Source organism: Hemitrygon akajei, chromosome 17 (genome assembly GCF_048418815.1).
Source record: "Hemitrygon akajei chromosome 17, sHemAka1.3, whole genome shotgun sequence".
Lineage (NCBI taxonomy): Eukaryota > Metazoa > Chordata > Chondrichthyes > Myliobatiformes > Dasyatidae > Hemitrygon > Hemitrygon akajei.
In genome coordinates, this window is record NC_133140.1 from 38,624,404 (window position 1) to 38,696,492 (window position 72,089).

The window sequence follows — 72,089 nt, forward strand, 5'->3', positions numbered from 1 at the left end:
ACATCCTTTTCAACGTTACAACCATGAAAGTAGCTGTAAAGGGGGTCAATTTCCATGCAGCAAACTCTTAAAAACATTGTGTTTTGTGATCAATTGTAGGTGTGGATTAACTGTCACTTCTGTCTCAATCACCTGGGTGATTGGAGTATTAATTGCTGAGTTCACTCTTCAAGCAGGCTCCACTTATACTGGTGCCTGAGAAGAACGTGGTAAATTGCCTCAATGACTATTGTCCAGTAGCACTTATATCCACAGTGATGAAGTGCTTTGAAAGTTTGGTGATGAAACATATCAACTACTGCATGAGAAGCAACTTGCATCCGCTCCAAGTTGCTTACCAGAGCAACAGATCCACAGCAGGTGCCATCTCATTGGCTCTTCACTCAATCCTGGAACATCCAAACAGCCACGATGCATACATCAGGATAATCTTTATTGACTGCAGCTTGGCATTCAATGCCACCATCCCCTCAAAACTAAACAATAAGCTCCAAAACCTTGGCCTTAATCCCTCCTTGTGCAACTGGATCCTCAATTTCCTTACTTGCAGATCCCAGTCAGTTTGGATTGGCAACAACATGTCCTTAATGACCTCCATCAGCTCAGGTGCACCACAAGACTATGAGCTTAGGCCCCTGCTCTAGCTGCTTTGCACTTATGGCCTTGTGGCTAAGCACAGCTCCAAATGACATATTCAAGTTTGCTGATATCATCACTGTTGTAGGCTGAATCAAAGCTGGTGACAAATCAGCATATAAGAGGGAGATAAAAAATCTGGCTGAGTGGTGCAAGATCAACAACCTCTCATTCAATGTCAGCAAGACCAAAGAGCTGATTATTGACTTCAGGAGGAAACCAGAGGTCCATGAACCAGTCCTCATCAGGGGAATCCAAGGTGGAGAGGGCCAGCAACTTTAAAATTCTTGGTGTTTTTATTTTGCAGGACCTGTCCTGAGCCCAGCACACCTCTAGTTCCTTAAGAATTTGCAAAGGTTTGGCATGAAATCTAAGATTTTGACTAACTCTTATAGTCGTGAAGTGGAGAGTATATTAACTGGCTGTATCACTGCCTAGTATGGAAACACTAATGCCCTTGAACGGAAAGCCCTACAAAAAGTAGTGGAAATGGCCCAGTCTATCACGGATAAATCCCTCCCCACCATTGAGCACATCTACATGAAGCGTTGTTGTAGGAAAGCAGCATCCATCATCAGGGACCCTCACTGCTCAGGTCATGCTCTCTTCACGCTGTTGCCATCAGAAAGAAGGTATAGGAGACCCAGGACTCACAGCACCAGGTTAAAGAACAGTTACTACCCTCAAACCATCAAACTGCTGAACCAAAGGGGATAATTTCACTCAACTTCTCTTTCCCCATCACTGAAATGTTCCCACAACCTTTGGTCTCATTTTCAGTGACTATTCATCTCATGTTCTAGATGTTGCTTCTGCTGATTTATTTATTATTTATTTATGTTTGTTTGTTTGTTTATTTATTTATTTTTGTATTTGCAGTTTGATTGTCTTTGCACACTGGTTGAAATCCCATGTTGGCATGGCCTTTCATTGATTCTATAAGAATGTAAGAGATAGGAGCAGGAGTAGGCCAATCGGCCCCTCAAGCCTGCTCCGCCATTCAACAAGATCATGGCTGATCCAATCTTAACTCTAGTTTTCACTGAATCACACAAGGCAACAGTGCCAACCAACAGGGCACCATGCCGCCCATTTTATTTTATTATTCATCCCGCCCAAACCCATGTGATCACCCGGGGAAAAAAAACCGAGTTGCCAATTGAGGAGAAAAAATCTGGAAAATTCCTCTCCGACCCATCCAGGCTATCGAAAACTGGTCCAGGAGATCACATGGCTGATCTAAACCTAGCCTCATGTCCACTTACCTGCTTGCTCACCGTATCCCCTAATGCCATTTTTATCCAGGAAAATGTCTATCTCCGTTTTGAATTTATTGAGTGTAGTAGCTTCCACAGCTCTCTGGGGCAGTAAATTCCACAGCCCCACTACCCTCTGAGTGAATATTATAGTTATTATTCTGTAATGGATTTATTGAGCATGCCTGCAAGAAAATGAATCTCAGATGACATATATGTCCTTTGATAACAAACTTACTTTGAACTTCGAAGTAAACACCTCTTCTCTACCTTATATCACAAGTGACATTGTATTCTGTAAGGTCTGAGTCCTTCTCCTCTGCTGCTTTCTGGGTGGTAGTACGTCCACTTCAATGCTGTGCCTTTCCATCTCGTGTGTTCTGTGCCCTAGTGTTAGACGGAGAAATTCACTGCTCATTTTGCTTCTCGTGCAACTTTTCTGAGCCATCCCATGTCTAACTGTCCTAGAAGTGCAAGGCGTCTTCATTCCACCTCCTCCTCATTAGGGTTGTTGAATGAGTCAGTGTTTCACCCCATGGGTCGTTAGAAGTCCTACCACTGGTACACCACCTCTGGAGACTGGAAATTTTGACATCATTAAGCTGCAGATCTGTAATTCGTACTTCTTCAATGATCAGGGGACATTCTGCCATTTGGTCCATGTTGGTTGGTTCCAGTGTATTTCCTTGTACCTTGCAACATATTTTCTATTAGACATGTCTGCCAACTCTCTTTTGCCAATAATGTTGACTAAGGGGTAATTTACAGCACCCATTAATCTATGTCTTTGGAAGAAAACCAAAGCACTCCAGGAATGTCCACGTTGTTGCAGAATGTTCAGGCTCTGAACAGATGATACCGAGGGCCAGGGCTCTGGAGCAGTGAAGTAGCAGTCATTTCATTTAATTGTGATCAATAGGTGGTGAAGTAAAACAATTCAAAATGAAATGAATATGAACACAAGCATTTCTGAAAATTGAATGAATGACAAACTTAATTTGGGGTTGATGATACATACAGTGCCTAAAAAAAATTCAACCCCCCCCCCCCCCAGAAGTTTTCATGTTTTATTGTTTTACAACATTGAATCACAGTGGATTTAATTTGGCTTTTTTCTTGTGACGGCCAACAGAAAAAGACTCTTTCATGTCGAAGTCAAAACATATCTCTACAAAGTGATCTAAATTAATTACAAATATATTAAGCAATGCATAATTAGTTCAACTATGTGTGTTTATTTAGCAATTAGTCAGTGTCATTACCACAGTATGACTAGTAGGGTCAGAAGGTCCTACTCCACACTGTATTGCTAAATAAAAATAATTTAGCTTCAGTTGCCTTCCCAAATCCTACACTGAAAAAAATGTATTAATAACTAGCTGTACTTGATTTAAAAATTAAGTAAAAGCCTGCAGATGCTAGAAATCTAAATCCATGAATTTATCCCATCAGAGGCACCCCTCCCCCATAGTGCCTGCAGCTTTACAAGTTTCTTTTGTCTCCTTCCCAGTTCCAATGTGACCTGAAACGTTAACTCTGTTTCTCTTCCCATATGTGTGGCCTGACCTTTTGAGTATTTGCACCATTTTCTGTTTTTATGAAAGAAAATAAAGAGTTCTTTTTAAAAAAGATCGGCTTTACTTGTCACATGTACATTGAAACGTATAATGAACTAGCTTGTTTGCACCGAGGATGCGCTGGACATCCTGCAAATGTTGCCATGCTTCCAATGCCAACAAAGCATGCCCCCAACCTACCAGCTTAACTCGTATATCTTTACCTGAAGGAAATCCACATGGGCATGGGGAGAATATTCAAATTCCTTACAGACAGGGGCGGGAATTGAACCCTGATCTTACAGCTAGTGTGTAAAACATTACACTAACTGCTATGCTACTGCAGCACCCTGCAATATATATTGAACAAACACGAGGAAATCTGCAAATGCTGGAAATTCAAACAACACGCACAAAATGCTGATGGAACACAGCAGGCCAGGCAGCATCTATAGGGAGAAGCACTGTCGACGTTTCGGGCCGAGACCCTTCATCAGGACTAACTGAAAGGAGAAATACTAAGAGATTTGAAAGTAATGGGGGGGAAGGGGGAAATGCGAAATGATAGGAGAAGACCGGAGGGGGTGGGATGAAGCTAAGAGCCAGAAAGGTGATTGGCAAAAGTGATACAGAGCTGGAGAAGGGAAAGGATCATGGGACGGGAGGCCTTGGGAGAAAGAAAGGGGGGTGGAAGCACCAGAGGGAGATGGAGAACAGGCAGAGTGATGGGCAGAGAGAGAGAAAAAAAAACTAAATATGTCAGGGATGGGGTAAGAAAGGGAGGAGGGGCATTAACGGAAATTAGAGAAGTCAGTGTTCATGCCATCAGGTTGGAGGCTACCCAGCCAGTATATGAGGTGTTGTTCCTCCAACCTGAGTTTGGATTCATTTTTATATTCAATATATATTGAATATATATTGTATTCAATAAATATATTTTTCTAAGAGCACTGAACCTGCTAAATTGAACTAGCTTGCTCACACAACTCTTGGATCAATCAGATCAAATTTCCTATGAAAGAGTTCAGGTATCCTAATCTATTCAAAAATGGCACCACCAGAATTAACATACCATCTCTGATGCCAACCTGCTAAAATATGCACCTCCTCAAGTTCAGGATCAGATGAAAATAAATAATTTTCATGATCATAAAGGCTTTTCTTACACTGCAAGATTGAATGAATACAAGCTGCAGTCTTTCTCCCAAATGTGCCAGCCATTTTTTGTTCAAAATTCTGTACTATACTGAGTACCCAGTTGCTGAGCTGTAAACTGAGGTTGGGCATGGTGGTTATCAGAGCAATACAGAACCAGAAACAGACTTTATTTCCCGCTGTGCGTTGAGATATACGGTGAGTAAAGCATGGTGATTTTATTTTCCATTACGCCAATCCAAAACATAAAATCGGCAAAGTCCAAAACTGGACTTCAGCCATAATGCTCACGCAGAATAATTTCAAAATTGTTGTATATATGATTTAGTTTAAGCTTAACTTTGGGGAAATCGGCTATACCCGTAAAACGTTATGACTGTAAAATAACAGTATGAGAAATATTTTTGCTAACATTGATAAACTTTGTCAATAATTATTATCAATAAACATTGATAATATTTTTGTCTGCTCACAGACTGCCTTCTTTTGCACGTTGGCTGTCAGTTTTTAGGTGTAGTTTTCCATTGCTTCTATTGCATTTCTTTGTTCTACTGTGAATACCCGTAAGAAAATGAATCTCAGGGTAGTAAATGGCGACACACAGGTATTTTGATATAAATTTATTTAGAATGTTGAATGTTGAAAACTTCACCAATCTTCCCAAGAATCATAAAGTTGTAATTACAAAGAATGAAAATAAAATTATTTCCAGATGATTATAATTTTTTATTGGCTCCTCATTGATACATCAGCTGTGAATATAGTTTATCAAAATGATAAATAAATGTCAACTAGGAAGGTAATAGTTGAAGATAGCTGGATAATAGCCTTTCCTGCTTGGATAGGGGTTAGGCATCACCCCTGCTCTTATCCCGAGCACAAGACTATACTCATACAAGTGGAGAAGTGCATATTGAAGTGGGACAAAATAAAGTTCCATGCATATGGAATTTAAATCAGGAACTCGCATCCCATTTTTGAACTGTTGTCAGTGTTTGGGAACTCTGTTAGAAACAGATAAAAGAAATCCACATTGCCCTTTAAATGGCAACTGACGGAATTACGGTGACACAACTGTGTTAGTTAAATGCAATTCTCTCTTTACTGAATTTGCCTTTTTATTTATTGCCTCCAAATTGGAGGCTGCGCAGCTTAATAGCTACCACTGCGTGACACACAATGTGTTATACTGCAGTTAATGTGGGGTTGTATAAATAAGGCTACCTCTTTACAAGAAAGCAGACGATTAGAACAAAAAAAGCAGCAATTGTCATGCAAAGTGATTAAAGTGGTCACAGCTTTGCTATACAGTGCTGTTTGAGAAAATTTCTGGTGGAGACATTGGCAAAGTGTCTGACTCCTTCTCAGAGAAAACAGATACATGGAATTACTTTTTCCAATTTTTAAATATTCTTTTGATACTTCAGACCGTGATGTACAAGTTTCAATTGCATTAAGGGGCAGATAATGAAATTCATAAAAATATATTTTGCAAGATGTCAGGAATTCATTAGTTAATGAAATTATTTTGTTTTTCTATAATGTTTTAAATTTTATGTATTGTTAGTCTGTATTTAGTAAGGTCTCCTCCACATTTTCAGATATTGCATCTTCCAATCCAGATCATACACACAAAAAATCCATATTTCTAAAATTCTCGCGAACTTCTCTGAATGAAGAAAATCCCCAAAGCCCTTCTGAGATCTCATTGCTACATTGTCAATTACAGGATTGCACTGGACCACATAAACTCGAGCTATGTCGGACACCTAAAGGTCATTGTGAAACATTAAGACACTGAACAAGCGACCACTGCTGACTGCTTGGATTGTAGGGAACTAACCAGCAAACCCGTGGCTTCAGGAAGGACATGAGACATGTTAAGAAGCATCTTCACCTTCTATCAAAGGTTTTCGGGCTATCAAGACTTTCACTTTCGTCACGTGTAGTTTTATCTTTCGTAACTGATTTGGACAGTGTAACGAACCACGGGAGATGTACTGTATTGCGATCCCTGCATTCACCAAGACCTCGCTGGTCACGTTAGATATTTCATTAGAAAGAGTGTACTAGGAAATCCATCGGAACCGTTCTATAGTTATGCACTGTGAATGGGTGCCTTTCACACTCAACCTTCGTTGGTCTCCTCCGAAGGAATGCGTGAAGAAACAGAGAGACAAAATCTTTAACTGCATTTAAAGAAAGCCCCCCCCCCCCACCCTGTTCCAAATAACTTCGATACCTCCGGATATTTTACCTTTCACGACAGTCTTGTTTTGCTTTATTTAAGCCGCCGTGAGCAATCAGGTTAAAAACTTTAGTATTAACCACCTTTTTCCTGAAAAGAAAGTTTTGACCGGATAGAAATCCCTGTCAAAACTACTCTATGGCTACCACGCGTTGTAAAAGGTAAATTTGCCTAAAACGGTGACAAGGTGGTGGATATTTTCTGAGTTTTAACTAGACGAACCGCCCGAGTTCACACTGTACATATGGTCTGATGCAATGATTACTACAGTAGACAGGTTTGCGCCGAAGGCGTGGCACCGTTTCCATGGGAATGCCATGGTGATCTGGGCGGTAGCAATCAAGTCGCTTTAAACAAATAGTTCTATCGAACACTGTAAAGCCACAGATACAAAGTAATCAAAACTTCAAGTCAGCTTCCTCCGGATTCATTGTAACTGGATGATCACGGGACCGCTCTTGTATCGGTTACTTCCCCGCCGGTCTCTGAGCAGGTTCCCAGTACGCGTTTCAAGCGAGCCTGGAACTGCGTTCCCACCTTCCGTTTATGTTTACAGTACAAGTCCATTGGGTATTTGTCTGGTGAACGGCAAACACATCTGGTTATTGTTTAACCGAGTCCACTAGAGGAGGGACCACGTGCCCAAGCCGCATTATGCGGAAGTTAATACTTTTCAGTAATTCCATTCTACAGAAGTAAACTAGACTTCACACAATCGACGCGTACAGCAAGTTACATTACGCAAATACATAGTAGACCGTCATATATTTTTAAAAAATTTTGGAACAGGTCTAAAATGTAGAGATTGAAAATTTTTAAACTGGTCACTATATTTCATTGTTTAAACAAATTTTGTAATGTAACTACCTAAAGAGCAAAGAGCATAATTTTGATGAATCTAGGAAGATTTTCCCTTTTGAAGAATCTAGGAAGATTATAGAGACCACAATTTCCAAACGACTTCGTTAACAATGATAATGTTTGCTAACTGTGTGCTAAACTCCAAGTTAACCTAAATAATATTGCAACAATTCTGGCTTACAAATACATACAAATGAACTTTGATAGATATACGGGAGTAAAAATTAAACTCCAAATAAGTGAGAACCAGATTGACTAGCTTCCAAATGGCTGCTTTTATGTGTTAAAGTTCAAGTTGGACTTCTAGATACAATGCAATGCCTTTTTGATTTTGGAGCCTGGTGGAAAAAATTTTTAAAACCGTATCAACAGAGCAACATTAATTATTAATGAGCATGTGATCCACTTTATTATTGGCTCAATCGGTAAACCATGTCAGATTAATGTCAAGGAAGCTGCTTCCTTTGGACACTGCACGGTGTTGAAGTCTTTTCATCTTAAATATCCATTAAATGAGACACGCATTGATTAGTTAAAATTTCATACATAAAAACATAAAAAAATGTTTTTTATAAAAATGCTTCGGAATTAGTGCAACAAATCACTCCTCGAATTAAGAAATAAGGATATTTTATGGTATACAAGTAAATTGCAAAACTTCATTGTTTTTCAATGGTGAATAAACATTTCCAGTTGCGCAGGCGTGGACCACGCGAGTAGCATGCCCAGCCTTAAACAAATATTGGACTGCACTGATCATTGGACCCACCAAAACCAATGAAGTGAATGGCCAGTTAATCGGTTTCCCGTGGTGTTAGCTGTTAGGAAATGTTAATACGGGCACGAGAAGACCTTCCTATACTCCCCCCCTCCCCCCAGTATTTCTTGGCAGCTGACTACACCGCATATTCTGGAAAAAGTAAAAGCGCCAGTTTAAGGTACTGCAGGAGGGAATGGTATCTCCTCCCCTTGATCTTCAGAGGCCACAAACTTAACCCAGAGCGATATAACTAACTTAAACTTTGCCAGTAACTCGTAGTATTTGAAATAATAAAGGTGAAAATTTGCAATAAAGCTTCGCCAGTTTGTCAACAGCGAAGTAATTTTGAAAGAGGATAAGCGCTCGAGCTGGGGTTGAAGGGACTTTTGTTAACATCAAAGTATTTCCATCTTCGCAATAATTGATAATTTAAGCAACCATTTATCACGTAGAATAACATTCAATGGGCTATTTCAACTAAGTGTCAAAACGTGACCCATTGTTTCAAACCAAAACAATAGTTGCCCTACATGGACACGACCAAGGTAAAAAAAAAGACAAGGGTGACGCGTTGGGATTCTTTCGCGAGCAATAGGTGAAGCACCAGTTGGGTTGTTCCATTTTGTACAATGCCACGTCCCTGTTTTCTTGTTTGCAAGGAACCAATGGAATCTCCCAGGCGATTGCTCTCTGCTTGTCACATGGTCTGATCTGTAGGCAGGTAAATCAGGAAAGAGAGCAGCCATCGTTTTCCCATGTCAGAGTGAAAGAGACAAGCTTTTGTCAGTTTCGCCTCGAGAACGATCAACTCCTCAAACACCTTGGGATCAGGTAGAACTAGAGGAGCTACTTTCTTTTTTTTTAATGAAAAGAGGACTTTCTTATCTTCCCTTCCCTTTTCTTTCGGTAGAGGTGATCACTCGAAAGGTGAACACTTTTTTGTTGTTTTTGTGTGTTTGATCCTTTGCTTGTAGTTCTCCGTCATGACGGCTTCGCACGATTCTCTGGTGGTTTTGTATGGGGCAACAGCTGGTGCAAGTGGGGCTAAACTAGGTTCGGATGAAAGGGAACTAGTTCTCTTGGTGTGGCAAGTTGTGGATCTACACAACAAGAAGGTACGCAATCGATCTGGATTTTTTTGTGCGTGTCTCTTTCTGTCTTTTTTTTTATTTGTACACAAATCTATTTTCACCGGTGAATAAATACTACTTTTTGTAGTGTTGCTTTGTGAGCAACTTGTTTTACGCAAATTTGCAACCCTTCCTTCCTCCCCACCCCCCCACCCCAAACCCCCACGGTGAACAGGTGGGAGAAGTACACAGAATCCTGGTTAAAGCCGACAACCCCGAGTTAAGCGACCGGTGTAAAGAGGAGTTGGGTGCCTGCGCGGAGGAAATCGTCAAGGCGGAGCCACTCGATCGAGTTATTGTACAGGTGAGTCTCCGGTGTTCTGGCCCGAAAAAAATAAGTTTATTTTTTAAAAATTTAATAAAGCGGATTCCCCCCCCCCCCCCCAAAAAAAAAACGAGTTTCCAGCCAAGACGTGTACAGGGTATGAAGTTTCCAACGCGGCTGGATAAAATGTTGACAAGCAACATGGAATCCTGTTGCAAATCCAGGAAGCAGCGCGGTTCCTGGGAGTGACCCACCTGAATCCTGAAGGAAACTCGCACTTAATTGCCTTCAGCCGAGCCCAGGAGGCGGGCTTCGCGTACACAGATTTTAATCACATTTGCGTGGGCTGGCGTAGAAATGTGAAACAAACTGGGCGACTTGGAACGCTTCAGTGTGCAGTAGCAGGGCTTCAGACCTCGGGAGCCGGAACTGTTTGGAGGGGTGGCAGCAGCCAATGACGTTGCCGTGTCTTCGGAGTGTTACTGACCTTCAGAAACACTCTGACAGTGTGCTAAACCGACTAGGCCGGCGCGGTTCCGTCCACCTGTGCTTGTTTACTATCCCCCGCGGCTGAGCCTTGCGTTATAAACGCTGTTATTTTTCAATAATAGATCCAAACAAGACCAATTAAACCTTGGCCACCTTTGGGGAGTTTATTAACATGAAACAAAATTCAAGCTCCATTGTGGTTGGTGACCTGGGTAAACTGAATTGCTTTTAACAATCAATATCTTTTGGAGCTATGGTGGGTGGGTGGGGGAGGGGGTCGCTCATGATGGGAGACCAGGTGTTTATCCCTCATTTAATCAGTGTAGCCATCCACCTCAGAAGTTTCTAACAAAAATGGCCACTAATGGAAAGTTCCATACTTGCCTGAGTAATCAAAGTCTGAATATTAGAGATTTCTAAAAATAACACCTGTGGAGCCCAAGAGGCTCAACATTGACTATCAGTGATATGATGGGGTAATTAATAGATGATTTCTACAAAATTCTGCTTCTGAGGGTTGAGTTTTCTTTCTCGTGCAAAGTGTTGGCATGTGGAGACCAATCTGTCAGTTTAAAGGTGACGGCGTGATCCTGTGAAATCCTCCTTGATTTAATTGATGATGGCTTTCCCCTCCCCACCTATTTGTTTTGTTTCTACATTGATTGAAGTTTAACTACCTAGAGTGTGATGAAATGAGAGGAAGAGGCTCACGTCAATCAAGTGAGCAGAAATGTAACTCTCTCCATGTCAATGAAACTACTGCAGTGTTGGTCCTTGTATGAATCTCTTTTTCCTGAGATTTAAAGTCTGAGGAAGAGAACACCTTGCAAATAAAGTATGTGCCCTGAAGCTCTTTGTTATCCAAGTGCTGGCACTCAGAGAAAAAGTACTGTCATTCCATCATCCGTTTGGTCCAACAAGTAACAGATTTTAGCCCATGTGATCTAGGCGCCCTGGTCATGCACTGCCCTGGGTCCAGAAGGTCACCTTTCACCTTGAATGCATCTGGACCCATGATGAAATGGCAGAGCAGACTCGATGGGCTGAATAGCCTTAGTTCTGCTCCTATGTCTTATGGAATCCCCATTGGGCTTCTGCTTTGAATCGGTTTAAGTGGTCAATTACTGCCTCGTACTGCATAATATTTCAAGGTCAGATTGTGGCTACTTGTAACAGGCAGGTGAATACTATGCTGGACCCTAAATCTGGACAGAGTGACCTGCAGCTTGTGCTGTTGGAATGGTACAACAGTAAAAATGTTTCCGATGCATGGGAGAATTGGATTTTCTTTTTGTGTAACAACCATTTCGTAAATCACTTCAGTGCTTAATGGGAGTTCAATGAAATAAAAAAAATACTTTTCATCAGATAGTGTTGTAATAGTTAGGTTGTAGAACTTGCCTTGGATGAGAGAACAGGAGCTGAGCTTGGGGTCATGACAGCTGAATGCACCTTTGTTGGAGCAATTTAAAGTGGGAATGCTAGAATTGGCAAATATCTTAGGAAATGTTAGTGTTGGAATTGGAGGGAACGAGGGCATGGGGATGGAGATTTTTGAACAAAACACCTAATATTTTTAAGATGATGCTCAGACTTGATCTGGAGGAGGTTAATGATCACAATTAACTTGGTATCAAAACATTGTTGTTATTTAAATTAGGAATAGAAAAGTTCTGGATAGTGTTAATGGCCTATAGGCATTGCTATTACACACAAATTGCCAGAGAAACTCAACAAATCAGGCAGCATCGACGGAGGAGAATAGACAGTTGATGTTTCAGGTTGAGACCTTTTATCAGGACTGTTGAACAGTTCCGGCTGAAAACCTTGACTGTTTGTCCCCCTCTATAGATGCTGACTGATTTGCTGAATTCATTCAGCATTTTGTGTGTGTTATTTCCAGCAACTGCAGAATCTCTTGTGTTTATGGATAAGGAGAGTCTGGGAGGAACATGGATAAGCATTTTGGCAGCAGCTTAAACTGACTCAGGTGGTCTTACAAAGGGAAGCCATGGAAATATGGCAGGTCCCATGTGCCAGTGGATATATAGACTGGCTGGTTGTGGCTCGAGGCAGTACCAAGGAGAGTAACATTATCAGTAGGTAAGGTATTGAATTTGTAGTGGTTTCCAAAGCCTTTTGCTTAGATTTCATGAACACTTGCAGGAATTTTCAGCTTTTCCAGTATTTGTTGTGAAACCATTTTGACAACTTAAAAGTAATGGCAGGGTTAGTAGAGCCAGCAGCTGTAAATAAACATTTCAAAGTGATATTACGATAGGCTTCATGTAGGTGAGAAATGAGAGGGCCAAGGAAGAATTGCTGTCAGGTGGTGGGGAAAGAGGAACACAAATTACAAAACTTTTTATTACAGTTCTCATCTGACAGCTTATAGCTGTTTAGTAATTGTTTTTATTTAAAATTCCCCCCCCCCCCCCAATGTCAAATGTCTTTTGTTTACTTATTTTAAGTCCTTATTTTAATGAACGTTGCACTTCTGACTTGTAGCTGGAAATTTCAGATATTATAGTAATCTTGACTTAATAATAAAAACTGACTTTTTTTCTCATTTTTGTCATCTTCAAGATAGTGCCAGCTTCAATAAGTCATTTTATTGTGAAAATGTTGCTTCAATTTTCCTTTGTTTCCTGGCTTGTTTCCAACTTGTGCGGCATCCACAGCTTAAACCAGCAATCTTTACCTAGTTGAAGGTGGAAATTTTCTTCCTTCTCAACCTGCCATCGCCTGCTTGTAGCGAATTACAATTAGACATTTATTTTCAACTTGAGTACTATATTTCAAGTTAGTAAATTTAAACAGAAAACCATAAGCATGCTTTTGTTACTCATAAATTCATCGACTGGAATGTACTTTGATCTGTATTTCTCCTGCTAAGTTTAAACTCCTTTAAAATTCTGTTACCTTTACCTAACCTGAAAACTTTGTCTACTCATTTTCCTTGTGATCATTGACCGACCTCCATTCTTAACCATGCACTGTCCCAAGTTATTCCCAGATATGATCGTGGCACAATAAGTGAACCTTTCCAAGATGGCACAGCAAAGTAGCTCCAAAGGGGATCATCAGGTATTCCCTTTTAGGACTATTACACCTGAAATTCAGTCACATCCATGTGTACTTCAGTAAGCTCTCTTTCATGTCATATGTTAGTGATACTAAACCTGATCCTGATTCTTAGCCTCGTGCTTAAGGCACAGAGTGCTCTGCCATGATTCCCTTTCCCTCCTTTAGAGACTCTCCTTAAACATATTATTTTGATAAAACAATTTGGTGATGAGCCCTAATAATTGCTTAATGTAGCTAATGGTCACAACTTTGTTGTAAAGCACTAGGGAACTTTCACTACTACTGATGGGGCATCTGTTAGTCCATGGGATCCTTGGCTTTGCACTGCTTTACAGAGAAACTGATTAAAACTAAACTTCTGATACCATGGAAACTGAATTCAAGACATGTTGAAAAGTATTGTCATATTATCAGGTGTGTGAATCCAAACTGGATAGGGTTATTAATTTGTTTATTGTTGGTGACGTTACTTGGGATACCAAGTCTCTAGGTCCTTTGATTTAGTATTGCTTATTTATTTTTCCAAATTTGATGACTTTTTGTTACAAATGTTCATACAGACAAGTTTTCAATTAAAATTAACCTGGATATTTGGGGTGTTTGGGCTGTGGTGCTTTTAGTTTCTGGGAGATTAGTTGCCTGTCTTTAAAGTGGTCAGACGTGTTACGCTGCCTTGTCCAGGCATTGACACCAAGCTGCCAAACTTGTATTTCCACTTTTTAAACAAAACTTTACATCCAGCTAGCACTTCCTTTTAACTCTTTCCCAACCTGGTCTTCGGCATTGTTTTTTTGTGTGTTTGAAAGTGGAAATGAGCAGCCTGTGGGGTGGAGGGGGACATTTTTAAAAAAAATCTGAATTAAAAATGTTTGGAAATGTCCAATCCAGTGTCTCACTGAGTGTTTGTACTGGGGGGGGGTGGGGGGAGGACTGTCATTATGGTGTTGCCATCAGTGCAAAATACGTTGGTGTGTGCAGACTCTGTGGAGCCATCTGTAATTGGTAGCGGAGGACACTCCATGTTAATTTCTTCATGTAGAGAAAGGGACTACATGTTTTGGCAAATGCTAAAACTGTTTTTACATTGATAAGTCCTGTTTGTAGATTTTAAATGACTTGATCCTCTTTATACCTAGCAGTTCTGATTTGATAACATTATTTTTGATTGTCAGCATTACAGTTTTATGTGCTTTACTACAAAAACTGTGGTGTTTATTTGCCTAAAGAAATCCCTGATTCTTGATGTGTACTTGTGTAGATTTATCAAATGAATGTGTTTGTTCTCACAGCCTAGGCCACCTCATCTCCATGGATGCTGATGTAACTTGTTTTTACACTTGGGTAGATTGAAAGTAAACGAGTCCACCATCAGACATTTTACTCAGTAATATAAACAGTTCATGTTCGATATTTGTAGAGGTGCAAATAGGCCCATGCTCCACTGAGTCTATGCTGACATCAGGCATGCCCATACCATGATGTGTCATGACTGCCCATTACTCCACACCAAACCCTGGTCCTTTCCTCACTCCCCTCAGGCCGCCACCCCACTGACCTCTGATCTCACACTTGACCCCAGCTCTGACCCCTACTGTCTTCTCCATCCCCTCCGACTTCCACCTCTGTGAGCCAAAATGGTCTATACTCAGCAGAGTCTTCGTACTCCTGCACCCCCCTACCTCAGTCAGTTTCATGCCTGCCATGACATCGAGATCTTCTTTTGTCATTCTGGAGCCTACTTCTTTGGAAAGGCTTCCCGACTCACTCCAGTCCACGTGAAGGATCTGAATGCAAAAAGTGAACTGCTCTTTTCCCTCCGTAGACGCTGCCTGACCTGCTAAGACTCCCTAGAGTTCTATTCATTGCACCGATGCTAAGTTAAATTTTTACTTCACCCCTTTTGATTCACGTGAATATAAAGAGTTGTCACTAGCACAAACCTATTTCTGTAAATGTTTTTTTCCCCTGTACGGAATCATAATGCCCTCTTGCAAAACAGCTTGACGGTTATGTAACATATTAAAGCAATACTTGTTTCCACTTGTGCAGTGGCCTTGGGTATATAGCTGTTGAAGATAAACAAGTAAATTTATTAGAAGTGAAATGGAACATGCCAACAGTTATGGGAGTAGGAAAGTTCTCTTGATCTCCTTCCCCACCCATCCATAGTTTGAAAAAGCTGAATATACGTACTGTAATTGGGAATGATCAACATTTAGGATACAGGCATTGTACTTTATGAATGTTAGCCAATAGAACCTTTTTGTGGTTTTGATGTTTTATGCATTGCGATTCCTCCCACATTCCTTGGAGAGGTGTGAACCAATAATTGTAAATGATCTGAATAAATACATGAATCATTTCTTTTCAGTTCAACCAGCTTGTGTCAAACGAATTGAAAGCGCTTGGGAAAAGTTCCTACTGCCTTTGTACCGATGGCCAGCTACTTGTTCGACAGGTCCTGCACCCAGAAGCCTCCAAGAAGGTGAAGCATTTTGACTGCTCTCAGGTTATATGTGATCAATGAGGAGAAACAAAACACTTTGGCCGATTGGTTATTCTGGCCTAAACCCAAGCTCTGCTGCTTAAGTATATTTTATGATCCACTCTCTATTTAGCATCATATCTTACTATCTTGGATTTAAGCTTTTGCAAATTGCATCACTTTTGTTAAAATGGAGTATAGTTTACTGGTGCATGTAACTTTCCCTGTAGCTAATGAGATTGATCATTTGGTATTTATGCAGCATTTCTCCAGCAGTTGGAATCTGATTAAATTTAGTGACTCTTTTTCTTGGGCTTGTACAGTAAATGACTTCCTAAACCACACAATAAAAAATGTTCTGTACATCCTTGTGTGATTGAATTGAAGTAGTGGATGGCATTAACAGTCCTTCCTTTGGGTCTCTAAAACCCATTTGACAACTAACTATGCTTCAAGGTCTCCATGTCTTTGATCTTTAGCTAATTATTCAAAGCACATATTTCTAATTGGTAACCATTCTGCATATGCCTGTCAATTTAATTTTCTCCTGTGTAGACTATTTACATACCTGCCCAGGTTTCCTGACTGTTGTCACCCCACCTTCCAAACCTTTTATTTCTGCGGAGCTCTCACCTTAACTGGTTTTGGTTTCCATGTCCAGGTTTCTAGTGCTGCATTCCCTCCCAAATGTTATTCCACAGTGCAGTCTGATCAATGGGTTACTTGGCACACCACCAGTGTAACTTCATGGTCTGCTTCCCACCTCATCTGAAGTTGTAATTCTGCTTTTTGCTTCATCAAAAGAATATAACAGTAGTGGGAGAAGGCCGTTCAACTCCTCTTGTCTGCTCTGCTATTCAATAAAATTGTATTTGATATTTTACCTCTATTTTTCTGCACAAAGCTTTTATCTCTTGATTTTCCCTTAATATTAAAAAAAACTTGTTGAGCTCTGTACTTAGCAGATCAGCCTCCACAGTCAAGGATTCATCTGGGCTCAAAAGAAATTAGGTCTATTGTACTTTCTTTTCCCCCAGTACCTTTGCTCAATAACGCTCCACTTCTTTTCTTGCTTGAATTATGTATTGGATCAGATTTTTTTCTGATTGAACAAATTAGAGGTGCCTCAAATTATGAGCATACGTACCAGATTTATGAATGTGACTCTGGTGGGCATGTAGACTACAGTCACTATTCCTATTTAATTAAATCTTTGAGGTGTACAAGATGATAGGGGGCAGAAATAGCTAATACCAGGGGCATAATTTTATGGTGATTGGAGGAGAGTATGGGGAGGATGTCACAGATCCAAGTTTTTTTTTAAACAGAGTGATGGGTACGTGGAATGATCTGTCAGGGGTGTTGGTGGAGTCAGGGGCATTTAAGGTAGCAGCCGCACAATGATAGAAAAATGGTGGGCTATGTAGGAGGGAAGGTTTAGATTGACCTTAAGAGTAGGTTAAAAGGTTGGTACAACATTGTGGGCTGATGGGCCTGTATTCTGCTGTGGTGTTCTCTGTTCTTCCTGTGGTATTGGGCTAAGTTATTGTAAAATATTGTTTTAACCTTCAATGGAATATTCCTTTCTGTGAGACTCTTTATCGGGACTGGAAAAAGAAGGGGAAGCTAGAATATAAGGAAGGGGGAGGAGGGCAATTTAGAAGGTGACAGGTGGTGGGGGGTGGATGAAGTAAGAAACTGGGAGGTGATAAGTAGAAAAGCCAAAGGACTGGAGAAGAAGGGACCTGAAAGGAGAGGAAAGTGGATTGTGGGAGAAAGGGAAGGAGTAAGGGCACCAGGAGATGGTGATAGGCAGGTAAGCAGAAGAGGTAGGAGGCCAGAGAGGGGCAATGAAGAAGGGCGGAGGGGGGAAACACCAGAAGCTGGGGAAATGGATGTTCATGCCATCAGGTTGGGGGTTAACTAGATGGAATATGAGGTGTCGCTCCTTCAGTCTGAGACTCCTCATTGTGACAGAAGAGGAGTCCGTTGACTGACATGTCACAACAGAAATGGGGATAGAAATTGAAATGGTTGGACACTGGGAAATTCCACCTTTTGTGCATGGAGCTGACATGCTCGACAAAGTGGTCCTCCAGTCAATGTAGAGAAGGCAGTATCGGGAGCACCAGATGCAGTAGACTACCCCAAGTGATACGCACATGAAGTGTTGTCTCACCTGTGCATATTTCATTAGAAGTTTAAACTTTACAGTAAGAGTGTGACTGCACAGTGTTATCTCCTAAGTTGCCAAAACCATCCGTTCTAACTAGCTTACCCAATTGGCACTTTTTACTCTAACAATCTTTTGAAAATTTGTTTATTTTCCCACTTTTCATTTTAAAATGAGAGCGTTGCTGAAACCCTTCAATTTTGTAAGTAACTTGGATGAGAAAGTGGAAGGGTGGGTTAGTAGTTTTGCAGATGACACAAAGATTGGGATGATGTGGGTAGTTCAGATGGGTTGTCGTAGCTTACAATGGGACAGGGATAGGATGCAGGGTTGAGCCGAAACGTGGTAGATGGAGTTCAATATGGAAAAGTGAGAGGTGGTACACTTTTGAAGGTTGATTGGAGGCAGAGTACAAGGTTACTGGCAGGATTCTTAGCAGATGGAGAAACAGAGGGATCTTGGGAATCATGTCCATAGATACCTCAAAGCTGCCAGGCAAGTTGATATGGTTATTAAAAAGGATATGGCATGTTGTCCTGGGTTTGGTAAAAAGGATTATGTTCAAGAACAGTGAGTAATGTTACAGCTCTATAAAACTCTGGTTAGACCAGACTTGGACAATTGTGATCAGCTCTGGTCACCTTATTACCATAGAACACTACAGCACAGTACAGGCCCTTCAGCCCTCCATGTTGTGCTGACCCATATAATCCTTAAAAAAAAGTACTAAACCCACACTACCCCATAACCTATTTTTCTTTCATCCATGTGCCTGTCCAAGAGACTCTTAAATACCCCTAATGTTTTAGCCTCCACCACCATCCCTGGCAAGTCATTCCAGGCACTCACAACCCTCTGTGTGGAAAAAAAACTTACCCCTGATGTCTCCCCTAAACTTCCCTCCCTTAATTTTGTATAAGGATGTGAAAGTTTTGAAAGGCAGACAAGATTTATTAAGATGCCATCTGAATTGGAGGACATTTCTTTATGGAGATGGGTTGAGCGAGTTAGGGCTTTTCTCCTTGGACTGAAGGAGGATTAGAAGTGGCGTTAGATGTGTATAAGGTGATAAGAGGCATAGATAGGGTGGACAGCCGATGCCTTTGGTGGAAAGTATGTGGGAGAATGTTGGTTGTAGGTTTTTTTTACACCATGGTGGATTTGTGGAATACATTGCTGGGGTGGTGGTAGAGACAGATACTTTCGGGACATTTCAGATACTTTTAGATGAGTGGAAAGTGGAGGGGCTGTATGGGTGGGAAGGGTTACATTGATCATGGAGTAGGTTAGAAGCTTGGCATAACATTGTGAGCTGAAGGGTCAATGCTGTACTGTTCGTATTTATTGGTCATTGCTTGGGAATCATTTCAGAGTATTTTGCTATTGAATGGGGAAGTTCTCTGGAAGTTTGGATTGTCTTTGCATCCTGGCAAACTGTCAATTAAGGCAATAATTAAAGATTTCCAGATAATTCCATTGGTGATTCTGCTATGACCTACTCCATCTTGTTCCTGTGTGGTTGTTATTCTAGACTAGTTATTATCAGAATCAGGCTCATCATCACCATTATATGATGTGAAGTACTGATCTGGTAATAAATCTGTGGATCTGCTTCAAGAAATTGTTCCTTTGCTAGAAATCGAATACACCCAATAAAATGAGTTTTTAAAAGTTTTGTTTTGTGTTATGTGGAAGAACTTTGTTATGTGGTATGGAGGAAAACATCTCGAGTTAATTTGATTCTGATTTCTTATTTACAGAACTTGGTGCTGTCGGAATGTTTCTATTCATTTTATGACCTGCAGAAGGAGTTTGAGAAATGCTGCCCAGATGCAGCCTCTACAAAAGAAACATCCATCAGTTCCATGGCAGAATGTATCCTTCCCTTTGGTTAAACATTGGTCTTGTGTCTAGACTTTTGCAAGCTGTGATTTTTTCAGTAGATTATATATGGTGATCCCAGAATTGGAAACAGCTGCAAGTTTGAGATGGGGTTCTTTATTACTTCTAATGTTTGGTCATTAACCACTAATACAAATAAAGTGGAAGATTTCACCTTTGTGTAATCCAAATAGAAAAGAATACAAAGTGATACATTGATTAGTTTGTGATCAAAATTGGAGCAGAGCTCCACCATTTACAAAACCTTCTTTCCCCCTTTACAGTTAATTTAAAGATATCAGTACATTTTTTTTTGCTCTTTACATATATAGTGAAACTTTTGAACTCATTGAAGGCTATGTCAATGAAAATAAAATCATTATTACAATCTCTGATTGTGCAAGGGACAGAAACGGGGCATGAACTTTTGGTAGACATGAAATTCTACAGATGCAGGAAGTCTTGAGTAATACACCAAAAATGCTGGAAGAACCCAGCAAGTCAGGCAGCATATATGGAGGGCAATAAATTGTGAAAGACATTAGAGGGCAAAGGGTTTTGAAATCAACTTTATTTGCCCATATCTCCCTCTCTTGTTCTTTTGTCTTGTAACTTTTATTTTTATTGCCCATCCTGTCCCTGAGTTGCAGGTAATAAATGATTGCATTTAAGGTTGCAGTTCTTGCTGATTACCAATCCATCTTCCTTAATGAGATGCACAGACTTGGAGTTGAGCACAGACAATGCAGTCAGTGAGTTTGGTGTATTTGACGTGACCACCATGGGTTCAATTATTTTGCAATTAATTAGTGAGCCATACAGTAAGTGTTATAACATTCCCAATTCAGCATTCTTAATCTCTCGCAAAGACTGGGTGACATGTGATAGCTTTGTTTTACTTTTGCAGATTATCAGTTCAAGAATTTTGAAACGGTCAACTACAAGTTTGAAACTGGTCCCTGGTAAGTAATTGTGCATTTCCTGACTTGTGGTGTTGTATCTCTGGGGGGGGGGGGGGGACTGCAGTGAAGAAATGCTTAACAAAAACTGACGCTTGATATTTGTGCTCAAGTGTGACAAAGTTAGAAAGGTGCAATGGGGCTAAAGATCTAGATCTGGAAACACAAATCTGATTCAGGGAGCCATTGGTTCAGTGTCTCGCCATAAATGGGCTGCTCAATTCTGAATCTTGAGCTGCGCAGAACTGAAGGGCAACTGAGTGGTTCCTTTGACAATCCTGAGGTATGAAGTTGGAGGGGGTGGGGGAAGATCTGTAACTGGTTTGAGTGGAGGCAGTAATTATCAAGGATTGTTTTGAATTGTATAACTGCCATTTCTGAGGTAACACTGATGTGTGGAACTTGCTGGAAAATGCTCTCTTGCAGCAGCAAAGCGGAAGGAGTAGATGGTGAAACAGTAATTCGAGCCAGAGGTTTGCCATGGCAGTCGTCCGACCAAGACATAGCACGATTTTTCAAAGGACTAAACATAGCAAAGTAAGTGTGCTTTGGGAAAAGGGTCCAAATCTCAGACTGTTGCATTCACTTTAATTTACAACCGTACGTGATTTGACTTGTCAAAACAGTTAACAAAGAAAGTTGTCAAAAAAGTTAACTCCATTTGTCCAATTTAAAATTAGCTACCTGGGTAGGTAAGATGTACGTAAGAGCTGTATTGAAAATATTGATTCTGTCCAAGATTAGAAGGCTTTCCTCAATGTGCTCACTGGAGTTCCCTCTTCATTCCTATTTTGTAAAGGCTATCCATATCATGACCTTCATCAAGTGTTTGGTAATCCTTAATGTTTCCCTTGCTGGCATGGCATCTTGTTTTCCTTAATCCTATGAAGCAACTCTGGGCACTGTTCACAGTGAAGACACTCCTACAGATGCCTGGTGCTGTTGCAATAAATTGTAGTGGACAACAAACTTTTCTCAAAATTGCTGCTTCCTTGGAATTTTTTTGTTTATGATAGACCACTTGAAGCTGAGCATTATATTTGAAATTCTATTTCAGACTACTTGTATCACGTAGGGATTTGGAGAAACAAGAAATCAACTTTTATTGAATATAATGTATTGAATTGTTTAACGGTGCTGTTGCTTTGCAATTCTGTCATTTCAATTCATAATTCAAGTCAGAATAACTTAAGCCAACATTTAGGAAGGCATTGTTGTTGGTCCAACAATCAGATCATCAATGACAGGCAATTCAAAGAACTTCTAGTGGGACTGTTGAAATTTGCATGGAAGACATTCAATCTTGTTGATTTTCGTTTGTACTCAGTGTCTGAGGCTTCTCGCTTAAGTAGAAACATAGAAAACCTACAGCACTACAGAGGCCCTTCGGCCCACAAAGCTGTGCCAAACATGTCCTTAACTTAGAACTACCTAGGCTTACCCATAGCCCCCTATTTTTCTAAGCTCCATGTACCTATCCAGGAGTCTCTTAAAGGATCCTATTGCTTCCGCCTCCACCACCGCCGCTGACGGCCCATTCCATGCATTCACCACTGTCTGCATAAAAAACCAACAACGACGACAAACAAACTTACCCCTGGCATTTCCTCTGTACCTACTCCCCAGCACCTTAAACCTGTGTCCTCTTGTGGCAACCATTTCAGCCTTGGGAAAAAGCCTCTGACTATACACACGATCAATGCCTCTCATCATCTTGTACGCCTCTATCAGGTCACCTCTCATCCTCCATTGCTCCAAGGAAAAAAGGCCAAGTTCACTCAACCTATTCTCATAAGACATGCTCCCCAATCCAGTCAATATCCTTGTAAATCTCCTTTGCACCCTTTCTATGGTTTCCACATCCTTCCTGTAGTGAGGCAACCAAAACTGAGCACAGTACTCCAAGTGGGGTCTGACCAGGGTCCTATATAGCTGCAACATTACCTCTCAGCTCTTAAACTCAACCCCACGGTTGATGAAGGCCAATGCGCCGTATGCCTTCTTAGCTACAGAGCCTGTGTAGCAGCTTTGAGTATCCTGTAGACTTGGATCCCAAGATCCCTCTGATTCTCCACACTGCCAAGAGTATTACCATTAATACTATATTCTTCCATCATATTTGACCTACCAAAATGAACCACCTCATAGTTCTCTTGGTTGAATTCCATCTGCCACTTCTCAGCCCAGTTTTGCATCCTGTCAATGTCTCGCTGTAACCTCTGACAACCCTCCACACTATCCACAACACCCCCAACCTTTGTGTCATCAGCAAATTTACTAACCCATCCCTCCACTTTCTCATCCAGGTCATACTGGTCACCAACCTCCATGCAGAATATGACCCATCTACAACCTCTTGCCTTCTATGGGCAAGCCAGTTCTGGAACCACAAAGCAATGTCCCCTTGGATCCCATGCCTCCTTACTTTCTCAATAAGCCTTGCATAGGGTACCTTATCAAATGTCTTGCTGAAATCCATATACACTACATCTATGGCTCTACCTTCATCAATGTGTTTAGTCACATCCAACGATAATTAACATTGATGGATTCCAGTTGCCCTGATACCATTTCTCTAGGACTGCAATGCTCTTCACTGACAGCGCCAAGATTTGTAGGGAAGAAGTCTAAATGGAAATGCAGAAAACAAATCTTTAGTGACAGGTTATACTTCATGGTTTTGTATGCTTGAAGCACATTGTCAACCAACTGCACATAGTTTGGTGCCCTGTAGTTGCCGAAGAAAATTTCAACAATACCTTTGTCTTCCTTGCAAATTTCTCCAGTCGTATTAGAAGTTCTTTGAATTGCCTGTCATTGATGTCTTTGATTGGTGGACCAACAAAAACACCTTCCTTAATCTTGGCATAAGTTATTCTGACTTGAATTATGAATTGAAATAACAAATTTAGCCAATTTTTTAATGGTGTGTGATAGGGAAATTTCATGTTGATTTTCATGATCAGTCACCCAAAATCCATGAAATGCACCCAAAAGTATTCAGGGAGCAAAATCTTGGTCATCCAATGTTATGTTCCATTTTATGAAGAACAGGTAATGGTCAGGACTTTAGTCAACTCCTTGAACATCCTGATATCTCAGCTGGTTGGAGATGGTCAGGTTAGAGAGGGATATTTTAGTGGGCCATCAGAAGTCAAAATCAGCTCAGATTATGGGCTGGGCCTGTCCAGGATAATTTCATTCTCACCTGTGTTTGGAAATAATGTTCCTTTCTCAGCCTATCAGAAATTCCTAGAAGCAAAATTTAAAAGGATACGGGATACAAAACTGATCAGATGATGTGAATGGTTGCAGGCCGTGTTGGTCCCCAGTGCAAATGACTTCAATGTTTTTTTTGATGCAAGAGATCTGAACCGGAGTAGTGGGCATAATTTCAAAGTCTGCTTTGGAGAGGACTTGGAAAAGCATAAATCAGGCGTTGGTATGCTATTAAGCAATGCAGGGCAGAGTAAAGTGTTCTGTGTAAAATACTACGGTTAGGAAGAATGAGGACAGGCAATATTAACCAGTTAGAAGGGATGTTGGAACAAATCAACGTGGGTGCACCTAGACATCTTAATTTCACTATTATTTCAATTGATATTTTACAATATCAAGGCGGAAGCATAAAGCGTTTGATTTAAAACTTCTCAAGCTTCAAATAGTATCTACTTCACCACACATATGAAGGACATCCAAACCTTTAGGGTGTAGAATAAACTTATTTCACTTGGTACCACTTGCTTGAGCGCTCTGAGATCAGTTGTTTTGCTTTGGAGCAAAGCTTAACAGGAGGAAGCTTTCAACAATAATTGATAAAGAAGAAATGGTCAGTCGACAGATGTACATAATAATCTGTTTAATGACCTGAGCCATCAATAAAGCAAGATAATAGTGAATTGTTGAGATTTGCAAAATACAAAAAAAAAGCAGTGGGAGCACAATCAAGGATCAATGCCAAAAAGGATAAATACCGTAGATGTCGGATTATAAGCCGCTACTTTTTTCCCATGCTTTGAACAGCATTGAACACAGCGGCTTATAATAAGGTGCGGCTAATAGATGGTTTTTTCCCATGCCGCCAAAACATTTTGCCTCGTAACAGTAGACCAATAAAATTGATGAGTAGTTCACAGAGGTCCAATGAAATTGTACGATAAATCAAGCGCACTTCACAAATTATTGTAAATCAGCCATTTGTACTCACCCTCATCAACATGGAAAACACTCGAAGAAAAGCATATGATGCAGCTTTTAAGTTAAAGGCAATCAATCTGGCGGTTGAAGAAGGAAATCGAGCTGCTGCGCGTAATCTTGGCATACATGAATCGATGGTGAGACGGTGGAGACGCCAGCGCGAAGAACTGAATCAATGCAAAAAGACGACAAAAGCTTTCAGAGGTAATCACAGCAGATGGCCCGAACTTGAAAACTTTCTTGAAGACTGGGTTAACACACAGAGAGCAGGCGGCCGCGGTGTTTCCACCGTGCAGATCAGACTGAAGGCTAAAGCAATCGCCACCAAAATGAAAATCGAAGATTTTAGAGGTGGGCCATCGTGGTGTTTTAGATTTATGAGACGAAAAGGCCTGTCCATCAGGGTACGCACGACTCTCTGTCAGCAGCTCCCTCCCGACCATGAGGAAAAACTTGCTAACTTCCGCACATTCACTCAAACAAAGATAGCGGAGAATTCCATCGGGCCAGATGAAATCATAAATATGGATGAAGTACCTTTGACGTTTGACCTGCCTCTCACTCGGACTGTTAATAAAAAAGGTGACTCGTCCATCATACTGAAAACAAGTGGCCATGAGAGAACGCATTTTACTTGTGTTCTGAGCTGCACAGCATCCGGACTAAAGCTTCCACCGATGGTGATTTTTAAGCGGCTGACAATGCCAAAGGAAAAATTCCCAAAAGAAATCATGGTGAAAGTCAATAAGAAAGGTTGGATGATGGAGAGTCTAATGAAGGATTGGCTCAGAGAGTGCTACGCCAAGCGACCGGGGGGATTTTTTCACATAAAAAAAGCGTTGCTCGTTATGGACAGCATGAGGGCTCATATAACAGATTCAGTGAAAGCTGCCATCAAGAGTACAAACTCAATTCCAGCTGTGATTCCTGGGGGTACCACGAAGTATTTGCAGCCACTGGACATCAGCGTGAACCGGGCATTTAAAGTGGCACTACGCATTGAGTGGGAGACTTGGATGACGAGCGGCGAGAAATCCTTTACCAAAACAGGCCACATGCGAAGAGCATCTTTAACTCAAGTCTGCCAGTGGATCCTAAATGCTTGGAGCCATGTCACAACATCCACCATCACCAACGGGTTTCGAAAGGCTGGACTGCTGCGTGATGAAGAGGATCGCGTGCGCTCAAGTGAGAGCGACAACGAAGAGATTGAAGTGAGTGATGAGATCCTGAGGTTGTTCAATTCGGACACTGAAGAAGAGGACTTTGATGGTTTTAGTGCGCAGGAGGAAGATGAAGAAGGCGATCAATAACTTTTCCTGGTAGGCTGCAGAATATATATATTTTTTAACCAGTCGTTAGGAGATGTTGGAATGTTGTTCATGCACTGTTCAGTAAAAAAGTATACCCAACGTAATTTGTGTGTTACCGATAGGTATGTATTTTAAAAGTAGCCGTGTTACAGGCACGGTTCGAAAAAAAGCATTTGCAATATGTATTTGTTTATGTTACCATACGGATTTAATTAAAAGTTTAAAAAATCCTCACGTGTGTTAGGATTTAATTTGGGACTGCCGCTTCAGGTCAGGAATGGCTCACGTGATATTAGACAGCAGTACAAGGGAGGGAGGGAGCGAAACTGAGGATTCCGCTGCACCGAAACTGCTAGCGATTCAGTAAACAAAAAAACAGTAAAACTCGTGTGTGAATGGTATCGGGCCAATAAGGACACAAGTGTCCGATGTTACCAAATACCGGTAGGTATAACAAAGTTTAGCCTTACCAAATATGTGTAGCGAGGGTTTGGTTTGGGGGAAAAAGGAGTATAAATAAGAGCAGAATGTAAGGGGAAGGCAAAACGCGTTCTGCAATAAAGCCACGCTGCACTGTAATCCGGTGTTGGTTGTCTCTCTTCCAAAACGAACACAGGGCAGAATTTGAAGCCCAACACGTGTAATATCTTTCTGTGTAAATATCTCATATTACAACGTGGGACACCTGCGGCCGAAAATCCAGTGCGCCGAAAATCCGGTCCGCCGGAAATCCGGTGCGGCCTAAAATCCGGTGCGGCCTGTACAATTAAAAAATTGATTTTATTTCTAAAATTAGAGCCAGCGGCTTTTAATCAGGTGCGCTCTGTAGTCCGGAATCTACGGTACATAAAAGTGAAAAGAAAAGGGGTTGGGGACTAATTCTACGGCCTCTCCATCAGGATTCTACGAACTTTATAACACATAGAATGCTGGAGGAACTCAGCAGGTCAGGCTGCGCCCAGGGAGAGGAATAAAGAGCCAGCATTTTGGGCCAATACCATTCATCAGGACTTTGTTCTGTGATTTTTGTGCTTGAATATTCCTTAAATGTTCCAAGTAGCTTTGATGGAATTGATAACAGGGTCTTGTGCATTATTAAATAACATTATCCATTTATGCTTTGAGCACTAATCATAAGTTTCTTTTGCCATTAATCAGTAATTCATAACAATGCACTTTTACCACTTTAAATTTTCTTTAAAAAAATTGAAGCGTTTGTATTTGATGCTTTTTCCTTGCTTTCACATTTAAAGCTTTGTGAAGCTCTGGGTCGCCAAATTCGTGGTTAGTCGAATCTCTCAATGTTCTTTAACCCCTGATTGACCTGGTGTAATTCTACATCATTTGACGTTGCTCTTGGTTGTTCAGTCCCTTAGCTGCGTCTTTTCACAGCCTTCCTGGACGTTGTCATAGGATGATTGTCTGCGAATGCACGGCCAACTAAAGGCATGTGGCTCCTGGTAAAGAGGAGGAATGCAAAATAGGGGAGAATTGATGTGGAAGTGTGATTAGGATATTGGGGGATGTAAACAGGAGAGTGGGAACTGGGACAAACAATAGAGGTGTTTCTGGGAATCAGTGGAGGGTAGTGAGAATGAATGACCATCTTTGTAGAAAAAGCAGTCTGCAACAAAGAGCAATATATTGAATGTTTAAAAAGATTAGCTTGAGACGGGAATAGAATGAAATCAAGGAGTTGGAATTTTACTTTGCACAAAGGAAGGTGCAGTAGTTGTATTCTGGTTCCAGGACATTACTGCAGGATTTGTGCCAGCCACAACCACCTTCAGTGAATTTCATGTTCAAGTTGAATTGTCATTCAACCATACATGAATGCCTATGAATACAGACTAGCAAAACGACATTACTTCAGGGCCAAGGTGTAAAACACAGTGCCAACAGTCATGCACCTCACAAGGCACGTATACGATAGCAGTAAAATAGTCACACAAAAAATATGAACGCTGCAGCAGTCTGCAGCCGTACACAATACAGCTTGTCTTCTGCCGAGTGAATAAACTCCAGCATGCACACCGACTCTGGCACTCCTGTGGAGCACCTCCCCCTTGCCGGCTGCAATCTAGTCCTCTCTACAACTGAGGCCAAGTAGTTTTCCCCCCTGGCAACCACCCCCCCCCCCCCCCCCCCCACCACCATTCACTAATAAACCAATGAATTGGACTTGCAGCATTCCACACCAACAATATCCAGCAAGGTTTTGCGAACACAGGAAAAGCAGCTAAGATGATCAGGCTCTGATAGTCTGCACACCTCCTTCATGCACTGGCACTTCTCTGGCGCTTCTCTGGCGCAGGCGGCATCATGTCTGACTCCTTCTGTGTCTCTGCCAACAAGCAACTTGCTGATGGGGTAGACCTGCAGTACTTTACATTCTTAATGTCCAGGAGGGTCTTATGATCGCTTCAAAAAAAAGACCATTACCCCTTTGGTTGACCCTGTAGAAACCACTGCGTAAGAGCATGCTGCCATCTCACCAAAAGCCTTTCCTTCCATTGTCAGGACAAAGCTTTTCAGAAAATGAGGAGCCCGTGCCTGTATGTAGCAAGACTAGGACAACATTTGGTTATGTGCAGATCAGTGGCAGGTGGCATTCACCCCTCCCAAGTTGCAGGCAATAACCATCTCAAAGAGAATCCAATAACACACCCTTTACATTCAGTTGACATCTCCTGACATCACTGTTCTCCAGATTATCTTTGACCAAAATCTCAGCTGGGCCAAGTAGATATTATGATTTTGTATGAGCAGATCACGATACCTTGTAGCAAGTGACTCTCTGCCTGATGCCAACAAAGAAAATAGTGAGTATACTGAGATAGATGGTGCTCTCCTTGGTGAATAAAGGTTACAGCTCAGCATCATCCACATAATTTAGTCTCTTTGTGTACTCATCACCCTAAACATTCCTTCTGTCGACCACAGGTATGTGATGTGTATCACCTAAAAGAATTGCCTTTGTTACTCAATTAGGCTACTCTAACAGCACTTAGCAAAAATTCGTTGGTTTGTTATGAGGCGTGTTGTATGATGTGGGCGATCGTTGCCTTTCCATGACCATGATTGTTCTTGCAAAGTTTTCTACAGAACTGGTTTGCCGTTGCCACTTTCTGGACAGTGTCTTTATATGACAGGTGACCCCAGCTGTTATCCTTACTTGGAGATTGTCTGCCAGGTGGTTGCATAACCAGGACTTGTGATATGCACCGGCTGCTCATACGGCTGTCCACCACCTGCTCCCATGTCTTCACATGAAACTGATCAGCTGTGGGGGGGGGGGGGGGGGGGGGGGGGTGCTAAGCAGGTGCTACGCCTTGCCCAAGGGAGACCTGCAGGTTAGCAGAGGGAAGGAGCACCTCCACCTCCTTTGGTAGGGACACATCTCCACCCCACCACCCAGATCCCAAACTCACGAACTCCAAAAAGAATTGGGGCTTCCATTGTACGGAAAGGCCAACATTTGCGTGTTGCCCAAGTTGCACACCATCCTAATGTTGAAGTACATTGCCAGTCCATCGTCACTCTCTCCGCACCATTGCTGCTGAAAGTCCCTGCAAAGGATGGCTTACCGCCACCCTCCAATAAATGCTGGCATTGATGACCTGATCCATAAAAAATGTATGAATTAAATATCTGAAGGTGTAAATTTCCACAGTCTGTGATAAGTGTAAGAGGATTGGACGTTGTGGATGGCTTTTATTGGTGACTGACTGCACAAAACGAAAATTGAAAGATTCTTGCTTTCTGGATTTTCTCTTTTAAAAGGCAAGAGATTTATCTGAGGGATTGTTCTCTTCTCTCTCCCCTCCTCCAAAACCATTATTCACTTCTTGGGCCAGTAATTGTTCATGCGTCACCTTGTTATCAACTAATTCTTAATGGGGTTGAAACTGCAGTTGAATTGATAGGATCTCCACCTACTACTGTTAGCTTTGCTGGATGGAGATTCTTTATTTCTGTGATTTAATCAGAATCGATTTTAATATCACTGGCATATGGTTTGGTTTGCAGCATTGCAATACATAATTTAAAAAGTCTATAAATTACAAAAAGTATAAAAATGGTGCAGGAAGGGGGGGAAATATGCAGCGTTCATGCATTCATTGTCCATTCAGAAATCTGACGGCAGAGAGGAAGAAGCTGTTCATGAGTTGTTGAGCGTATGTCTTCAGGCACGCATGTGCCACCACCTCAATGGTAGTAATGAGGAGAAGGCGTGTCTCGGCTGCCTTTTTGGAACATCACCTTTTGAAGGTGTCATTGATGCTGGACAGAGAAAGGACCACCATGTCTGCACCTTGATGAGTTAATCATGAAGCATACTCTACCTCCTGTACCTTTTAAAATGGTGGGCTGTCCTGTCTTTGTGGAGAATGCCATGCCATGAATGTCAAGCCATCGTTCTGCAGCGTTGCATCCAAAATGGTAGGAGATGGCCGTGTTTACGTGAAACAAAGGACACAGCAATCCCTGATGTTCTTCTCGTGTAGTAATCTTGCTCTGAAGTCTTTACTTTTATTTTCCAATACATCAGTGTACTTAGACTGTTTGTAATACCCATTCCAAAGCATGGGAGGAGCTGCACAGATCGAGGATTATTCTTATGGTCTTCCTGGTCAATGGATAAATGAGTTGTAAAAGGAAAACTGCAAGTGTTCATCCTTCTATCTTAAGATATAGGAGTAGAATTCCCATTTAATCTGTTCTGCCATTCCATGGCTGATTTATTATTCCTTTTAACCCGGTTCTCCTGATTTCTCCCTATAACCTTTGACACCCTTACTAATTAGGAACCTATCATATTCACTTTAAACATACCCTATGACTTGGCCTTCACAACTGTCTGTGGCAATGAATCACACAGATTCGGCACCTTTTGCCTAACGAAGTTCCTCCTCAGTTCTTAAAAAGGTGTCCTTCTGTTTTGAGGCTGTGTCCTCTGGCCCTAGAATCCCCACTATAGGAAACATCTCCGCACCCCCACTTCATCTAGGTCTTTCAATGTTCGAAATGTTTCAATGAGATTTCTACCCCCCCCCCCTTCCCCCATGGTCTCCTAAATTTCAGCAAGTACAGGCCCAGAGCTATCAAACAGACCTTATACATCAACCCTTTTATTTTTGGGATCATTCTCTTGAACCTCCTCTGTACCCTCGCCAATGAGAGATTACTCGGGCCTTTAGCTCCGAGTGGCACACGGGCCATCAATGACCTCTCGCCTCCATCGTCCTCTGAAATCGAAGGTGTGGTTGGAGTTTATCAACGCTCTGCAATCCATTGTGTCCACTATACAGGGGATTGGCTTACACAGCTTCACCAGAGCCCTCTTGGCCAGCCTCGCTCTTTTCCACCTCTCACGATGGGAATGCAGGGTTGGACTTCGAGAGGCACTTTCTTAGATATGGGGCCAAAACTGCTCACAATGTGGTCTGACCAATGCCTTATTATGTCTCAGCATTGTACACAGAATGGTTGAGTAGCATCTAGGTAATCAATTATTGATATGATACTTAAGTTGTTAAAAGCAAGTTTTAAATGGGTTACTATAAACCTACAGACTCTCACAGCTACCTGGACTATTCCTCTTCCCAACCTGTGTCTTGCAAGAAGGCTATCCCCTTCTCACAATTCCTCCATCTCCGCCGCATCTGCTCTCAGGATGAGGCTTTTCTTTCCAGGACGAAGGAGATGCCTTCCTTTTTTAAACAAAGGGGCTTCCCTTCTTCCACCATCAACTCTGCTCTCAAACGCATCTCTCCCATTTCCCGCTCATCCGCCCTCACCCCATCCACCTGCCACCCCACTCGGGATAGGGTTCCCCTTGTCCTTACCTACCACCCCACCAGCCTCCAGGTCCAACATATAATTCTCCATAACTTCCGCCACCTCCAACGGGATCCCACCACCAAGCACATCTTTCCCTCCCCCCTCTTTCTGCTTTCTGCAGGGATCACTCCCTACGCGACTCCCTTGTCCACTCATCCCCCCCATCCCTTCCTACCGATCTCCCTCCTGGCACTTATCCTTGTAAACAGAACAAGTGCTACACCTGCCCTTACACTTCCTCCCTCACCACCATTCAGGGCCCTAGACAGTCCTTCCAGGTGAGGTGACACTTCACCTGTGAGTTGGCTGGTGTGGTATACTGCGTCTGGTGCTCCCGGTGTGGCCTTTTATATATTGGTGAGACCAGACGCAGACTGGGAGACCGTTTCATGGAACACCTATGCTCGTTCTGCCAGAGAAAGCAGGATCTCCCAGTGGCCACAAATTTTAATTCCACGTCCCATTCCCATTCTGATAAGTCTATCCATGGCCTCCTCTATTGACAAAATGAATCCAAACTCAGGTTGGAGGAACAACACCTTATATACCGGCTGGGTAGCCTCCAACCTGATGGCATGAACATTGACTTCTCTAACTTCTGTTAATGCCCCTCCTCCCCTTCTTACCCCATCCCTGACATATTTAGTTGTTTGCCTGTTCTCCATCTCCCTCTGGTGCTCGCCCCCTCCCCCTTTCTCCTGAGGCCTCCCGTCCCATGATCCTTTCCCTTCTCCAGCTCTGTATCACTTTCGCCAATCACCTTTCCAGCTCTTAGCTTCATCCCACTCCCTCCGGTCTTCTCCTATCATTTCGCATTTCCCCCTCCCCCCACTACTTTCAAATCTCTTACTATCTTTCCTTTCGGTTAGTCCTGACGAAAGGTCTCGGCCCGAAATGTCAACAGTGCTTCTCCCTATAGATGCTGCCTGACCTGCTGTGTTCTACCAGCATTTTGTGTGTGTTGTTTGAATTTCCAGCATCTGCAGATTTCCTCGTGTTTGCTTTTTAAATGGGTTTGTTACTGTTGGATTGGTACTGGAATGAAATGATATTTTGTTAATGGAATCTCTCTGGATTTATTGAAGGGGTGGTGTTGCACTGTGCCTGAATTCTCAAGGAAGAAGAAATGGAGAAGCTCTTGTCAGATTCATCAATCGCGAACAGAGGGATCTTGCACTGGAGAGACACAAACATCATATGGGGAGCCGATACATTGAGGTGGGATCAATCCTACTGATTCCCATGGCTACCTTTTGACAATACCTCTTCCCACCTTGTCTCCTGTAAAAATGTTGTTTCCTTTACTCCAATCGTTCATCTCAGTTGCATATGTTCCCAGGACGTTAGAGGTGTCCTCCTTCAAAACACAGGGTTTCCGTTCCTTCACCACTGAATGGGAATAGAGTTCCTGTTTCCCAAAACTACCACCTCAAGAGTCTCCACACCCAACATCAATTACCGCCATCTCCAAAGGGATTATACCACCAACTGCATATTTACATTCTGTCTCTCCCCACCCCACCCTCATTCTCCACTTTCCACAGGGGTCGCTCCCTCTGAGGTTCCCTTGTCCGTTCACCCCTCCCCACTAATCTCTGGCACTTATCCCTGCAAGCACCCTACCCATTCACCTCCGCTCTCACCTCTACTCAGGGCCCAAAAAGTCCTTCCAATTGAGCCAACACTTCGCCTGCCAATCTATTGTATCCAGTGCTCCCGTTGTGGCCTCCCGTATACCGATGAGACCCATCGTAAATTGGGGGACCGCTTTGTCGAGCATATCCACTCCATGCGCCAACTGTGGAAATTCCCAGTGGTCAACCATTTTAATTCTTATTCCTATTCCCATTCTGAGATGTTAGTCCATGGCCTTCTCTTGTGCCACAATGAGGCCACTCTCAGGGTAGAGGAGCAACACCTTATTCCATTTGGCTACCCCTCAGCGTGATGGCATGAATGTTGATTACCCTTTTGGTTTTTTTAAGAAAAAAATCCCTTCCCCTCCTTCCCCATCTTATTATTTTGGCACCTTCGCCCTCCCTTTCCAGTCCTGATGAAGGGTCTAGGCCTGAAATGTCGACTGTTTATTCATTTCCACAGATGCTGCCTCACCTGCTGAGTTCCTCCAGCATTTTGTGTGTGTTGCTTTTGGATTTCCAGCATCTGCAGATTTCTTGTTTATTATTTAATTTCTCATTTTAAGCTTTGTTTTCTCCTTTAAAATCAGTGTTTGATTTGTATGAAACTTCCTTTCCAGGTATACAAGGCCACCGGAGAAGAATTCCTAAAAATAGCTGGAGGTAAGGTTTTCAAAAATTCATGGCTTTAAAAAAAAAGAGGTGTAAAACAAAAAGACTCCTGGTCAAAAAACATTTTTAATTTGGCTGTGAGTTTTAAATATCTTCTAATGCATTATGCCTGGGACTTGGCTGAAAAAAAATCATAGTAAGTTACAGAGCCGAGTCTTTGGCTCACTGGGTTGACACTTGGTTTGCCAGTTCTCACGCGATATGTGGTTTCTCAGTGCTTTTCCTATCTAGCGATCACCTAGCATGTATCTAGTGCTGAAAGCGATAGACGAAGACAACTGTGCTGCTCCAAAGAGGTCATTCTTTCCCTCTGCCATTAGGATTCATAATGAGCCAGCCTATAGCCGGGGAAGTGATGACCCCCTCCTGTTAGACTATTATTAACCTCTGTTTACCAGAGCTCTGATTAACTCTGTTTAGCACACCCTGCTGTCGCGGATAATCTGGGCGTTGTGAGTGTGCACTTGTTACTGTATAATATTATGATAGTTCTTGCACTACCAGCGTGAACTTGGAAATCTTGTCATCTTTGTCTTGGAAATGTAGCACATCTTATTTTTAAGATAACTTATTTTTTATTGTTTCTTACTTCTAATATTTGTATATCTGTGCACTTGTAATGCTACTGTGACACGAACTTCTTTGGGATCAATAAAGTATCTACCTACCACAAACAGTCCTACTGCAACACCACAATCACCGCTGAGAAGAACACTGTATTTTCATTTGATTAAGTCTGCGTGGCCGTGATTATATCTGTGGGGTGGGAGAGAAAGGGAAAACAAGTGAGGAATGCTGATTAACTGGGATGAAGAAAGCTTCTGTGGAGTCAGCCTGTAGGAGATAAAAGCCCCTCTCTGTGAAGGAGCTTGTCCTTCAACATCAGTGACTGCGGCTGGAAATATGGAAATGGCTAGGGAACGTGGATAACTCTTCTAAAATCACTTTGCTTTTTTGGATGGGATCAGCAGGCTCAGGAGGTGGGATGGGAGGAATGGATCAGTAAGACACCGGACAAATGCAACAATATCGAAAGATGAAACCTGAATGAGGTTTCCAGCTGCAGAGGTGCAATAAGGTGAAAGGAAGCTGCTGAGGAGCTCTGACCAGTATTTATTGTTCACCAAGCATCCCGAGTTAGTTCAGCACCAAAACTCTGGCGTTTTTAATGGTCAGCTGCACGTGGTCTTACTTAGTTGAGATTTTGTCCACCTTGTGTTTTGTCATAACCCTTAGTGAGGAGGAGACTATTGGAGAGGAAAGTCCTTCAAGGATTCCATTGGCAGCACATGTCTTATTTCCTAATAATTGTGGGTATGATTAAACATCTTCCTGTTGAATTTGGATTTAAATTCTGTTATTTCACAACATTCCTGTCATTGTATGGCATATTACTATATAACATTACTGTTGAATAAGTAAGCATTAGTAATCAAGTTTTGCAATTCCATTGTGATCAGCTCAAGATTTGTTTGGAGATTTATTTGTGTAGTCTTTTGTTTTCTGCATGTATCATTTTTGACCCAGTAAAAGGGGGCCAGTTGTATAAACGATACACTGGTATCTTGCATTATGAATTTTATTTTAAATTGCAGGTACCTCAAATGAAGTGGCACAATTTTTGTCAAAGGAAAACCAGGTTATAATACGAATGCGTGGCCTCCCTTTCACGGCCACAGTGGAGGATGTCCTCGGCTTCTTTGGAAAGGAGTGTCCTGTTACAGGTGAAAAGGAGGGGCTCCTCTTTGTGAAATACCCTGATGGAAGACCAACTGGGGATGCATTTGTACTGTTCGCATGTGAAGAATTTGCTCAGAATGCACTTAAGAAACACAAGGAAATACTGGGGAAACGTTATATAGAATTGTTCAGAAGCACTGCAGCAGAAGTTCAACAGGTATGTATCCCTTCCTGCATGTGATGTTTGTACAGGACTGACCATTATTTTGTTCTAACTAAATTTGAATGGATAGAAGTATTTGTCTTTATGGGTCCATGTCCCTCTGTCCATTCACTACCCTTCTCATTCCACTGTAATTTCAACTCATAAAATGGCACAGAACAGGCAGGTTTCCCGAAAAACCGGTATAATTTCAGTGGGAGCAGTCGTCCCCTAACACTGCAAACGTTCAAACGAACAATGTCCATTACATTCACTTTGGAAAGCTGTTTTAGAATCTGCTTTCTAGAAGAAGGAATCGTTCCAGTTTTAGCAGGTTTCGCCTCTGGTTTATGCTTTTTTTCTTGGTTCCAATGAAGTATTTGCATAAGCAAAGTCTTGAGGGAAGATGTGGAGCGACTGTTGTTTTGCACAGTGTCTTTTTGCATAGCTTTTGCTTGCAGCAAGCGATAAGTACAGATCACAATCAAGACTGGTGCGACAACTTCTGTGAATTGTAGTTTAAGGTGGGGTGTCCTGTCTAACCTTTACATTAAACAGCTGCTCATAAGACATTTGTCTTTAAGTGCTGGCTCAACGTTCCATGCCGCAGGATTCGTCAGCTGCTGCAGGCCTCTTCTGCCACCTGGGAACTTGGTTCACGGTTGCATTTCTGACTTGTGTGCCGACTGGGTTACAATCGCCTCTGCGTCCTGGGGGTGGCCTGTAGTTCTTAGCAAAGACATCTGGAGTTGCATCTCTTTCTAACAATGTTTTTTTTTTTTTGAAGTGGATGCCTCAAAGTGGTGTCTGGTTATAATGTACTAACTTCCAATAGATTTTCAAATTTTTATCCCAGTGAAAGTAATGGTAATTATCTTGTAATGATTCATCAGTCATGTATTTTATTAAATGACTCCATCAGCCCTTTACATTTTCCACCTATTACCACCCAGCTTCTCACTTCATTCCCCCCCTCCCCACCCACTTGGCTTGTACTCCTTTCCCTCCCCTTATTCCAGTCCTGATGAAGGGTCTCGGCCCAAAACGTCGAATGTTTATTCCTTTCCGTAGATGCTCCCTGACCTGCTGAGTTCCCCCAGCGTTTTGTGTGCCCTGCTTTATATTTTATGATGTTTCAATAGTACAGGGCACTAAGACACAACAGGGTTAGTCTTCAGCCAGCTCTCGATGAGACTCCTGGCAAACTGATCCCTTTTTGAGAGAGGATCTCACTTCCAGCTATTGACATTGGGTCAGGTTCTGACACTAGCCCTGTACTAAACTAGCAGAGATTCTTGCAGAAACATCAATGCATCATCATGTGTATGCTTGTGTTGGTGTGATGTTGCAAAACTGTAGAAATATTAAATAATTAGAAGAGCTTTTTTCCACCTCCAACATCCCAGGTGTTAAATAGATATATGTCTACGCCATTGATTTCAACACTCCCTGCTCCAATAATCCCTGTGATACCTCAGCCGTTCATTGCCACTGGAAGTACCAGAGATTGTATTCGTCTACGTGGCCTCCCCTACACAGCAAGCATCGAGGATATTCTGGACTTCATGGGAGAATTTACAGTTGATATAAAACCACATGGTGTTCACATGGTGCTGAATCAACAGGTAATTCAAAATCTTCCCCTTTTAATCAGTGCTCTTTGAGAGTGCGTACTTCTAGTTAAGACTTGACTTGCTGAAGGAGAATTTTGAAGCAGTGATTCACTTTAATGTCTCTGGAGTTTGACATTATTTATCTTCTATTTAAACAGTCCCTTCAATCAGGTCTCTTCTAACATGTAGATCCAATTATCTGTGTATAAGTCTACTTAAATATATTTTCTTGATAAATGGGTTTACCAACATTCTGTAGGCTATAGGTTATTTACTTGGGTTCGTGGCCAACTCTGCAGATTAATTCCTATTAAGATTTAACAGCTGCCTTTTTGTCTCCCAGAAAGTTGCCCTGGTATAGCTTTCCATCAAAGCTTTAGAAGTTGCCCTGTTGGAATGCTTTAAATTTGGTGTTTGGGCTATGGCTGCTAGATATATTGGTCATGGACAAGTAAACCTCAAATAATCTTACATGTTTGATGCATTTTGAGGCATTAGAAATTAAAAGTTACTGTGACTCAGATCCAATGGCTTGTGTAGACTTGAGAGTCATTTGTTGCAGTATATTTCGAATATTTCGGTTGACTTTTCCTTTCCAATATTTTTTATTAGTTTCTACATGGAAGAATACAGAGTACAAGAAAGTGTATATAAAAGGTCAAAAAAGATTTAAAAAAAAAAACTACCAAGTATATTATATCTGTTCATAATAACAATCTCATTACCCTGTATTCATGTAAGTTAATCAATAGTTGTATTGAACTATACTAATTTATTACAAAAAAAATCTAACCCATACCAAGACCAAAGCTGTTTATTAAGGAGAAAAAAGGTAACATACCTTCTCATATAATAAAAATTAATAATAGCCAACATCTGAATTTAAACGAGTTGAAGGTTTTAATTTGGTTCTAATTTGTACAGTGACTAGGTGTACGTTAGCATTTCTGATTCATGGATACATTTGGGATGGGCATTCTTATAGGTGCGCCTTCTGATGAGAATTCACCCTAGATATCTGCTGGTTCTGTTGTATTCGCCAACCAAAGCTACACTGTATACTAAACTTCAGCATTTCTGAAAAATCTACATTTGTCGTAAAAGTATTTTGGTTATATTAATCAGGCCTTTGAATTATAATTTCATACAACTTGAAACTTGTATCAGCAAGTTAAATTTTGCATTGGTGTTCCAAAGTATTTCTTGCATAATGTTCTGCTAGGATTCTCACTTTAACTGCCTTTTCTCCAGTGATTAGTTAAAAAGGAGTGATGGCTATGGAGGTTTGGTCTAGAGTTGAAACTTGTTTGGAACTGAAGTCCTCTTGCATAGTGCCACTCCGTGAAGAGAATAATACTATGATTCAGCTTTGCAGTATACATTTAGAAGGTATCTGATGGCTATCTTGATCATTGATTAATAATTGAACAATAGTTACAAGGAAGCTCTTTCTATATTTAACTACCTTTCTTCTGGCTGGCAGTAGCTTTGAAGGTTCTTGTATAGTCATTTTATAATCTCTTGTCTAACTCCATCTTTCAGCTGTTTACATTCATTCTACTATATCCTCCAACTAAGAGCTCATGCAGGTTGTCCCCAGTTTATAGCAAGGTTCCATTTCTGTGAGCTGTTCATAACTTGCAAATGTGGCTGCAAACAGGGCTGGCAGCTGGTGGTTCAGCAGTAGCAAGCAAATCCACCCCATCAGTCTCTCGTTCGTGTGTTGAGGTTGTGTTCACATGTACATAATGTTCTTATGTACGTTACTTGGGTCTTTGTAAGCTGTGGAGGTCCTGTATATTGTAGATTATCCTGCATTGACATATATTAATGTCTAAGTACTTTGGACTCATCTATAAAATTTTGAGTAGATAAAGCAATTTTCTGTGCTAAAATACATAGCATTTTTAAAGGAAATCTCAGTGCGTTATACTCTCTGCTTTTATTCCTCAGTAGGTGTTGGAAAAATATTTTTAATTCATTAATTCTACCAAGATTAGTTTAACCATACTGTTCTAAACATTTTTGAACATATTCTTAGCTGACTACTTTAAATTATACTTGGGACTAATGCATTTAACTCAGTTCAATTCATATCTTCTATTTCCTAAAATCAAAATGTCACATGTTTCATTTTGAGTAACACAGACCTGATAGTACTAACAAGTCATGAGCAACACTGAAGTTTGTTCAGTAAGCGGAAATGGCGTTGTTGAATTGCCTAATTAGTGTGCATATTGGTTTCTGTGATAATTCACAAAACTGCCCAAGCATGGAGTATTTTCACAACTGTTAGTTATGCGTAGTTTTTTTTTTAAAAAAAGAGCACTGCAGCCGCTCCTAAACATTCGTTATTGGAAGTAAGCGACATCCACTCGGGTTATGTTTTATCCTGATAGCAGAGTTATTGGAAGTCCTTGTAAGCCAGAATCTGTAAATGTGGCTTTAGGTTGAGCCAGCTGCAGGTGTGATTTTAGTAGATTCACTGTACCTGTATCTATGTAAAATGTTGATTCTTTTGACTATAATTTGCAACAGCCTCAAGATGGGAGTATAATTAACTGCTATTTCTCCTCCTCTCCCGTCTCCTCCCCGCACTCCTAGGGCCGACCTTCAGGCGATGCTTTCATTCAGATGAAGTCTCCAGACCGCGCCTTCTTGGTTGCGCAGAAATGTCACAAGAAGACAATGAAGGACAGATATGTGGAAGTGTTTCAGTGTTCCGGAGATGAAATGAGCTATGTTTTAATGGGTGGCACTTTAAATCGTAGTGGCTTGTCTCCGCCGCCATGTAAGTTACCATGTAAGTTTTGAATTCTCACGCTCTCTTGCTGCTAAAGGCTGAAATTGTGGTAGGTGGAGGCTGTAGCTTCGTTTACCTTTTCATCTTTATCTGGTTTGCCGTGATCAACGTTTCATCAATCGAGGCTTGAGAATGAATGGAGGTTTTGATTTTTTTTTTCCCCCGTTGTCTCCCCACGCCTTGCCCTCCCTTCCTCACTTCACCAAATGGCAAAATTGGGTTTTGTACTGGGCGACTTTTGCTTTTTGGTATTTTCTGGAGCTCTGCAGTAGGTCTGCCGGGTTGTAGGATTTTGAAAATTTTTGGAGATGATGCTCGTGGGTTGAGGACGGGGTGCAGTCTTGGAAGTGCTTTAACACGATGCCATAAAATGTTCGGATTAACCTTTGCCTTTCACCAAAGTGGCCATTTTTCCCCCCAGTCAAAATGCAGGGATAAATCAAATTACCCAAGAAGATGCATGAATGCAAAATTCAATACATTTGACACCGAGTGTGCAGCAGCTGCCTGCAGAGTGCAGACCCCTTTGAATGCTAATTACACGCATATCTATTTGGGGCACTTAAACGCACTGTTTATAAGCCTCCGTTCTGTTCTCAGTCGCACACTTTGCTGTTTGTGTTTCAGGCCTCTCACCGCCAACGTACCCGACGTTCTCGCCCGGGCCTGCTGTAATACCTGCTGAAGCGGCCCTCTATCAGCCCCAGGCCCTGCTGGCTCCAGCGCGGTCAGCCCAGCCTGCACCACCTGCGGTTGCCTATTACCCTACTCAGGCAACTGCCACTCAGCTTTATATGAATTACACGACCTACTATCCAAGGTAACTTTCTCAGTGGAATCCTCCTTGCTCGTATTGTCGCCGATACCGTGGCGCTCAGAACCCTCATTAAAATTTAGATCAGCTTATGAGCAGGAGTGCCGGTGGGTACTGGTTCTCGCACGCGTCGCCTTTCTCTAAGAATATTTGGCGTTAACTTTCAGCCCTCCGGTGTCCCCGACGACGGTCGGATACTTTGCAGCTCCGCAGGCAGCAATAGCGGCTGCGGCGTCGTCGGCAACCCACGCCATGTTACCACAGCCAGGTGCACTTGTCCGCATGCAGGGCCTGCCTTACAACATTGCAACGAAAGACATCCTTAGCTTCTTCCAAGGATATCAGGTAAACACCGTCAATCTCTCTGCTTTTGAGGGCCTTCTCCTGAGCTGCAATGCTCCTTTTGATTTCGGGATATCTTTACCTGAGTGTCATTTTTAAGACCGCAGTGCAGCTATGAAGCTTTAGTGTTGGTGTTACGGTTCACCTGTTGGCCAAGGCCTAAAGGATGTCTAACTAAGAATTTTTTTTTCTCATGCATTCTATTTCTCTTGCTCTCCCGGATGTGTTGAATGGCGTGCTGATCTTAAAGTGAATGCATTTTGGAACCGCCTCTAGCTTGGTATGGCCCTGTGAAAATGGGAATTCTGTGAAAAATTGCACTTCACGTGGGTATTGATCGTGTCAGCTGTTAATGGTGATCTAATTTAGACTTTATTCCAGTTTTGGGAGAAATCGGATGGTTGGTTTTGGGTTCCCTTCCCTTACGTGGAATCCTTTTTTGTTTTGGAGTTTTCGTACTGCATGTCTTGTTCAGTCTGATAAACAGTTGCAGTAATACCAGACCTGCTGTAGTACAAGTCACCTTTCTGAGCCATTAAAATGCTCTGTCTCTATACTAATGAGTCTCTTTGCAAATTTAATGTTTTAGCATCTTGGCCTTTCTTGTAATCTGCTGCTTCTTACCAACTACTTTTTAAGTTGAAGATCTTATATCAACTTATACCTGTCCTTAGTAATTGAAATTAATTTAAATCCTTTCAGTGAAATTATCAAATGGAGTGTTGTTGTGCTGGAGTATTTTGTGTGTAAATCTCAAGTTGCTACCTTTCATCCAGTGGAAAATGTTGTTTGCACACTAATTAAATGCATTCAATTGTAGTTTAAATGGGTATTTTAAAAATGATGGGTGCTTTTCCACTGTTCACACTGTAGCTCTAAAGTCAAACAGCATGGAAGGCATCAGGTGAGTTTAAACCCCCTCACATAACACTGCTGTACCATTCTCCCCACCTTTCCATCTGTTTCCCCAGAGTTTAAGACTCATCTACAGACAAGGGATAATTAACCTATCAGCCTGCATCTTCTGGGATGTGGGAGGAGACAGGAGCAGTCAGCAGTGGAGGACGTGCAAATGCCATGTATATAACACTGGAGACTGGGATTGTATCCGGGTGGCTGGTGTTGGCAGCTGCTGCACCATCACAATAAAACTGGTGAAACTGAATTCCGAGGAGCAAGATGTTCCTTTCATTTTCAGTGGACATTAGTAATGATTTTAACCTTAGTCCCATTCCTTACCTGTGGGATGGTCACCAACTAATTGGCTTGTGATGAAAAATCTTAATTCTTAAAAGCCTTGTTCTCATTCCATTTGAATGTTTATTTTGTTTTCACTAAACCCCAAGCTGATTCTGAAGAATATAGAATCTGTCTTTGATTTGAGTCCATTCTGAATTCCCAGTATGTTAGGAGTTAATTATAAAAAGGTCCTATTGCCTGATATTTTTAAATTATTCTGTTTCCTTCCCTCAACCCAGTGAACTGTGTTAACTGTTGTCTCTTGCTCTTTGAATAAGCTGGACAGCATAACCAAATGTTATTTTCTAGTTCCACCAGATATCAGACCATCAGAACACATTTCAGAGTATTTTACAGAGCCAAGCCTGATGTATTGCTTGTAAGGAAGGAAATCTAACCTCATTATATTTACTGGTCTGTGCTTCATACAAAAATTCTGCATGGGGACTTCAAAATGTTTCTTCCCGGCTCTCTCCCAGACTACTGAGATTGTATTGGATTAAACATGCAGTAAGGAAAATTAAGACTGCCAAATTTTCAACTGCCCTGGTTCCACATGTTCATGTTTGGATATGCAATTTAGGAGGTTTGAGCTAATGTTTGTTTTCAATAATTTTTCTGGATTTGTCTGCCTCTTTGCTCCTTCCTGCCATCTCATTCCATAATGGGGGAATCACTTAAAACAAAATGGCATTGTGTGAGAGCAGGTCTGGTAATATGCTAATAATTGAACAACCTATCCGGCAGGTTAGTTGCAAGGTAATGGTTTTTGGAAAATGGTGGATGGGCCTTTATCAGGGTTAATGAATCCATGACAGATTGACTGCAATGCGTGAGTTTGGAATGTACATGTTTGCTTTAATGTAATTCTGATCCTTTTTACTTCAGATGCCTGAAGTAATGATGTTCTCCACCCCATCTCTTTTAATTTTGAAATTGGCAAGAGAGAATTTTACAGTTATAATGAAAGTTAAACTCCAAGCACGTTAGAAACCGTAAAAGACTTAACTGGCACTTCCCAACCCCATTTGTTTTCACAGTTCTCCCAGAACCACTTAACTAACATTCCCCTTTCTTGAAATGTGATATTTAACTGGTCTAATCTTTTCCCTGAAGTTATTTTTTGCTGGATGGTAGATGCTTTTGATCTTATTAATGTACACCAGGGTGAACTGCACTGTCTTTCTTGTGTGACCTGTAATATTTTTTAAATCAATTTTGACTTTTGGGGGGGGGGGGTGTTTTGTATAAAGTTATTCTTGCACCTTTAATCAAAGGCAGTGTTGTAACATGATTCACCTGGGCTCACTGAACTGAGTGATCATTATTGTGTAGCCTCGTGGGGGCGGGTGTGTGGCTTTCCAGTACTACCATCAGCAACAAGGCTTGTTCACTCTGGGCCAGATTGTGCTGACCCAGTCTTGATGCCAGAATTTGCATCAATCAGATAGCAGGGGAAGACTCTCGCAGGCTTCCCCCCCAACCAGCACCGTAGACCTGGTGACAGCGTGGAAGTCCCACCCTAACACTCCTTGCTGGCTGGAATCACAATCACTTCAATACTTACCTCTGAAATAAAATGGCAGGACAGTGTTTTTATTTTTTTTTCCCTAAAGTGGAAGATGGCTCCCCCTTACCACCTGTGCCCCACACATCATTGAAATGTCTGCTGTGTCACTGCAGGAAGATCTGCTGGTTCTGCTGAGCTAGTGTAGAGTGCCTATGTGAAGCAAATTGTCACACTCGAGCTCCCTAAATCTGTAAATCAGACCCATTCTCATTAAGATTATGCCCTCTTCGTCCTGAATGAATGGCTCCTGATGCTCCTGTTCATGACTTTTGACCACAGTCACCGTGATATGTTTGAGGCAGAGGTATAGCAGAGTTAGACACGAGTTACTTCTCCTGAAGAAATTCCTAACAATGGTGCCTTTCATCATTAAGTTAAACGGATTTTAATTTAATCTTTTTTAAAAAATCTAAAATTCTCTTTTGCCAAGTTAAAGCCCAGGGTAAAAACTTTCTAGGTTTGCAATTTGTGGTGAAGCATGCACTCAGCAAGCAATGTTCCTATTGACTGATGTGTATATTCAAACTTGTACTGTAGTATGCACCTGATGACTACAGCGGCCTTATTCAGATGAACGAACAAGCAAGGAGTATGTATCAGGCACCCAAAGAGTGGGTCTGTTTGTAGATGACCACCTTTACAAATGTCAATAAGGTAAGGGAGCAACTTCCCAGCTGCCTCTCTGGCCAGGCTTCACTCTGGAGTGATACCACTGACGTTTCCTAACTGGGATTTCCATTTCTCTCTCTCGGCCTCATCTCTGAGACTCTCATCTTTTCCGGCATCTTGCAAGGGTGGAGCTGCAAACCCACGACGAGGTATTTGCAGCTAGCTTTTGTGCAGTGGCTCTAGCCGTGTTTTCTCAACAGCGAGGAATGAAATTGGTGGGAGTGGTGCTGGTTAAAGAAACCTGCTTGGCTATGATAATGCCAGTGGGGGGGGAGGGAGAAATCTCCTAGTCAGGTGACATGTAACCACAGTGACCAGAGTCAGTTCAGTGCAGGTACTTTTATTGCCCCTTTTTTTCCATTCCTCAAGAGCGAACTGGAGAAATGTTGGGTACAGGATAGGGAGCTAACACTGTGTAGACTGATGCCAATGCCCATGGCTCCTTTACTACTTTGAAAAGATGGAAAGGTGTGGACATGAAGGAGAAGGAGGTTACACATGGAAATAGTGTTTCCTATGTGAGCGTGAGATGTATTTACATGGAATTTTCTTCTCTGGTAGATTATAGCCTGGAGAATCGATTAAATTTGGTCCTTTCCTGATATCAAAGGATATTATGTTTATTTTCAGACAAAGTGGTGCGCTCTTTAAAAATTTTATCTTCAGAATGACTAGGACTAAATTCCTTTGCACAAAGGTAAAACTGAGTGCTGGGAACATTCTGCAGGTGGAGGAGAAACCTGAAATTCTAATGGTTTCACCCTCTAAGAATGCTGCTCGACTTGCTGACTAATTGCAGCACTCACTGGATCCTTCCACCCACATCTTGAGTAGATCTGGTGAAATCAGTTACAATTGTTATGAAATAAACTTCCATTTGCTGAAATGCTCTTTAAGTGCACCATTTTGTTTGTTGCCACCTCTCCCTTTGTGCATTGAAAAGCTTATCTTTTGTTTTCCCCTTTTTGGCTGTTGGTTACTGTCCTGAATTCTGCTTTCCTTTGTTTTTCTGACTTCTTGGTTTGTTATAATATTAGCAATGCTTAAAATGCTATAATGTTATTTATGTGGCAGCTTGATTGTAGTCTGCCCACTAACTTCTTTAAACTAACGTGATCCAAATTTACTCTTTAAATTTTGTGTCAACTTAAATTTTCATTTAGATGAACATCTACCAGCTGGATGGTCTAAGTCATTAGATTGACTTGCTCATTTATCAATTGAAGAATCTCCAACTTGTATCAAGAATTTCTGTGTACACTTCAGTTTTCCCCTTTTTTTTCTCCCGTTCAGCTCCAAGCAGATACAATCTTAATTCTGTATAACTTCAATGGCCAGCCCAGTGGAGAAGCTTTGGTGACTTTTCCAACCCTTGAGATGGCTACACGAGCTATATCGGAAAAGAATGGACAACTTATTGGTCATCAGTGCATAAGCCTCCGGTTGGTGTAAGACCCATCATTGATTTGCCAATCTTCGTACCCATGGGAAATGCATGACAAGTCCTTAAAGGAAAGTGGCCTTGTACAGAATGTGGCAAAAAAGGAAACTTACAAAGTGTGGGACACCCCCTTTCTGCCAAAGGGTCATGCACTAATGCAAAAGCCATAATAAACTGCAATATTCTACCTTTTTAACTACCAACTTGCATTTATGATTTTTGACTTCATACTGACATGGAAGTGACTTGCAAAACTTGAGAATGCTAACTAGTTAAGTTATATATTTTATTTAAACCTAGTAGCTTCAGAGCCACATGTAGACTTGCTGTTCTTAATGTGCATGCAGTGTTTATGTTAAACCATTTGTATATTATGACACAAAGATAGGTATTGCCTCTAATGCATGCAATAGAAATTTTTTGTATATGCCTGTAAGCAATAAGGATGAATTTTTTTTTACACTATGATGACTAAGTGACAAATTACCTGCTGTTGGAGCACTAATACCTTGTTATCCATGATTTTCTTCCCTATGTGCCTTAATGCAAAGTGCAATATCAGCAGAACAAGATTTTGAAAAGGTCTCGTGTGAGGCTGATTGAGTTGTATGTACTTTAGTTAATAGAGCAAGTTTGAAACTTGGAAAGTATAAATTGTATGCTTTGTATAGCCAATAAAGTTTAAAGTTGCATAATTGAATCTGTTTTGTATACAACATTAGGATTTGTTAATTTTCTCGTTTTCAATTGTGACACTATGTTGGCAATGATTGCTCCCGTGTAAGGCCAGGGGGTCGGGCTATGGAATGATATTGATCAGAAGCAATATTCCCTCTAAGCTGATCTTTTGCTACTAGCGCCCAAAGGAATTTGAACTGCACACGAAAGGTCGTTACCTTCTACCTCATTGGCATGTTAAGTATATTTCACAATTGTACACAATCACATTTCCTTTTCTGGTTTCTGTGGACGGTGTTGACAACATGGAGTTTGCGATGATTTGTTTACAGATTTTAGAACTGGCTTATTTATACCGTTTTATTGAAGAATACGGGCACACTGGTCATTACAAATCAGAGGGGCCAGCGATCAAAAGGCAAGCAACGGCAGATGGAATTTCATTCTAATAACTGAGGTGAAGCATTTTTGTTGGGGGGGGGGGGGGGTGGATCTCTTAAAAGAGAGAAATTGTCTGGGGCCAGGGAGTAATGAGGAACTTGTACTGGTGTACAGGTCTAAAGATTCCAAAACTTGATGGTGGTGAAGAAAGTTCTTGTTCTATCTCTTCCATTTATTGCACATCTCCCCTCACTCCATCCTCTTGCCTCCATAACAGCGATAGGCTTCCCCTTGTCCTTATCACCTTAAAGCCATTGCATCCAGGTCAGCAATCTTCTACCATCTGCAAAGGCATCCTCCTGTTAAGCGCATCTTTCCCTTCCTCCACCCCACCCCTTTCCACTTGGGTAGGGATCATAAAGAACATGACTCCTTTGTCTACTCATCTGCTCCCCACTGATCTCCGTCCTGACACTTGTCCCTGCGAGTGGGTTAAGTGATATACCTCCTCCCTCACTATTGTTCAGGGGCCCGAACAGTCCATCCATATGGGGTAACACTTTACCCACCGTGGTCATCTGTTGCATTTGGCTCTCTGGTGTGGACTTTACACCGGTGAGACCCAATACAGATGCAGGGACCTCTTCATCAAGCACCTGCTCTCTGCGGCAAAAGGCAGGATCTCTGGTGGTTATGCATCTCAATTCCCCTTTCTTCCATTGGCCACGGACCCTTTACCTCTCCCACCTACCATCTCCCAGCTGCTTGCTCTATCCCACCCACCGTCCCCCTCGCCTGGTCTCGCCTATCACCTCCAGCGTTTAGTGTGGAATATAGTGAAGTTCTGATTACTTACTGTGAGAAGGATGCAATTGTTTCGGAGAGGGTGGAAAGGAGATTTACCTGGGTGTTGCCCGAGATGGAAAGCTTCAGTTATGAACAGAGACTGGTTAGGTGGGGGTTGTTTGCTTTAGAGCAGATGAGAATGAGGGTTCTGCTGTGAGAGGTATATAGAAGTGGGAGGCGCAGCTAGCTATCATTCCTCATGTAACACACACAAAGTGCTGGAGGAACTCGGCAGGCCAGGCAGCATCCATGGGCAAAAAAAGTACAATCAACGTTTCGGGCCAAAACCCTTCGGCAGGACTGGAGAAAAGAAAACTGAGGAGTAGATTGAAAAGGTGGGGAGAAGGGAGAGAGAAACACCAGGTGTTAGGTGAAACCTGGAGGGGGAGGGGTGAAGTAAAGAGCTGCGAAGGTGATTGGTGAAAGAGACAGAAGGCCATGAAAGAAAGAAAAGGGGGGAGGAGCACCAGAGGGAGGAGATGGGTGGGCGGGCAAGGTGAGAGAGGGAAAAGGGGATGGGAAATGGTCATTATCAGAAGTTTGAGAAATCTATGTTCATTCCATCAGGTCCTCATGGCAAAGGTGGTTAAAACCAGAAGGTATGGGTTTAAGATGAGAAATATGAAGTTTAGAATGAATCAAAGGAAGATTTTATTTCAACGGGGGCTAGTTGCAATTTGTAAAGTGCTGACTGAGAAGATGGAGGCAAGTGCACACAACATCTTAAGAAGCTTCTTTGTGAACCCTTGAGAATTGCCAATGCATAGGAGGCTGTAGACCAAATGCTGTTAAATGAGCTTAGTATTGATAGGAACTTCAATAGGGCCTACTCAGGGTAGGCTGAAGAGCTTGTTTCTACAATGTTAACTTTATAACTTGGTATGTAGACCTCTCTTAAATGGATTGTGTTCAGCATCTAGTTTTAACAATTTTAGTGACAGCCCTCTTAGTTTCCATCTTGTTTTACAAATGACATAAACTCCAAGATTTAGATTGTCCTTATTCAAGCCCTTCAGCTTGGGTGATATATGGAGGTCTTTACAGATGTTTGGAGTGTCCTGACTTCATATGCATATCTTTTATATTTAATCAGGGACTAACTTTGCCAACCATGGGATTGATTTGCCTAATTTATCTAAATTGACCTGCAACCATTTGACCTGAGCCAAACTCCTGTGCATGTTGTTTTTGCTCATATGAAAATAGATTGGTTTTGCCTTTTAGCATCTGGGTCATTGAAGAAGTGTGAGGAGAGAATGGGTTTATGTCTCAAACCATTCATGTTTATCATAATATGCATTAATATGATGTAGCATGGGGTGGGGGGGGGGTAGGTGAACAGCTGATGGGGTATTTGGGATTGGGATGGTGAAGTTCTCTCTCTCCGAGATGGCAATGACTCAATGGACAGAATGTCCTCAATATCACAAAGCAGTGTATTTGATCAGTCACTTGATTATCTGAAATGACACAAACAGATAAGAACTGAATCTTGCCCCAAATGAGGGCATTTGAATCTCATTAATCCAACATTCCCTAATAGTTTTAGTTTAAAGCTCATTAATTTTATAGAAAGCATTAATCATTGTGTAGAAGACTTTTTAAATCATTATTAAAAAGCTATGTGTACTGATTGACTATGTGCACAAGGAAATAGATTAAAGGGAATCTGACTTCTTAAATACATCCAGTAAGTGTGACAAAATTTAGAAATGAGTTGGGGAATAAAAAGTAAAAGTAACAACGAGCCAGAATAATGACCTTGAAAATAATCACTTGTATCATCGTCTACTATACACATTTTTATGGCTCTGAGTTTTTAATCAACAGAGTGAAAAAGTCTGCAATGAATACAATTTGGAATTGAAGGCTTAATTTGGAATCAATATCACATTCAACCATTTTGTCTCACTTCAACAGCTGTGTGGAGCAAGGGCCAACTGGGATGGAGGCTCCTTTTCCATTGTGCCCAAATGAAATGATTGATGGCTCTGCAGCCAATGAGATTACAAAAGGCAGAGACAGTCAGGATGGCAAAGCAGCTGGGATATGAATTAGATGTAGAGAGGAGCATAATAGAGAAGAGATGAATTTTGTTCATGTTGGAATTAATGTGGACTGAAACGGAACCAAGGTCTTTGCAGTAGAATGAATGTGGTAAGAGGAAAAGTGGTGATGCTTTGAAAGGGAGGGTGTGTTTCTTGATGGGAGGATATAGAGATTGAAGCTCATTCAACCAATACATGCACCTCTTTCATCAGCTCTTTTGAGGAGAGAAATTGTGTTAAGATTGGAACAATTGATTAAATTTCAGGAGCTAAAGCAATGAATTTTGGTTTATTACTTAAGATGAAGTAAGTTCTGTTTCATTATTTATCAAACATCGTAGAACAATGACCACAGTGACGTTTCTGCTCTACGAGGGGTGATTGTTAAGTTCGTGGCCTAAGGTAGAAGGAGTCAATTTTAGAAAACCTAGCACATTTATTTTTCAACATAGTCCCCTCCTACATTTACACACTTAGTCCAGCAATTGTGGAGCATACGGATCTTGGACCCCCAGGAAGTGTCCACAGCAGGGGTGATTGATAAGTTCATGGCCTAAGGTAGAAGGAAATGTTATACAGCTCTCGTTACATCCACATGCAGTTCAACTCTTTGAGTGATTATTGTAGAAAAAGTGGGATCTCCCAGTGGCCACCCAAGATCCATATGCTCCACGACCGCTGGACTAAGTGTGTAGATGTAGGAGGGGACTATGTTGAAAAATAAATGTGTTAGGTTTTCTAACTCCTACCTTAGGCCACGAATTTATCTATCACCCCTCGTATTTATCTAATCTTCCTGTTGTAGGAGGGATATCAGTAAATGAAGTAAATATTGCAATTATATGAGCAACGTACACAAAATGCTGGAAGAATTCAGGAGGCCAGGCAGTATCTAAGGAAAAGAGTACAATTGATGTTTTGGGCCGAGATCCTTCATTAGGACTGGAGAAAGAAAGATGAGAAGTCAGAGTAAGAAGGTGGAGGGGGGGGGGGGGAAGAAACACAAGGTGACAGGTGAAACTGGGGTGGGGAGGAGGTGTTAAGTAAAGAGCTGGGAAATGATTGGTGAAAGAGATACAGGGCTGGAGAAGGGGAATCTGATAGGAGAGGACAGAAGGCCACGGAAGAAAGAAAAGGTGGAGGAGCACTAGAAGAAGCTGATGGGCGGGTAAAGAGAGAAGGTGAGAGAGGGAAATGGGAATGGCGAAGGGGGGTTGGCATATAACTGGAAGCTTGAGAAATCGATGTCATGCCATGAGGTTGGAGGCTACCCAGGCGGAATATAAGATGTTGTTTCTCCAACCTGAGCGTGGCTTCATCACGGCAGTAGAGTAGGCCATGGACTGACATGCCGGAATGGGAAGCAGAATTAAAATGGGTGGCCACTGGGAGACTGGTGGACAGATCGCAGGTGCTTGGTAAAGCAGTCACCCAATCTACATCGGATCTCAGTGATATACAGGAGGCTGCACCAGAACCCAACAGACTCACAGGACCTGCCCATCACTGCCTTCTGGCACTCCTTCCCCTTTTCTTTTGTAGTCTTCTGACCTCTCCTATCAGATTCCTCTGTCTCCTACCCTGTATCTCTTTCACTTATCAACTTCCCAGCTCTGTATTTCATCCCCACCCACAACCCCCTCCCCAGTTTCACCTACATCCTTGTGTTTCTTTCCTCCCACCCTCCCCTCCACCTTCTTATTCTGACTCCTTTAGTTTTCCAGTCCTGCCGAAGGGTCTTGGCTGAAAACGTCAACTGCACTCTTTTCCACAGATGCTGCCCGGCCTGCTGAGTTCCTCCAGCATTTTGTTGTGATGCCTGGATTTCCAGCTTCTGCAGGTTTTCTGTTTGTTGTATTTACATATGGTTCCCTGTAGTCAAGTGAAGATAATGCCAGGTAGACTAGTAGAAGGTATTGCGAATGAGCAGGAGACTGAGTAAGAAGGCCAAAGGTTTGACTGTAACAGTTTCAGACGCTAGCCCTCCCAAACTTCCTTTCTAAATTGTTCCACTTTGCTATTTTTCTCTCCTTTGTGTGCTTCCTTTTTAGACTGTCTTTAGAGTTCTAATTCTTGTGACTAGCCACCTTCCAAAGTGTGTTTCTTTATTATGGGAGTTCCTCCATTAATCAAGGCGTTGCTTTGGAAATGTTCTTATTATGATGTATGATTCAAGAGGTTGGATAGTGCTTCTTTCATATTCAAGTAACAACCTGCCTTTCATTTATGCAGGAATAATTCTTTGGCTGTCATTGCCAGTGCTGTAGCAATACACTTGTGAGCTTAAAAATTTTTTTGATTTAGCAGGAAAGTTCTCAAACTTTTTTTTTCTTCTTGGAATCATCAATTCCTGGTTTTGTGCTGAAAGCCTTCAATTTAACAACTGGTTGAAATAAGTTTCCCTGAAAGTTGTCTCTAGCAATGGTTTTTCACTCGGCCTTGAATAGACGTTTCTCTACTCAGTACTCTGCTTCCGAAATTAGCAGGTACCTGGTGGGTTTGGCATAACCATGCCAGAATGAACTTGGAGAGAGTGTAATGCATCCAAGTTTTCTCTTGCTACAAAGCTGGGCTGCAAGAAAGAAATAAATTGCCCACAAGCCTTCTGAAGTTAAGTTTAGTTAGGCGATATGGCAAATAGGATGTAACACAGAAAGTGAGGTGGTTTACTGGTAGGAAGAACTGGGAAATTACGGGGAGAAGCTACTAAAGGTCAGTGAACTCAGCTGTTTCAGTTGAATGGCCAAATTTGGAGTATTGTGTACAGTTCTGGTCACCGAATTATAGGAAAGATGTCAACAAAATAGAGAGAGTACAGAGAAGATTTACTAGAATGTTACCTGGGTTTCAGCACCTAAATTACAGGAAAAGGTGGAACAAGTTAGGTCTTTAATCTTTGAAGCGTAGAAGGTTGAAGAGGGACTTGATAGAGGTATTTAAAATTATGTGGGGGATAGATAGAGTTGACGTGGATAGCCTTTTTCCATTGAGAGTAGGGGAGATTCAAACAAGAGGACATGAGTTGAGAGTTGGGGGCAAAAGTTTAAGGGTAACACGAGGGGGAATTTCTTTACTCAGAGAGTGGCAGCGGTGTGGAACAAGCCTCCAGTAGAAGTGGTAGAGGCAGGTTCGGTATTGTCATTTAAAGTAAAATTGGATAGGTATATGGACAGGAAAGGAATGGAGGGTTATGGGCTGAGTGCGGGTCAGTGGGACTAGGTGACAGTAAGCGTTCGGCACGGACTAGAAGGGCCGAGATGGCCTGTTTCCGTGCTGTAATTGTTATATGGTTATAATGCAGCCAGAGTCAAGGGTAACAATTTCAGGTAATCTACTCTTTTTCCCCCTTTCCTTTACCCACTCTGAATTGTTCATCCAAGTTCTTTCTCCTTTTTATTTTTCCATCACTCTTGCCCTCTAACTACTTCCCCCCAACTTTACTCATTGTTGTCTTATTGTTCCCCCCCCCCCACCCAATCCGGATCCATTCACCCATCACTCATACATCTGTCTCCCCAAATGTTTTCCCATCTCCTCCCACAAATGGTTCCAGCTACCCATCACCTCAGTAACCATTGGCTAATGCTTAAAGCTGCATTATGAATTGAATAGAGTCATGGAGCAATCCAGCACAGGTTTTGGATCTTCAGCACAACTAGTCAATAGCCAGTTATGATGCCCACCCAGATAGTCCCAATTTCCTTCACTTGGCACATACAGTAGCTCTCTAAGCCCTGTGCTTCAATGTATTTATTAAAGTGCATCTTAAATTATACTGTTTTATTTGCCTCAGCTGTCTTTTCTGACAGCTTGTTCCATATATTCAACCCCCTCTGTATGGAAAATGTTGCCTGTCAGGTACCTCTTGCTCTAACTCTGTGCCCCCTAGTTTTGGTCACCCCTACACTGGGAAAAGACTGTTACCTTATCCTTGCCTCTCAAAATCTTCAACATTCCTATAAGATCACTCCCTCATCCTCCTACTTTCCAAGAATAAAGGCCCAGCCTGCCCAATGTTTTCCTATAACTCAGGCCCTCTGGTTCTGGTAACATCCTCTTAAATCGTGTCTGCGCTTTTCCAGTTTAACCAGTTATTTCTTATGACAGGGTGACCAAAACTCCGCGTGATACTCCAAGTGCTACTTCACCGTTGGCTCGTACAACTGCGACATAATGTCCCAGCTCCTATACTCAGTGCCGAGACTGAAGGCCAGTGTGCTTTTCATCTACCTGTGCTTTCAACAAACTCTGCACTTGTACCCCTAGGCTCCTCTGTTCTATTACACTGTTTAATGCCCTACTACTCATAGTGTAAGTCTTAAGCTGGTTTGACCTTCCAAAATGCATCTCCTCACACTTCTCTGCATTGAGTTCCATTTGCCGCTCCTCAGCCCATTCCCTAGCCGAATCCCCTATGATAACCTTCTTCACTATCCAGAAGAGCTGCTGATTTTGTGTCATCTGCATGCCTGCTGATCAAGCCTTGTGCATTTGCATCCAAATCATTGATATAAATAACACACAAGTGTGTTAGCATCAATCCCTGTGCACAACACTGACCTCCAGCCTCCATTCCAAGAAGCAACCTTCACCACTCACCCTCGGCTTCCTAGACTGATTGCATCATAGAACCGCCGTTGTTCAGGATTGGGAGAAGCCGCAGAGTCAGCCAGCACTAGCCTCTCCGCCGTCAAGGACATCTTCGAAGTGTGTTGACCTGAGGAGGCCGCATCCATCATTAATGGCCCTCACCACCCAGGACATTACGTCTTCTCATTAATAGCTTCAGGAAAGGCACACACTCAATGTTTCAAGTGTTGCACCTTCTGCTTCTGCAGGGGTTGGGGTGAAACGTTCTGGCCGGAGAAGTGGAGGGTTGAGAGCAGATGCATGGGGGAAAGGAGTAAATGGGAATGAGACAGACAGTAAGCTACATTTCCTGATGGAGCACATTCCAGAAGTACTGCAGCAGAAAGCTTTGCCCTGAGGGGCGTTGAACCCCTCACCAGGCTTTAGGCCCTGATGGTGTACCTGGCTGGGTACGGAAAATCTGTGCCAGCTTCTCACAGCTGCAGTTGGAGATTCCCTACTGCTTTGAAAGGACATCAGTCATATTGGTGTCCAAGAAGAGCAGAGAGAGTAGCCTCAATGACTATCGCCTGTCAGGAAGTCTACAGTGTTGAAATGCCTTCAGAGGTTGATCATGGCTAGAATTAACTCCTGACTAACCAGGTGCTTGGACCTGCTGCAGTTTACCTACTGCCACAACAGGTCTGTACCAGCAACAATCTCAATGGCTCTCCAGTTGGCTTTAGACCACCTGGACAACAGCAGTACTTACGCCCAGCTGCTGGTTATTGAACATTCAACAGCGTCATCCCCCTACTGTTAATTAACAGTCTTCAAAACCTGGGCCTCTGTATCTCCCTCTGCCACTGGATCCTTGACTTCCTCATTAGGAGCACATTCAGTTAGGGTTGATAATGACATTTCCTCTGTGATGACAGTCAATACAGCCACACTTCAAGGATGTGTGCTTAGCCCACTGCTTTACCCTCTCTACACTCCTGACTGTGTGGCAGAGCTCAAACGTCTTCTATAAATTTGCCAATGACGCAGCTGTTGGTAAAATCTCAGATGGTGACAAGGAGGTGTTACAGGAGTGAGATCGGCTGGGTGAGTTATGTTGCAACAATAACCTTGCACTTACCATCATCAAGAACAAGGAATTGATTGTGGACTTCAGGAAGGGGAAGTTGAGAGAATTGATAACTGATGCACCATCAATAACTCACTCTGAGACGTAAGAAACGAGATATCAGCTTTTATTGACTGGAAGAATGAACAACACTACATCCTGGAGAATGAGGCCGGGCTCAGACCTCAATCGCCTTTATACAGGGGTCTGTGGGAGGAGCCACAGGAGCAGTCAGCAGGGGTCTGTGGGTGGAGCCACAGGAGCAGTCCAGACAGGTATATGTAGTTCACCACAATAACATTCCTCATTGAGGAGTTAACAATGGAAAGAGGGAGCCGCTTCAACTTCCTGGGTGTCAATATCTCTGAGGATCTATCTTGGGCTCAATATTTTGATTCAGTCATGAAGAAATCACACCAACAGTTATACTTGAGGAGTCTGAGGAGATCTGGTTTGTCACCAAAGACACTGGAAAATTTCTACAGGTGTATTGTGGAGAGTATTCTGCTGGGTTGCATTTTAAGAGGCTGCAGGCAATTGTAGACTCAAACAGTTCCATCATGTCCACAGCTCTCCCAACTTCTTCAAAGGGCAGCGCCTCAAGAATTCCAGAACCTGCAATGCTTTAGTTATTCTACCTTCTACAAAAAAAGTGAAGTCTAAAGAACATGTAGTTACATTTTGTTTGAAATATGATTTATGATTAACTTTTTTTATAATTTAAGGTTAAAATCAAGTGGTTAATATGAAGTGCTGTTTTTAACTCGAAAGTTTATGCATCTGTTCCCTTGACTATTTTCGACATATATTCGAAGATCAATGACATCTGTATGTTAACCAACTGAAACAAGTAGAAGTGGACAATCACTTGTAATGAGCTGTGTTGTTTTCAAACCATCCTTGTTGGTGTTTTAGTAACATCCTGATATTATTCCTCTGATTTCTGTTTTAGTAAATTGAAAACCAAAATGCAAAAATAACATATTTGTGACATTAAGAAAAGATTCTTCTTGTTCTTACACTATTCAGGACTTAGACCTCAGTTTGACCAAAACTAAGAATGTCAATATTTAATAGTAACCAGAGCAAAGTAGCACATATTTACTGTTGGAATATGTGCCTTAATCATATGGTAAAACAATTTAATCAATCAAAGAAGGTTGGTCTCTGGACAAAGAAATATGTATCTTATGACACTTGAAGTGATACATGCTTCTGTTTCTTCTGCCTTTCACAACCAAAGCAAATAAACATTTTCTCAGTGTTTTACATGCATTTGTTGCCAATATTTAGCTGGCTAAATAAAGAGACTATATCTGAGTTAGTAAGAACCATTGGGCCATTAGTTAATGAGTGAATAAGGTGAAGATTCTATACTAGGTTCAAGGTCTGCTCTTCTCTACAATGAAAGCCTTGTAGTGGTTCGTGATTCTGGAGATGGGGTGTTTGCTGAACTTTTTGCATTTTGTCACAATATACAGATCAGTTCTGAGTAGGTTTCTTTAGACTGTGAGCAATTGGGCAAAATTAATGATTTAATCTACCCATGGTGACAACCATATATGAATAAAAATTTAATATTTAAAATTACATTCATGCTATTATTACGTCAGTATAAATGATGTGGTGATGTCATTTATAATGGCTTGTAATTTTGAGTATTTAGTTATCTCTAACTTAATATAACCAAACGTTTAACATGTTCAAACACAACCAAAAATCCAAAATGCAACCATATGGATGTTATTGATTAGATAAATGAGAGTTCTCTCTCAAAAATAACACATTTTGTAATATGCCGTAGAGTATCACATCACAGGATTGGCGTGTCCTGTCCCTTTAAGAAACCATTAGTCATAAGCCCTAGCTTCTCCTCGGAAGAATTTTGTCACTGCATTGTTTTTAGCTAAGACAGAAGTATAAATATGTTCCATGGCATTCATAATATTCTAGTTAGCATAACCCCCAAGATACATTATGCATGCTCATGAAGTACTCTTAATAAAGATCCAGCCTTATACAGTGCTTTATCTCAATGTTAACCACCCCCTGCCTCCACCAATACTGCGAAGTTCTTCCAGTATATTGATCTTTGCTCATAGAACAAATATCCAAGTATGGAAACACTGGCCAAATTTGGAGTATTGGGTGCTCTTCTGGTTACTGTTCTATAGACAGGATGTGGTTGCACTGGAGAGAGTGCAGAGGAGATTCACCAGGCTGTTGTCATGATTGAAGGTCTTTACTTATGGGGAGAGATTGGATAGGTGGGTGTTTTTTCCTTGGTGTGACATTATAAAGGATATGACATGATTTGAGGAATAGATAGGATAGACAATCAAAAAACTTTCCCATGGTTGAGATACCAAAAACAAGAGGACGTGGGCTTAAGGTGCGAGGTAGGAGAATTAAAGGTGATCTATGGGTATTTTTTTCAACCCATTCTGGTTGGTATTTGGAACATGCCCCCAGAAGAGGCTGCAGATCAAATGCAATTATTACAGTTAAGAGGCATTTAGATAGATCAGTGGCGAGCGCGGGCTTTAAAAAGCGACCCACTTTCAGGAGCGGGCAGCAGAGTGCGCAGGAGCAGAGTGCTGGGCTTTGGCTCAGCGGGCTTCGGCGCAAGAGGACTTCGGCAAGAAGCCTGCTTTTCATTTATTCTGACTAATCTGGGATCAGGTGATGGGGGAGACGGTTAGAGCAGTGGTGTGCTCCGTACGCAGTATGTGGGAGGTCAGGGTCAACACAGTTGTCCCTGATGACTACACCTGCAATAGGTGCATCCAGCTGCAGCTCCTATCAGACCAAGTTAGGGAATTGGAGCAGGAGCTGGATGAACTATGGATCATTCAGGAGGCAGAGGCAGAGACAGATAAGAGTTATCGGGAGGCAGTCACACCGAAAAGACAGGAGGTAGGCAAATAGGTGACAGTCAAGAGAGGCAGGGGGAGCAGACAGAGAGAGAAGAGCACCCCTGTGGCCGTTCCCATCAAAAATAAGTATACCGTTTTGGATACTGTTGGTGGGGATGACCTACCAGGAACAAGCTGCAGTGGTCCTGTCTCTGGCACTGAGGTTGGACTCTCGACTAGGAAGGGGAGGAGAGAAGAGCAGAGAGCGGTAGTGATAGGGGATTCTATAGTCAGGGGGGCGGATAAGAGATTTTGTGGGGAAGGTCGGGAGTCTCGGATGGTATGTTGCTTCCCTGGTGCCGGGGTCCGAGACATCTCAGATCGGGTGCAGGTTATTCTCGAGAGGGAGGGCAAGAATCCAGATGTTGTGGTCCATGTAGGGACCAATGAAGTGGGTAGGATGAGTGAGGGGGTCCTGCGTAGGGAGTTCAGGGAGTTAGGTGCGAAGCTGAAGAGCAGGACCTCCAGGGTAACAATCTCAGGATTGCTACCTGTGCCATGTGCGAGTGAGGCAAGGAACAGGAAGATTATAAAGATGAATACGTGGCTGAGAGGATGGTGCAGGAGGGAGGGCTTCAGGTTTGTAGATAATTGGGCCTTGTTCCAGGGAAGGTGGGATCTGTTCCGAAGGGACGGTTTACGCCTGAACTGGAGCGGTACTAACATTCTTGCAGGGAAGTTTGCTAGTGCTTCTTGGGGGGGTTTAAACTAAATTTGCAGGGGGCGGGGATCCAGAATGTGAGAGAGGATAGCGAGAGGAAGAATAAAGGACAGGTGGGGACTACACGGTTCCGGAATATTAAATGTGTAGTAGAGGAAGGTGAGGCGGAACAAGTGATAAGGAGGACTCATGTACAGAGGGATGGTCTGACGGAACATGGAGTTAAATGTGTTGAAAGAATAAGTAAATGTAGGAAGGACAACAAAATTCTAGGGGCGTATAGCCCGATGGGAGTTCGGGGAGCTGGGTTAAGCACAATAGGCAGCGATTCAAACAGAGAGAGGAGAAATGGGTTAAAAATTCTATATCTGAATGCACGAAGTGTCAGGAATAAGGCGGATGAGCTTGAAGCTCAGGTGTGAATGGGTAACAATGATGTTGTTGGGATAACGGAGACATGGCTGCAGGGAGATCAGACCTGGGAAATGAATGTACAGGGGTATACGTGCTATCGTAGGGATAGAAATGTGGGCAGAGGGGGTGGGGTGGCCCTGTTGGTGAGGAATGAGATTCAGTCCTTTGCAAGGGGGGACATAGGGTCAGGAGAAGTAGAGACTGTGTGGATAGAACTGAGGAACAGTAAGGGCAAAAGGACCCAAATGGGTGTTGTCTACAGGCCATGAAACAGTAGCATGGATATTGGGTGCAAGTTGAATAGGGAGTTAACATTGGCATGTGGCAAAGGTAATGTCACAGTAGTTATGGGGGATTTCAACATGCAGGTGAACTGGGAGAATCAGGTTGGTGCTGGACCACAGGATAGGGAGTTTGTAGAGTGCCTACGGGATGCATTCTTGAAACAGCTTGTACGAGAGCCGACCAGGGACAAGACTATTCTGGATTTAGTGTTATGTAATGAACAGGATTTGATAAGCGATCTCGCAGTAAAGGAGCCATTAGGAGGTAGTGATCACAATATGATAAGCTTTTATCTGCAATTTGAGAAGGATAAGGGCAGCTCGGAGGAGTCAGTGTTGCAGATGAACAGGGGAAACTATGGAGCCATGAGGGAGGAGCTGGCCAAAGTTGACTGGACGGATAGCCTAGCAGAAAAGGCAGTGGAACAGCAATGGCAGGTATACTTGGGAATAATGCACAAGGTGCAAAATCAGTTCATCCCCCAGAGAAGGAAGGATTCAAAGGGGGGAAAGGGGCCTCAGTGGTTGACAAAGGAAGTCAGAGATTGCATAGCATTAAAAAAAAGGAAATATGACAGAGCTAAGGTGAGTGGGAGGACAGATGATTGGGAAGTTTTTAAGGAACAACAGAACTTAACTAAAAAGACAATACGGGGAGAAAAAATGAGGTACGAACGCAAGCTAGCCAGGAATATAAAGGAAGATAGCAAAAGCTTTTTTAGGTATGTGAAGAGAAAGAAGATAGTTAAGAACAATGTTGGGCCCTTGAAGAATGAATTGGGTGAAATTGTTAAGGGAAACAGAGAAATGGCAGAAGAATTTAATGAGTACTTTAGATCTGTTTTCACTAAGGAAGACACAAGACACAATCTCCCAGATGTATGGATGGGCCAAGGACATAGGGTAACAGAGGAAATGAAACAGATTGACATTCGGAAAGAAACGGTGATGAGAAGACTGATGGGACTGAAGGCTGACAAATCCCCAGGTCCAGATGGTCTGCACCCTAGGGTACTAAAGGAGGTGGCCCTGGAAATTGCGGATGCATTGGTAATCATTTTCCAATGTTCCTTAGATTCAAGATCAGTTCCTGAGGATTGGAGAATGGCTAATGTTATCCCACTTTTTAAGAAAGGAGGGAGGGAGAAAACAGAGAACTATCGACCTGTCAGCCTGACATCGGTGGTGGGAAAGATGCTAGAGTCCATTATTAAGGATGAAATAGTGGCATATCTAGATAGCAGTGATAGGATTGGGCCGAGCCAGCATGGATTTACCAAGGGTAAATCATGCTTGACTAATCTGTTGGAGTTTTTCAAGGATGTAACCAGGAAGTTAGACGGGGGAGATCCAGTGGATGTAGTGTACCTCGATTTTCAGAAGGCATTTGATAAGGTCCCACATAGGAGATTGGTGGGTAAAATCAAAGCTCAGGGCACCAGGGGGAAGACATTGACATGGATAGAAAACTGGTTGGCAGATAGAAAGCAAAGGGTAGCGGTGAATGGGTGTTTCTTGGAATGGCAGGTGGTGACTAGTGGGGTGCCACAGGGCTCGGTATTGGGACCACAGCTGTTTACAATTTACGTCAATGATTTGGATGAAGGCATTGAAAATAACATCAGCAAATTTGCTGATGATACTAAGCTGGGTGGCAGTGTGACATTTGATGAGGATGTTAGGAGAATTCAGGGTGACGTGGATAGGCTGGGTGAGTGGGCAGATACTTGGCAGATGGCGTTTAATGTGAATAAGTGTGAGGTTATCCACTTTGGGAGTAAGAACAGGAAGGCAGATTATTATCTGAATGGTATAGAGTTGGGTAAGGGAGTAATACAAAGAGGTCTCAGAGTCCTTGTTCATCAGTCACTGAAGGTGAATGAGCAAGTGCAGCAGGCAGTGAAGAAGGCTAATGGAATGTTGGCCTTTATTACAAAGGGAATTGAGTACAAGAGCAAGGAAATCCTCTTGCATTTGTACAGAGCCCTGGTGAGACCACACCTGGAGTATTGTGTACAGTTTTGGTCTCCAGGGTTAAGGAAGGACATCCTGGCTGTAGAGGAAGTGCAGCGTAGATTCACGAGGTTAATTCCTGGGATGTCTGGACTGTCTTACGCACAGAGGTTAGAGAGACTGGGCTTGTACACGCTGGAATTAAGGGGATTGAGAGGGGATCTGATTGAAACATATAAGATTATTAAGGGATTGGACAAGACAGAGGCAGGAAATATGTTCCAGATGCTGGGAGAGTCCAGTACCAGAGGGCATGGTTTGAGAATAAGGGGTAGGTCATTTAGGACAGAGTTAAGGAAAAACTTCTTCTCCCAGAGAGTTGTGGGGGTCTGGAATGCACTGCCTCAGAAGGTAGTGGAGGCCAATTCTCTGGATGCTTTCAAGAAGGAGCTAAATAGGTATCTTATGGATAGGGGTATCAAGGGATATGGGGACAAGGCAGGAACCGGGTATTGATAGTAGCTGATCAGCCATGATCTCAAAATGGCGGTGCAGGCTCGAAGGGCCGAATGGTCTACTTCTGCACCTATTGTCTATTGTCTAAATAGGCAAGGCACAGAGGGATATGGTCCTCATGCAGGATTGGGATTACTATAGATGGACAAAATATTTACCATGGATGGGGTGGACTGAAAAGCTGGTTTCGTGCTGCACAATTCCATATCTCCAGTGATGGTCGTTAGTTAAAGATGATCATATACACTTGTTGCTATTGAAATTGATTAAGTTGAGAATCAAGGTTTAAATCACTAATGTGTCATGAATGTTGTTATTTCATGGCAGCAGTACAGTGCAAAGCATAAAAAAAACTAAATTACAATTGGAAATATATATACAGTGGAATCCAATTAATTGAGACACATCGGGACACGTACATTTTGGCCCAATAAAGCGGCTGCCACAACTAACTGTAGTTTCATGGAAATAGTTTAAAAAGATATTTAAAAAATGCAAACTACCATTTAACTAAGTAACAAATTATATATTTAAATGAAATACAGAACAATTAGAACACTGCCACTGTGAATACAGTTCTATAAAACTGTATTAGTACCTAATAATTATTGACTGAGGAATTTGTATGGTGCTGTGTTCTTTTGATTGACTGTAAATAAACAAAATCAGTGGAGACACCGAGTGCGGCTAATGGGCTGCCTTCATTGCCTTTCTGCATGAAGTAATGTCAAATCCATCAATAAATTCCCTGGCATCCTTTGGATCACTAGCTCAAGTTCAGATATGCTACCTTCATCACTCTCGTTGTCTTTGTATTTCCTGCCTTGGTGTTTTGGTACAATACTTTTGACGATTGCATCCTCCAGATTTTCATTGTAACATTCAAGATGACTGTCAATATCTTCAAATTTGTTGTAGTTTCTAACTTGTTGAAGTACAGTAGTGACATCTCCAAGCCTGAATGCTTGAAACTGCAGTGAGCAAAACAGTTCTGAATTGTCTCGCTGCATATTTCCCACCATCTATCAGAGAGAAACGTAATACCTGTAGAAGGTTAACCCAGGCACTTCAAAAATCACTGCTCTTTCAATCGGCATCTGATGGTCAAATGGATAATATGCAAATACACACAACTGATGCTATTTAAAAACTGTTCACTCTAAGCATGGTCTAGTGTCTTAATGGAACACAAGTGCATGCTACTGACGCTAATTAAAAACTGTTTGGCAACAGTCTCTTGTCCCAAGTAAGTAGCATAGTGTCCCAAATAAATGAAGGGCATCCTGTCAGTTTTCTCGATTAACTTTTGTTCTTTAAGAATTCCCTCAAATAAGCGACTGCCCTGATTATTCGTGTTCATAGGATGGTTCATTACACATTCAGAAGTCTGATGCCAGAGGTGAAGAAGCTGCTCCTAAAATGTTGAGTGCGTCTTCAGGCTCCTGTACCTCCTCTTTGCTGCCATTGCTCTCCCTTTCTGTAAACTTTTTTCATCATATCAACTCTCCAACCCATGTCCAGGGTAGTCTTGGCAATCTTGTTGCTTCACGCGGTCTTGGTATTCTGATTGCAGATGTCGATGAGAAGGTAATCTCTGATTGCTTACCTGTTTAACTTTACACCCATATTTCTCTACTCTCTGCAAACCCCACTCCCTTCAATATCTGCCTTGGGAGGTAAAAACTAGGCCCTCAGATCCCTTGTCACCATGGTTTCATATTCCAAATGTTCTATGCTCCAGCCAGCCTGTCATTGTGACTTTCCTGCCACCACTGCCCTGCTTGATCCCTTCATATTCCCCGAGATGCCCTATCCCCATTAATGCCTTTATAACCTAGTTTATCTTCTCTTTACTGACTTTGTCTAAATAAGATTAAGTATTATCAAACCATTACCACTGTTGGTGAGGTTGATTACCAAAGATTACAAAGGCAACTCACAAATTTGTTCTATTGCCATTTTTATTTAAGTTGGCCCAACTCTCTCACTAAACCATTGTTAAATTCTGATATTGATCTCTGGGTTATTTTTATTGTTGAAATCTTCATTTGATATTACACCTTTGAAGTTTTATAAATAGAAATAGTTGGAACCATGGTGCCCATGGTCACCCAATCTGACTAGTTTCCAACTATTGTACAGGAAAGGACGAGACAGTCTAAGCCGTTGTAACCAAAATATTTCAAAATTCATTCCGTGTTCTATTCTGATTCAGTGGCAAGAGTTATCCACAAACAAAGGCCCTGTGCATGTGTTAAAGGCTGTAAGAAACAACTTCATTAGAGTTATATAAAGGATAAAATACAGAAAGAAAGAAAAACGGTTAATAAAGTAGTAAGAGACAAAATAATACGTATTAGCCAATCACTAAGTCATTCTGCCCAATGTACTGCTTTTCCAGTCTCTCTCCCTCTTGACGCCCTTACCTCTAACTCCAGTTCTTAGTCACCATTCAGCTGAAGAGAAGATTCCAACTTACAAAAAAGTTTGCCCCTTCTTGTACACTTCAAAAGAGTTCTTGCTCTAATATTTTCCCAAACATGTTTTCCACCAAAACCTGTTCTCAAGGCTGTAGACTGGTACTCAAAACATTGCTGTGCACTGGTTCCCTTTTACGTTCCCAAAGAGGGGTGATAAAGTAGCAGCACATTCCAGTGCCTGGTGACTGGCTCAGCAGAGAGACTGCAAGGGGTCAGGATCTGGTCTCCATGAGAGAGATCTGCCTGTAGCTATGGAAACAAACCTGGTGTTAGAGAGTTTCACCCATAAGATGAAAAATGCAATCATAAAGTACATTAAAAATCTTAATTAAGAAATGGTTTGTGATAATCAATTCACCTTAGCTCTGTCCAGCATGTTGCAGTAATGAATGGTGCCCAGCAGGAGTTGCTAGAGGAATGGTTAAGAACCTTTCCGTGGCAAATTCTTTGCTGTGTGCTGTTTAGCCAAGTAATTGGGAGAGTGTGGGTCATGATTATATCTAAAGTAATCCTTCTGATAACTAGCTGAGCTTCAAATCAGTCTTAATTTGTCCAGTTACTATGCTTAAGTAAAGTAGATTAGTGTCTAAGAAATACACTTTTTCATGCTTGCATAATTCCTTAACTAAAATCACCAATTCTGAGCTGAAATATTCCCCTGGATTTCAATAAGCAGTATTGTCACTAAATCACTTGCCTAATTAAACACTCGATTCCCAGCTTTAATAATTGAATAGTAAATGCCTGTATTTAAAAAAAAGAGAACTGCTTTTGTTTTACTGTCCTTGGGACTTTTCTCCTGAGTTGGTCTGGTATTGTGGCAGATCCCAGCAGAGTGCTGAAGCAATCCTGTATCAGATTTAGCACAGGCAGCAGGAGTATTAAACTCTACCCCTTCCAAACACTGTGTCTCAGTGCCAGTCTCAAGACAGCACAAGGGTGAATTCTCTACAGTCAGCCCTCCTGATATAGTCGACACTCATTCAGTGTTTAAACCTCGTTCTCCATAGACAGTCACGACAAACGACTCAAGGCAAATAATCCCTCACATTAGTCAAGGGAAACTTTGAGCTTTGTGATAACTTTGCTCCAATATAACTTGACGCTTGGTGTCACACCTGGAAGCACAATAATCCTTAGCTCCAAAGCACAAATAATGTACAAAATGTGATCTTAATATGAATCAAGTTTTATTAACGTTTCTTGCTCCCAAGTCTCCCCCTGAACAAAATGGTAGGCAAGTTACAGAAGCAGGTTATATTTTAGCTGTTGGCCTCTGACTTTCACTGACACATTCCTCCTTCCTTTGTTTAGGGTTACGCCCATGATGAGCTCCTCTCATGCCTTTGACACACCTTCAAAAGTCTCATTTAGTCATTTTCTTTCATTAAAATAATAATAAGGTCATTAAAATGACAGATCTGCTGGAATCAATTGAACTCGTTGAAGCACTTCATCAAGCACTGAAAAATGACACTGATGTTTTGGAATAGAAAATACGAGCTAAGTGAACGTTTTCTTTTTACTGATGTGGAATGAAAATACAGGGCATTAGAAGGGGGATTTCAGCCCCTTGTGTCTGCTCCACCACTTAATCAAATTGGGTTGATCTTTTACTTCAGAACCATCTGGTATTAGCCACATATCATTTGATTCCCTTAAAATCTCAAGTAGATCTATCCTGCTGTTATCAGCCTCTTGAACAGACCTCTCGTATACCAAAAGATGAACGCTTGAACGCTGATCTCACAATCTGCTTCTATCTGTCTACCTGCACTGTACTTTCTGTATAAAACTGCCATACTATACAAACACTGAATTGTGTTTTTCCTTGTGCATGGCATGATCTGCCTGGATGGCTTGCAAACAAAAGATTTTCACTGTGTCAATATTAAACCAATACATAATAAATCTAAAACTCTTTCATATTCTAACTTAAATTGCCTCATCAGTGAGACTTCACACCCTCCCGAGAGGAGAATTTCATCATCCCCTGAGTGAAGTTGTTTCTTCCCATCTCTGTTCTGAATATCTGGACTCTGATCCCTTGTTTTAGGTACTTCAGCCAGAGGGAACATTACCCTTCCAGCTACCCTGCCAAACTCTGTAAGAACATTGTGGGTTTCATTCTGAGCACTTCCCATTCTTCTAAACTTGACAGCATTTACCTATTCTGTACAACTTCCCCTGGGACAAATTTGTCATCCTGGGAGTTAATTTGGTGAATTCCACTCCCCTCATTGTGAGTGGATCCTCCTTGGGTAAGGAAACAGCCTCAGCACACAATATTCCATGGTGCGATGTACTTGGAATGAGTTGGTTTGGCTCTTCTACTCAATTTTTTTGCAGGAGCCAACACGTACCTTCCTACTTCTGGACTTGCATGCTTCAATGATTCATGTATGTGGACACCCACATCACTTTGAATAACAGCACCATTCAAACTACCTCCATTAAAAACATTTCAGCTTTATATTTCTACCACAGTTTGCAGTCTCATGTTTTTTTACCTGCCATCCCAATAATTTATCTGCAAGTCACAGGCCACATTCCCAACCAGCTTGGTTCCAAATTCCAAAATGCTGCTGCACTTGGTCTTCCAATCCTAACCATTTACTTAGATCATGAACAACTCGGAGCCCGATCCCTGTGGCAATGTACTGGTCACAACCTGGACGTGACTGGTTTATTCCTGCCCGTTAACCAGTCCTCCATCCACAGCAGTAACATGCCATCAACATAGCAATCTCTTGTGTGGTACCCTTTGAAAGTCTAAATGCACTACCTTCACCGATTCCCGTTCTACTAACTGTAATTCAAAATACTTTCTAACTGATTTGTCTAACATGATTTACCTTTCTTAAATCCATGTTGATTCTGTCCAGTTGTATTATTATTCCAGGGTCCCTGGGTTGATATTTTAAAGAGATTCCAACACTTTCCCTACCACTGACACCAGGCTGGCAAGTTTATAATTCCCTGCTTTCTCTCTATTGCTCCATAAATAGGGCAGATACATTTGCTACTACCCAACCCATGGGAACTGTTGTAGACTTGAGGAATTTTAGGAGGTGACACTTGGTGTATCCCGATCCGTCTTCTCAATACCTTGTAATCATGGTCTTCAGATCCTGGGGATTCCTTGCCTCTCCAGCCCATTAATTATTCCAGTGCTTTTTTTTTGCTAAAGTTATAAATCAATACTAATTTCTTGGAGCTTCTCATTCAGATATCTAGTTTCTCATGATTTCCCTAATGATAAAAGTTTGAGTCCTTGCTGACCATCGACTGGCCATTTACACCCATCTTGCACTGATCCCATTGTTAATTCTCCCCACTTTTTCATCAACTCCCACCAGATACCAACACTCCCCTACACACTGGGGACAATTTATAGCAGCCAATTAATTAACTTAGAAGTACGCAGTTGGAAAAGTACAATGTTGGAAAACACCAGGGAGATTCACTGAACAGAATATCAGAATCAGGCTTATTATTACTGCCATACAGTTTGTTGTGAGATTTGTTTTGCTTCAGCGGTACAGTACAAAAGATAAAAATTGCTATAAATTGCAATAAGAAAATAAAGAAGAAGAAAGCAAAATATTGAGGTGGAGTTCACAGTCCATGATAGCAGAGGAGAAGAAGCGGTTCCTAATACGCTTTGGGCTCCTGTAGCTCCTCCCTGATGGTAGTATGAAGAAGAGGTCATGTCCAAGATGTCCAAGGTCCTTAATGAGGGATGGCACCTTCTTGTGGCATCATCTCAACACTCATGCAGTACACACTCTGTTGTGATGCGAAGTCATTCACCTGAAGTGTTAACTGTCCACAGAGGTGGCCTGACCTTCCACCGTTTTCTGTTTCACGTTGCTGGGATAAATGAATTTCAGGTGGACAGGAAGGTGAAAGTGTCCCTGAGAGATGATGAGTGACAGGGTAGAGTTGGATCATGGCGGAGAACTGCAGCTGTAGGGACACAGGATCAAGCAGGGTCAGAGCTTTATTTGGCTGTGGAATTGAGCATGTGTGCAATGGATGCTTCAGATATTTAACTATCAGAGTCTGTAGAAGAAGATTTATTGAGTGAGCAGTGTATGGTGCAGGCTCGTGCTCTGACACCCTATGAGACCTGGAAGGTCCGGAGGAAGAGGGTATGTTGGTAATGAGGAATAGCAGGTGGGATTTGGGTGAGCCAAATGAGTGACATTAGTAGTTGTCATTAGAATGATAATCTTTTCCTGCTTCTGTGTTTAACCATAGTTTTACATCTCCAGGTTATGTTATGTTTTGTTGCTACAGACCCTTATAACCAGATTTTATTGCATTGCAGTATTGTCCAAAAATCAGCAAGCAACGTTGGAAACCTCAGCGGTGACTGTTATAGTCCTGCTCCAAATGGTAGATTACGACCTTTGCAGAAATTTCCCAGCAAACTCCTCGCTAAGCCGCAGATGGCAAGGTGAACTTGCTCATATTAGTTGTTGGGTGTGGTTGGATTTGGATGAAACAAGCAGATGTTATGTCCTGATAGCTATCTATCCATTCTACCCTCCCACGTAATAACTTCGGCACTATGGATTCGATCAGAATGGGTGACTGAACTGCAGCTAGTGTTAGGGAGGCAGGACTGACACAGGGTAACAGATCAGGAGGCAGAAGCATATTTACGCTGGGAGTCTTTATGAATCAGAATCAGATTTAATATTGTTGCATTTGATGGCTCTGGGCCACTGGAATTCAGTGGAATGAGGGTGACCTCATTGAAACCTATTGAATGTTGAAAGGCCTTGACAGGGTGGATGTGGAGGGGATGTTTCCTCTGGTGGGTGAGTCGAAGACCAGAGGGCACAGCCTCATAATAGAAGAGCGTTCTTTTAGAATGGAGATGAGGAGGAATTTCTTTAGCCAGAGAGTGGTGAATCTGTGGAATTCATTGCCATAGGCGGCTGTGGAGCCAGGACACTGGGCATATTTAAAGGAGAGGTTGATAGATTCTTGATTAGTCAGGGCATGAAGGGATACGGGGAGAAAGCAGGAGAATGAGGCTGAGAGGAAAAATAGTTCAGTTATGATGAAATGGCAGAGCAGACTCAATGGGCCAAATGGCCTAATTCTGCTCCTCTGTGTCATGAAATATGTTGTTTTGTGGCAGCAGTACATTGTAGTACATAGGAATAAAAATGATAAATTACAATAAGCATGTATAAAAAAAAGGAAATCAAATTAAATAAGTAGAGCAAAAAGAGAGGTAAAAATAGTGAGGTAGAGTTCATTGGTTCATTGCCCGTTCAGAAATCTGATGGTGGAGAGAAGGAAGCTATTCCTGAAACACTGAGGGTGTGTCTTCAGGTTCCCGTACCTCCTCTTTGACAGTAACGATGAAAAGAGGACATGTCCTGGGTGATGGTGATGCTGCCGTTTTGAGACATTATCTTCTGAAGGTGTCCTGGATGCCGGCGAGGCTAGTGCCCAGTATGGAGTCAGCAGAGTTTACAACTTCCTGTAGCGTTTTTCAGTCCTGTGGCCCCTCCATACCAAATGGTGATTCAACCAGTTAGAATCTCTCCACAGTGCATCTGTAGCGACACAGCATTGTCCATAGTAAGTGCTGACTGCCACCTGCCCAGATGGATGTACTTTGCAGGTGTGATGAAGCCAATGACGTCGTGGCATTGAGCAGCTTCAATGCAGCTGTCACCTTCACAGCTGATGACACTGCCAGCCGGTAGTGTAGGCCGATGCTGATGCTAGCTGGTACTGTGTTTACAGCTTGGTTGCTGATGTCTTATTTTGGAAATTGAATGGAACAGGTTAACCCTGCAAAACAAAAGGGCAATGTTACTGGGTTTCATCTAAATTTCTTTGGAATCCAGATGCTACCCCCAACATCCTTCTAACCTGGGCTATCCCAGCCTTCAAGGAAGCAGGACTCCCCATGTGCTGGGTTGACCATTTTGTAGAGTCTGACATTTTGCCTATTTAACTCTGATCATTTGGGCTCCAAGGCTGTGGGCACAGCTGAAGGGAAAAGTTAGACCCACCGATCTCGCACACACAAACATTGATCGACCCCACTAAAAAAGAACGTATCGGCTGCCTGGCATCCTCGTGCGGGACCTTGCTATGCAAACTCCTGGCCTGGAACATGGCAGATGCTTGTATCAGCAACGCACTTCAAACTTTCCTGTCAGTACCAACAGATGGAGATCAGCTGAATGTAAATTCATTGTCATAA

At 42.0% G+C, this 72,089-nt stretch overlaps 1 protein-coding gene across 3 annotated transcripts; it reads left to right on the forward strand.

The window, feature by feature from the left end:
* Positions 1-9,174: 9,174 nt before the first annotated feature.
* Positions 9,175-46,966, forward strand: esrp2 (epithelial splicing regulatory protein 2). 3 transcript variants are annotated; one of them, XM_073069943.1, is made up of 17 exons: positions 9,175-9,303; positions 9,447-9,587; positions 9,778-9,906; positions 15,815-15,928; positions 19,862-19,976; positions 20,705-20,803; positions 20,890-20,944; positions 21,368-21,478; positions 33,381-33,513; positions 34,553-34,595; positions 36,200-36,501; positions 37,893-38,111; positions 40,704-40,902; positions 41,530-41,722; positions 41,884-42,061; positions 45,405-45,521; positions 46,830-46,966. In XM_073069943.1, exons 2-16 carry the CDS (start codon positions 9,456-9,458, stop codon positions 45,492-45,494), a joined length of 2,112 nt encoding a protein of 703 aa, XP_072926044.1. In that variant the 5' UTR covers positions 9,175-9,303; positions 9,447-9,455; the 3' UTR covers positions 45,495-45,521; positions 46,830-46,966. The 3 variants fall into 3 exon arrangements, with proteins under 3 accessions (XP_072926044.1, XP_072926043.1, XP_072926045.1); XM_073069942.1 differs by having other exon boundaries at positions 9,175-9,587; XM_073069944.1 differs by having other exon boundaries at positions 9,175-9,587; positions 40,704-40,890.
* The last annotated feature ends 25,123 nt before the right edge of the window (positions 46,967-72,089 follow it).

What these genes read in the sequence shown, in the direction of transcription:
- esrp2 (XM_073069942.1), top strand. Translation starts at nt 9,456, where the DNA reads ATGACGGCTTCGCACGATTCTCTGGTGGTTTTGTATGGGGCAACAGCT. An exon ending in TGGATCTACACAACAAGAAG is followed by an intron (nt 9,588 to 9,777) that starts GTACGCAATCGA and finishes CACGGTGAACAG; the next exon opens with GTGGGAGAAGTACACAGAAT. An exon ending in GCTTCTTCCAAGGATATCAG is followed by an intron (nt 42,062 to 45,404) that starts GTAAACACCGTC and finishes CTTGTACTGTAG; the next exon opens with TATGCACCTGATGACTACAG.